At 38.6% G+C, this 72,089-nt stretch overlaps 3 protein-coding genes across 3 annotated transcripts; 1 reads left to right on the forward strand and 2 right to left on the reverse strand.

The window, feature by feature from the left end:
* Nucleotides 1-419: 419 nt before the first annotated feature.
* zgc:112966 (uncharacterized protein LOC541433 homolog) lies at nucleotides 420-5,902 on the reverse strand. Its single transcript, XM_065962049.1, has 8 exons — nucleotides 5,809-5,902; nucleotides 4,756-4,909; nucleotides 4,501-4,596; nucleotides 4,080-4,242; nucleotides 3,694-3,860; nucleotides 3,221-3,365; nucleotides 2,381-2,512; nucleotides 420-1,041 (listed from the first exon to the last, which is right to left on the reverse strand). Exons 1-8 carry the CDS (start codon nucleotides 5,900-5,902, stop codon nucleotides 640-642), a joined length of 1,353 nt encoding a protein of 450 aa, XP_065818121.1. The 3' UTR covers nucleotides 420-639.
* An 8,569-nt stretch (nucleotides 5,903-14,471) lies between these two features.
* LOC136176995 (cilia- and flagella-associated protein 206-like) lies at nucleotides 14,472-18,767 on the reverse strand. The gene is made up of 4 exons (XM_065948724.1): nucleotides 18,680-18,767; nucleotides 17,347-17,534; nucleotides 17,091-17,227; nucleotides 14,472-15,048 (listed from the first exon to the last, which is right to left on the reverse strand). Exons 1-4 carry the CDS (start codon nucleotides 18,734-18,736, stop codon nucleotides 14,795-14,797), a joined length of 636 nt encoding a protein of 211 aa, XP_065804796.1. The 5' UTR covers nucleotides 18,737-18,767; the 3' UTR covers nucleotides 14,472-14,794.
* Nucleotides 18,768-23,989: 5,222 nt separating this feature from the next.
* On the forward strand, nucleotides 23,990-29,904 carry LOC109997683 (uncharacterized). The gene is made up of 2 exons (XM_020652256.3): nucleotides 23,990-24,663; nucleotides 25,597-29,904. The coding sequence occupies exons 1-2, from the start codon at nucleotides 24,492-24,494 to the stop codon at nucleotides 28,299-28,301; spliced, it is 2,877 nt and encodes a 958-aa protein (XP_020507912.3). The 5' UTR covers nucleotides 23,990-24,491; the 3' UTR covers nucleotides 28,302-29,904.
* Nucleotides 29,905-72,089: the final 42,185 nt, after the last annotated feature.

Raw genomic sequence — 72,089 nt, forward strand, 5'->3', positions numbered from 1 at the left:
TCTGATTCTCTACAGTTTAGTACTGTATTATACATTTATTTATTATTTAAGTGCCCCTTTTTACAATTTACACTATTCCTCACTCAACAGATAAAACTGTGATTGTTTTTTATCTTACAACTTTTTCATGACAGAATTGAGCGGCTTTGGAGGGATGTGTGGACTGCAGTAACGATCACATCATAATATGTGCTGCACAGTCTCGAAGAAGAGGGACTGCTAGACATCTCAAACACATTGCACATCTTCCTGGTGCATTTTGTGTTCCTACCTCGTCTACGCGGTGACCTTCACAAACAGAATATCAAAGAACTGCAGTTTGTAGAAATAACTGAGAAATTTTAAAAAGAAATGTCCTTTGTGAAAGAGTGTAAACACAGTTAACTACCAAGCCTGATCTCAGGCGGTGTTTGTTGTTCTGCCCTCTGAGTCTACCTTATCATCGTAAACAATAGGACACGGAGCGAGAAAGCCAGAGACACCCAAGCCCTTCCAGAGAGGGGGGTGTGATCAAACACAGCTCATTACATTTAGAACAAGAAACTTCACACACATGCTTTGAGGAGCTCTGAAACTTATTTAAATTGCTTGAAGAGGAGGAGATTATTTGTGCTGTAAAACAATTCCGCCTCAAAGAAATTAAAAGTCAGTGTAGGCTGACACTGGTCTACACTTAAAAATTAACACTAAAGACGCTAGATGGAATGCCTCAACCAGGACTTCTTTAAAATATTTGAAGGAAGTCATGTGTTTAACATGGAAGGTGATGGTGTTAATGCAAGCAGCGACATTTGGATAACATATTCTGTGTTCCCCAAAATGTGACTCGCAGTGATGCTCAAACTTCACATTCACTTTGAACCTAATTTTCTCCTCCTGAAGGACAGGAACGTGGCCTTGCCCTGTTATCCACTGTAGAAATGCCTCTACAGTGAGTTGTGGTCCTGAAGCCTCCACCTCCGATTCCACTGTTGGGCCACGCAGGCTTAGGACAGTCAAACAATGGACTTGGGCCTGCACCTCTGTGAGAAGCCTCATTTGAGTTATTCACTGAGATCAGATTCAAAGAGGCCTAAAAGGACTCTTAATCCCAGAATCCCCTGCAGTACTTCACACCTACGCGTGAAGTAAGGGGGGACCGGAACCTCTCTCTTCTCATTGGAGGGGACCTGAGGTAGACCCCCCATGGAGCAGGCCAGGCTACAAAGCTTCAAGACTTCCATTGCTCTCTCTCTTTCCACGCACTGACTTCAAGTGGTTAGAGACACAAGCTCACCTCCTGTTTTCTGCAACCATCTTCCTTTGTTCTAAGTTTTGGCGCGCAGGTAATCCGCAGCCGGTAGTGTTCTAAATTCCGAGCTCGGATTGTCCAGTGAACGCATCTCAGTTTCTCGGGGAGCGTCAGACTGTAACAGATTATCAGAAAGATAACGGTCGTATTCCGTCCTGCAACGAAAGGACATCAACGGACATCTTTCCACTCGACGGAGAACCAACGAAGCCGCTCTTGCCGTAACGGACCCTCGTCGCCATCAAACGCCTCTGCACCTGGACGGACAGAAGATATGTTTTATCGCCGGACTCCTTTTTCCTTCAACAATCACGGGCAAAGCAATTCACAAGTGAGGCTTAATTAGGTCTGGGCAGAATTAGCTTTAGAAAGTGTTTTTAACAATTGTTTGATTAATGTAGAAACATCCACACCTCTTCCACAAGCCTTGCTTGATAATGTTTGTTGCTTAGATTAGTTTAAGATAGTTATTTGTTTGATTAAGTTAATTGATTTTGGATTGATGTTGCTTTGTTTAAATAAATTCTGTTATAATTTAAGAGAGCAGTTGTTTGTGATTACTGGTGTATTTGCGTTGTGATATAAGCTGGGTGCGAAGGCTTTGTGTACGGATTTCACACCTTCAATTTATTAAATAAAGTTTTTAATTATTAATAATATAATTAATTAAGTAACTAATTTGAGACTGATTTGAGTGATATTTTGGTTATATTTCCCTGATTACAGGGTGGTGCCCCAAAAGAGATTAAACATAGTTTAATGATATTGTTATTTATATTATTAATAATTAAATATAATTATTAAATAATATAACCAAAGTGGACTTGATACAACCCCAACACCACTTCATCTGAAATTAAAAGTAATGACAATAGAATGAGAATGAGATTAGACAGCAAAAACGTCCTCCCGTAGTTTGGCCAAGTATAAGGAGAGTAGTTGAGCAATAATAATTTAAAGGGCTTGGCGGCATTGTTCCAATACTTGAGCAGAGGACTGCATCAGGTGGTATCTTGTGCGTGTGCTCTTGTACAATATATGTGTAATAAGAAGTGAAACCTATGGAATCGGTTGGTTAAACTTCTGTCACGGTTTACCTTGCTCCAGTTCCTGCAAGAAATCCTGGAGATGATTCATCAGAGTCACCTCCAAATGTTCCCTGTTTGTGCCTCTCTCGCTGAAGTCTGCTTGGCACACAGATATTATAAAGTCTGCATCAGCCTGTAGAAATGAAATATGGCTCATTAGTACCGTCCATCATTTATTTTGTCAAATTAAAGAATTTGAAAGAAAGTTGTTACTGGATGTAATTCCACAACTATGAGGATGTGCATGAACCTGTAACACGCCTCATAATTATATTCAACGTATATTAAGTTGAATTTCACAGTTGCTGTTTGAACCAGGCATTTTAAACACTCAGGTTTGTAATATTATTCAATTTCAAAGGGATGGTTTTAATGGCATTGTTATTATATTGTGGTGATGTATAGTTATGTAAAACAAACAAGCTGATGCACTGAATAGTTTGAATAATTGTAAGTGTTCATGTAATGTTGTGATGCTACAATCAATGTTGTACCATCACACATCCAATCTGCATCATTCCTTGATCTTGTGGTGAAGTTTTATCAAAATGAAATGTAACCCTTTGACAAAACTTACTTACTACTAACACTAATCCTTCCACGTTCCCTTGTATTGCTAATATTTGCCTGGTTTTCCATCCCAATACAAGTGAGAAGATGAGGTCTTGTCCCTCACCTATATTCTGGTATTTATCATTTGAAGTTCCAGTTCAAGAATTCTGATCCTCACTAAACAAGTTGAGTAGTTGAACTCAGTATGTACACAACAGTAAAAATAACAAAGAAGGTCATTATATGAAAGAAAATATTTGTTCTTCAATCCTTTCCATGGTGCACCTACTTTCATTTCCAGCCTGGGAACAAACAAAGGCTGACAGATGCCTGGGTGTTTGGCCATGATTTCCAACAAGCCATACAGCTTTAAGCCATCCCTTATCTGCAGCAGAATCAGGAGCAGTCTCAGATGTGCGTGGAGGACAATAGACCTTTTTGAGATAAATTACATAGAAAAAATGAACATAGCAAAAAAAAACACTGCATTTTGTAATTATGTGTAAAATTGTAGTGATGTTCACAGATGAAGGGTTCACATACTTTCAAGCAACAGTGTATGACACAATGGCAACAGCTGAAAATGAGCATTAACCATTCAGTCCATTATTGCAAAAATTACAATTTAAAGCTTCACCATTTTTTTAAGGTGATGATGCTTGAGTGAGGAATTGCAGCTTTTGAAATGTAGACACTTTCATGTCGACATACACAAGCACAATTAAACCCAAAACACATTAAACACCAAGATCTCAAACATACCAGATTATTTCCTCCCTTTTCTCCACATGGATTAATCCTGTGTACCCACAGATCAATATCTCCTCTGTGAGACTTTGAATGGTTGCCTCAGTGGCTGCCTCCACCTGAAATGAAACAGACCACCTTATCGTTGTGTCAAGAAACAGATCAAGTGATGTGTGAGGGCTCTTTTAAAGATAGAAAAAAAGTCAAAGTACAGCTATGAGGGCTGTTGTACAAATTTCTCCTGATGACAGGACTTTAAGTGACAGAGCTACTTGGTTTCATTATCAGTTCATTTACTTTAAAGTTCTTCCTGCTGATCAGTTAAGTCTCCATGCTTTGTCAGATCGAGGCCGCTGATCAGTTTATGCTTTGTTTTTTTAAGAAAGGCTTTATACTCTTACTCTTGTTAAGAGGTCGGTATATTGGGCATCTCCCACACTGTCTTTGTCCAGGTTGTCAAAGTTCAAGTACCCAGTGCACAGGACCTTGTAGCACCAAAGCACAATGAAATTAGGGGCAGGTTCTCCTTGGGCCAAGCTGGAGGCCATTATTTCCCCAACAGTCCTAACCAAAAAACATTTTCAAATAAATGTTCATGATGCTCCATTTCTTCATAAATGCTGAAAATATAAATATGAAACTTTTGCATGCCATGTTTGTCTTTAAGCTTAAAAGGTGATCTCCCAAAGTTCTGTTTACAGCATGTGTCTACAACCCAAGGAGGCAGATTGTAGGTCTTAGTATATTAATTGTAGTTAGTGGTTGCCTGGTTAACCAAATAATGATATCATACACTGAAACTGAACATTTTTTAGCCCATACCTGAAATGACCTTTATCCAAATCCGAAAGGGAATAGTTCGGTCTTCCGCCATTTGATCCCTTCTCAAAGAATTTCTGTTCAATGCCTGCAATCATTCTTTAAACATGATAAAAAATATTTTGAACGGTAAATTTGCTGATAAAATTCATAATTCCACAACTTGCATATATAAAATATTAACAGTATTTAATGTCACTCTGAAACCTTTTCAAATTATTCTCAGGGCAAAACATTGATATAAGTTGTATCCTATGCTTACCTGTCAGAAATTCCTTGCGAAGAGCCCTTGTGTCAATGCCTGCTTCACCTAAAAAGAGGACTCTCAGCTGGTTGGCTGGTGATGCTTTTTTTTGTCGCTGCCATTGCACAAGACCCCTCTCAAACATGCTCTGGCGAGACACTGCGATGTCTAGAGGACAGGATATTTAGAGACAAAATAATAGTTGAATATTGTCTGCAGGGTATGGTACACAGCATTTGGTTGTTTTAAAAATCAGTATTTAAACGTGAAAATCAAGAAGGAAGCAGGAGGGTGAATGTAATTGTCATAAACAGTATGTACTGCATTATGTTCTGTTGTTTAATTTTCATGAAATGGTGAACCTTATTATTACATGTCAAATTGTAAATTATTTTCATTGATATTTAAAATTAATATTTTAAGTAAAAGTTAAAAGATGAAAATATAAACTTTAAAGTGATTAGGTCACATACGGCCAAAGCTGCTGTCCAGTCCTTACAGTCAAAAAGGTTGGGGACCACTGCATTATAGAAATGGTTACAATGTCTTCAGGGCATCCAATTTTCCAAAATTTGAAATCAAATTCCTTGCCATCTCACGAATGGCGTTTCTCTGTAGGTTAGGTGGAAGGTTATTGTTCATCTTTTACTCAGCCACAATGATTTAACTCTAACAGGAGATTTTCTACACCCATAAAAGGAAAATCTACACAGAAGTTGCCAAGAACACAGAAAATAAATTATTTATTGTCTATTTGAAACATAAAAATAGATAAATTATAATATTACCCAGGCAAAGGTAGAATAAGCAGGAAAATATCCCCCAACACAAAACATACTAGAGTGGCACAAAAAGTAGAAACACTTATAAAAAAAAATTTTTTTTAATTGTGTCAAAAAGATTGATTATTTGTGAAGTTTGCCACATTTGTTTTTGTGAATAAAATGTGAGATAATTTAATTGGCAAATATAAATGTTAAATATTATATCGAAATGTTAAAAATACATGTCTTGATAAGTATTTAGGGACACGCGCCGCTCCTCCTGAGAATCCCAGCAAGCCTTACAGAAGTGACACCACTCCCGACCAGTGACGGCGGCGTCCTCCCTCCATCTGATTGAGTCCTCCAACCAATCCCCGATCTCCACCTGCAGGTGCATCAAAGATCTTCACACGCAAAACACACAGAGGTCTCACTCTCACACACCACAATACAATAAACAATATACAGCCAGGGCCGTAACAACCTGAAACAAGAAACACTCACTCAGATGTGTTGTGACAAACTCGTTTGAGTCTAGAGGTACAATGAGGAGTCCTGCACAAATACAGGGACATCATTTCACTGTCCTGATAAAAAAAAAATCTTCTTTTACTTACCAGTGGAGGAAGGCCTTGCGGCGAAACATAGCAGTAAACTGCTCCGAGATGCGTTTGAACAGCTCCTGAATGGCTGTGCTGTTGCCAATGAAGGTGGCGGCCATCTTGAGACCGCGGGGAGGGATGTCACAGACGGCGGTCTTGACGTTGTTGGGGATCCATTCCACAAAGTAGCTGCTGTTCTTGTTCTGAACATTAAGCATCTGCTCATCTACCTCCTTCATTGACATGCGGCCTCGGAAGATGGCGGCGACTGTGAGGTAGCGCCCGTGGCGTGGGTCACAAGCTGCCATCATGTTCCTGGCGTCAAACATCTGCTGGGTTAGTTCAGGAATGGTCACTGACCTGGAAAAAGACAAGATAATGGAGTTAAGATTCATCTCACATGCATTGGAAACAACAAAGTGTGTAAAAAGCATGCTTGTCCTCTCTACCTGTACTGCTGGCAGGGGGGCGAAGCTCGGCATGAAGAAGTGCAGCCTGGGAAAGGGAACCATGTTCACGGCCAATTTCCTCAAATCGGCGTTGAGCTGCCCGGGGAAGCGCAGGCGGGTGGTCACCCCACTCATGGTGGCTGAGACCAGGTGGTTGAGGTCACTGCATGTGGGTGTGGTGAGCTTCAGTGTGCGGAAGCAGATGTCATACAGAGCCTCATTATCAACGCAGAAGGTCTTATCTGTGTTCTCCACCAGCTGGTGGACAGAGAGGGTTGCATTGTACGGTTCAACGACTGTGTCTGACACCTGAAATGTGAGAGAGGAAAGCAAAAAGAGATGAAGGTAAGAAATAAAGACAAGAGGGGCATGAGATAGAATTTTAATGACATGATTTCTATGTTATGAATCTTGGGTGAGGGTTACCACGCTGAATGTGTTCATGATGCGATCTGGATACTGCTGATGAGCAGCGTGCCCATACCAGAGCCGGTGCCTCCACCCAGCGAGTGGGTGAGCTAGAAGCACTGCAGGCAATCGCAGCTCTCTGCCTCCTTCCTCACCACATCCAGGACCGAGTCCACCAGCTCCGCTCCCTCGGTGTCGTGACCTTTAGCGCAGTTATTACCTGCTCCGCTCTGGCCTGTGTGACATGCAAATACAGAGATTAATCACAGCTGTAGAGTCAACACTTCCTGGATCTGATTCTATTGGAAATATGACTCCATCACACAAATAACTGGTATTCTGTTTTTAATATATTGAAAGTTGAGCTGTGGAAAATGACTTTCAGCTATCACACTATGGGAATGTCATCAACCCAAGTTACAACACATTTCATTCTCACCAAAGACAAAATGAACTTTGCGGTACAATGCTTCTAACTCCTCCTGTGTTTTCACCCTGCTGTCTGTGATCTCTCTGCTCACTGAGCTCAGCTTGGACTCCGTCACCTGGTGGATATCCTCCAGGAACTCTCCTGCACAAACACATTCAGGTCTCTGTTAAGATGTTCAACTTACAACGCTCATATGCAATCCTTAAAAAGGCCACAATTTAAAAGAAGGTTTCCATAAACAACTTTTCAGGTTTTTAGTCAAAAACATGTTGGATTGGCTTCTCAATTATTCTAAAATCTTTCCTGCAGAATAATCTTACTGATTCAGGCGAGTTGACTGGATGATCGTAAAAATAATATAAAGATATGATATGATGCATCCTTAGACACAGGTCAGGCATCATTACAACGATGCAGTGAAAACTTTATTAATGACGACAAAATAATACCAGTTTCTATGATACACTAAAGAGAATTATGTTTACTCCTGGGTTAAGACACACAGGATATTGGTTTTCATTTCAAACAGAGACACTTACGTCTGGAGGTGTAATTCCAATCAAAATACACCTGCATCTTGATTGTGTCGAGGGACGGGCTGCACTTCTCCATCAGTTTATCCAGACACAGCTGTGAAGAGAAAATCAGTGACTCGTCCAAGGTTTTTAAACTAATAAGTTGAACTCATTTACAGTTAAATAGCCGTTTAAATCAATGAATAAATCCTTCAAAATGAACAATAAATATTTTATAACCTTCAAAAGATATATTTTTATAATTGTTGTGGCTTCACCTCATGACATCAGTATTTAGAAATTCCTGTAACAACATAAATCTCAGGAAGTGTATTTGTGTAATCTTTCTTGTTTTTATTCCAATGGTTTATTCTGATGATTTATTATTTCATTTTTAATCTCTGTAGCACTTTGAGATTTTTTCCAAAAATATAAAGTGCATTACAAATAAAATGTATTATTATTATTATTATTATTATTATTATTATTGTAGGCGCCTTATTGCTCATCATGTTAAATTTATGGATGCATGTAATACTTTTTGTTCATTGGATCTGGGAGGGGGAGGGGCTTGTGGACTTAATTGGGCTCAGTTCGGACTAGTAGAGAGTGGAGCCACACAGTCTTTTGACCTCTCTCTCCTCAGCTCTCTTTTTGTATAGTTTTGGACTAACCTGTATCTGTTTTTTGTTTATTTAAGTTTAAGTAAACATTTAAACTTTGATCATTTGGTCCCGTGGATTTTTTGGATGAAAATTACTCAAGAGAGGAGTTCTGGGAGCGTCAAGCTACGGCTTCATTCAGTGGATACCTACAATTATTATTATCATTATTATTATTATTATTATTATCTCTGGTTAAAAAGATCTAATTACATGAATTACAAGGCACATTTAATAACAAGTCCCTCCCACCCACCCAGCCAGAATGTGCTCAGGCATTTCTTCATGATGTGACTGACGTACTGTATAGAGAGGGTTTTTACACAGATTTTGAAAATACTCATGAAAGTATAGGACTTCATTGTTCATGGAAAACGGAAAACAATTACTATAACTGTATGGTTTTTAATTCTGTTGTAATCTTTTGTGTTGTTTTTCAGTGTTACCTTTGTTTGGATAGGCCTATTAGTGCGTGTGCTTGGCTGTGAATCCCTTAACCACCTCCAGGTACGGTAGTCTGGCACCCTTATTTTGGGGGTTGTGAGCTGAAAATGTATTAACTTTAAGAATATATTTTCATATGGTAATTTATAGATACATCTAATTACATCAAAATGAATTTACTAATAGTCATCAACAAAAATGTTTTTTTTTCTTTAATGCAAGAAGAAGTGTTATAAGGAGAAAAAATAATTGAACACTGTAGTAAACTCACCTCTTAGAGTTTCTGCACATCTTGTTTGGTCAGTATCCGGTAAAGCCATTTCTAGGGTCCAGCACCACAGCTTTCACCTGACAAAATGCAAACAGGACAAAACAATGCATGTATTAAATACAGTATATCATTAGTATATATGATAAATATAAATAAACAGTTTATAAATGGAGTTTTAATGTCCTCCACACATGCCAGACTGGTTAGTAGAAGGGGAGATGTAGCCTATATTTAGGTTTAAATAAATATAAAATGACATTTTTAACTGTTATTTGAAGGGTTTTAACCTGTTAACACATGAAACAGATTGATGACTGTCTTAACTTAATTTATATCAAGCATTAAACATGTTGAACTAGTGGTAGTTACCAGCTAACTTTAAGCTACAAGATAGTTAGCAGGTTAGTCCTGGTTACTGACACCAGAGTTTCAGACACCGCATGTCCTCTCACCGCACACTCCCGCACTATGTCACCAATAATGTTTTTAATGAGGCTTTCTGCGTGACCTCCAGACATTTTGCCGTCAATGTCTGTTGTTAATCACACAGACTGGGTTAAATGTGCCAAAACAGCTAGCAAAGCCTAGAGCAACCTGTTGATAATTGGTTACCACAGTAACAGGGCCAGTGTCGGATGCATTACGTCAGTCTCTCCTCTAGAGGGCGGTATAATCCAGCTGTACTCCTCCGTCATTTGTTGGTAATTTATTATTTTTATTTTTTTTATCTTTATTTTGCGAAGTTTTATGAGGATTAGTGTGACAGTGACCTAGCTAAAAAAGACATCCGAAAAATAAAAAAAAGTTATTTAAAAAAAATGAAAGAAGATTGCCCTGACATACGGTAGAAGGGAGGATGGGTGAATGTTCATGAGTGAATATTTACATCTACAGAGGAGATCAAACAACCTGATTCTCCGTTTAATACAAAACCACTTTCACTTGTATAAAACTCACTCAAATCCCTGCGACATGCTGCAAGTTAAGTTTATTTATAGAGCACATTTCAGCAACAAGGCGATTCACACAAGACATCAAAAGCATCAGGACAAAGGGAAAAGGAGAGACTAAAATAGACTGTTTGAAATTCACTGAAACAACCACAACAATCAGAGGAGAAGATTAAATATGAAAATATGATGACAAATAAGATCTTAAAGGAATAAAGAAATAACCCTAAGAAAATAAATAAGCTCAAATTTGAAATGCAGTTTGTCAAACAAGGTGAGAACCGTTACTGCAGTGCACTTTCATAAACATTGGTGACATATAAGAGGCTATTTTAAAAACACCTTTTTCAATCAAAGCAGCACAGGCTGAAAGTTCAGACCTGCTATGTACCACTACATCCAACATAGAATAATCATGTCACTTATTCACTTGATGAGACATTGGGTCCCATTAAAGATCGGGTAGATGGCTGCATGAGAGCTACTCATTTTATATATTTTTAAATGATACAATTTTAAAAAATCAGTTCAGAAATGATGACATGGCTTATTGTTATCTCCGGGCCTTTAGAGCATCTGAAGTAATCTGAGCTGTGAAACCTGAAGACGGCACACTACAGTTTTTGTCTCAGATATCCTTTTCTAAACTCTGAGAAAAGCAACCTACTTACCTACATTACTCGACAAAACAAAAAGCTTATTTTTGGCTTCAAACCAAAGTTGTTCATTGAATGCACACTCCACATCTAACCTCAGACACATATTTCAAAATACTCCAGTGTAGGAATAGGCTTGAGAAGATGTCTGATCAGAGGCTTACTATAAATATATTTACTTGGGATACATTTCATTGTCATCCCTGAGCCTATGAGTTTTTTTTTTTTATTTTAATCGTCTGTCATTCATTTTTCAAAATAGGCTACATTGGCATTTTCAGGAGCTTAGGAGTAAAATGATTCTCATGTACAGAGAAAATGGTCTGTTGTTATAAGGTGTAAAACAAAAACACAAGCTTACTGTCTCATAAAGAAGAGTAGAGGTCTATGAATAACCAAAAGAGGGGCGCCGGTAGCACAGTGGTTCATCAACACACCCCATGTACAGAGTCTACAGTCATAGGCTTGAATCCGACCTGCGGCGTGTTGTTCCCCACTCTCTCGCCCTGATTTCTTACTCTATCTCCCACTGCCCTGTCTCTCAAATAAAGACATAAAGAAATAAAAGAAAGTATAACCCAAAAGGCAAGGATGTTGTGTATAGGTACAGGAACATTAGCTTTAGCTTGAAGGTTTAATGCCGCCCCAGAGAATGTCTGCATGTTTTTTTCATGTAACTTGAATCTGCTTTTTCCCACAATGATCTATGTTTGATAAAAATGTTAATCAGTCATATCTGTTGAGCTGCAGGAGCACACAAACATGTAGAGAACATTCAGATTCTTTCATTAAGTGTTTAGTATATTCAGAAGAGAGTGGTTTAGCCAACACTGCCACCTACCGACCACAACCAGGAACTGTCAGAGACTGAGCGACAGTATGGAAATGTCTGCAGAGGTGGTTTAAGATGCATCATTTTACTAGTAAGAAGCTGGATAATCAGTATGTTACCTTCAAACTATCAGTAGAATTCAAACGCCAAACACTGCATGTGATATCTGATGAACACTTTCCTCTCAGTTTGTAATTTAATCATTTTAATTAATTTTTAGTGTAATTATGTATATACATGTGCTCTTTGTCTAACTTTTGGCAGCACCTTTATCTACAATGAATAAAAATAAGAACAAAACGTTTAATGAACCATTTATATCCAGAATCTCCATGATCTTACTACTTTTCATTTACATCACATAGTAACACGTTTTAAATGTTTGTTTACTTCTGGAATAACACCAGCCATGCAACTACACCTTACCTACAGTGTAGAGCCTCTACTCTAATAAATACTTTGACTTCATAGTTGTATCTCATTAATTTGAAAGTAGCCTGTGAATACTATTAAACACAATAAGACTTCAAAAATGCAGAAGAATCTTTTATTCACATGAACAGCAGACAGAACACTGAAAACTGGACACATTCATTTCACAGCCACATGCAAGCGTGTAAAAAAGAAAATGAAACTCATCGATCAGCTAATCTTAATAAACTATTTTGACTGTATCTAGTTATAAAACATCGAGTCAATTTTAAATATTTAAAACAAAAATACACTGTTGGTCTACTAGATATTACAAAAAATATTTAACAGCTAAAAAGAACAGAAAGAACTAAACCTCATATTTTCAGCTCTACTGCTCGACCCTGGAATTTAAAAAAAATGCATTTAAAATGTAAATGTATCAACTTAGAGAGGGGGGTGGGGGTAAGACCATAGACTGTAAATATTACAGGTAAGACTCCCCCACTCACATTATCAGCCGCAACATGATACAATGTTTGCCCCACACACACACGACTCCCCACAGTTCGCCGAGTCAGGTGACGAGGCTTTTGTAGGTTTGGTGACGTGGGGATGCACTCCTACGTCATACTGTACTCCACACAGCCGTTAGAGTTGTTCAAACTGAAGGGCAGACACTCTGTACATTTCTAACAATATTTCAAATTGCAATACTTTGTACTCAAATGTCGAGATTTGGAGTATGATTGAGCCATAACACTACTTAATACTCAAATACAGAGGTTTATAGTTGAAAAAAAGTGGGTTTAGGTACCGGTACTCTTAAAAAATGTACATCTATAGTGAAAATATCTCAAACTGTATTAATTAAGTTTTCACTTTGACTTGACTGATAACTTTTTTGATTCATGATGATTTTTATAGTTTTTAATGTAGCCTACTTATAATTTGGGTTTTAATTAAGTGCTATAATATATATATATACAGTGTATGTACCATATATATGTAAATCTATGTATTCCAAAATAAAATTAGACACACAGAAAATAATTGTCTGTATTAACCCCACTATTTTTGATGTCTTTCATGAGTGACAACACAAAAGAGTGATGATTAAAATATTTATTATAAAAACAGACATCACATACATAACATGGTTTGGGTGAAAAGTTGCAAGACTCAGTCCAGACTGTTGCAGCACATTTAGGGGACAAACAAGACGGTTCCTTTCAAATGAAGCCAGTAAACGAGGCACACTGAGCTGTTCATCCTGGCCTTTACACAAGGCTCTAACTGAAAACACTACAGTCACATTTAATGGTGATTCCCACTTTAGAGCTAAGCTTTAGGTCACATTACAACCCCCCCCTTTCACTTTTAAAAAGCAAAATACAAAGACAAGCAAGCACACAGAGGAAAACATCCAGAAAAAGAGCAAGTTAATTACATGCAAAAACCCCACATTCCAAAAGTAAACTTAATATTTATATACAGGTTGGCTTAAGGGTTCTTGGAGGTTTCATGGTAAAGAGATAAATACAGCCGATTTGGCAACACCCTTCACAAGTAATGACCACTACTGAGATAGAGAGAAAAAGAAACATGCACACAACTTTTAACAATTCTCAACAAAACTCAGGAAATCATTTATAAGACATGTCACTCAAATAGAAAAAAATGACACATCAAACAAACTGTTCCTGCAGCAGTAGCATCAACTTCATCTGCTTATTCTACAGACATGAGGTATTCGCACTCAAATACCGCACTTCACATCTTACACCATGAACACAACAAAAGACATGCTGACCAAAGGGCTCTTCAGCTGGAAAATAACCATTAAAATTTACCATGACTCAGCTGCATGTTTACTAGTAAACAAACTTCATATCCCACAAATCAACACATCTCTGCCCACATTACAAGCAAACATTTTCTTGATATTTAAGGGGGGAAAAAAAAAAAAAAAAAGGGAACATAAAATCCAGAAAAAGTTTGAGAAAAGTGGTCTTAATAATCCAGTTTAAGATCATTTAATTGTGTTTCTAGCCAATATTTTAGATTGTGAACACTGCACAGATCCAAATCATTCAAAAGCCAACTTGCACACATTAAGATCAAACTGTTACACCAACTGTGTTTACATCTTTGTATAAATATATATTTGATTATATAGTCAGCATGTTGAGTGATTTATCCTTGTCCCTCAACTGCTTAGTTTGGAAAAAAATAATTGGCAGACACCAATTAAAGGCCAGCTTCAATTCTTGTCTCTTAAACACAAACATTTCTATACTTTAAACTCTCGCTTAATAATTGATGGGACACAAAAATAGAACCCAACTTGGGAACACAGTTTAAGGCGCTTAATGAACAGTAACATTGACGGACAACATTTTAAGGGCATAAATATAAATTTCATCCATGCCATGTTTGTGGCTCTTACCAACAGGACTTTGAGCCAAGCGGGTCAGTAGCAGCTCAGGTGATAGGTAAGAGTACACTAGTCAGGATCCACACCGACTGCAGGTTTAAAGCCGTAAATACATACAAGACAGATGAATATTAAAGTAGGACCGGTCCATGGCACTGTTTTCGAGTTGTTTGTATATTGCACTGTGTGTAGTAAAAAGTTAATCAGTACATTACTCAGAGTTCATCTCAGAAGCATTTCCTGAAGATGATCTGTGATCCGTACTCCTTGTATTCTTCCTGACTGATCCATGACAAAGTCTCCGCAGACACAGTCCACACATGTATGGAGGCCCAGGAGTGATGCCTGAGCAACATCACTTTGGTATAAGTCTATTGTATTTGACATCCGAGCTGAGGATTGACTTGAAGACGCTCTCGTGTATCCCGAAATGGTCCCGTCCAATGAGCTCGGGTTTAAAGAGAATCTCAGGGGCCCTGCATGAAAAGAGAGGGGCAGATAGAGGAGGATATTTTGAGAGTTTAAGAACATATCAAGGCAGTTATAATTTTTTAGGAATGTGCTCTAAAAAGAGGCAGGTAGCCAGTCTGAAAGGTTTGCCTTATTCTGCAGGTGCTGCACATGTATCTCTCTTTTACATTTGGTTTTATCCAACAAGACTGAAGTCAGGATGAGCCCCAGACTTGTGTTCCTCTACTCATGTTAAAATCTGTTTCAGTCTGTCGCTTCAGTTCCAATCATCTACATTCTCTGGCAGAGATTGGTGGGGTTGGATTCCTGAACATTTTGGTTGCAGTTTAAGCAGTTCTCCCAAAGATAAAGCTGCTGAGGTCTGTGTAGACGCAGAAACTGACCACAATTAAAACCAGATTAATCCAAAAGCAGCTCTGTTTCTCAAGAGGTAATCTGGTATTTATTTTGGGGGACAAAGTTTTAGAATTGCCTCAGTAGATTGTTCTTTCCTGCAGATGCAACATAGTCTATTGTTGCAATCCTTATCTGCATAAGAGCCCGATCAAAGTTAGCCCTGTAAGTTTTTGTCTCTGACAGGCTCAGATTGTTACTTTTAAGTGTCTGGAAACATCACAGAAAGGTTCCCCACAGAGAAAGACCTCTTCAAGACTAAAATGTTTCACTTTTGGTTAACAATTCAGACAAGAGACAGCTTTTACATCACCCTCTTCAAAAACCACCAGACTCCATAGACAAAGAAGAGTGATTATTTGACAGAAAATTCACTGACAGAAATTAGTGAAGTGGCGCATCACAGGAAAGAGGAAACAGTCAGAAAATAATTAGCGGATAATAATAAATAAAGCATGGAGAAGGGTACGGAACTTTTACATGGCCATTTTCATTTTAAAGTTCTTCCAGACGGTGCAGTCGACAGAGCCAAAGTTATTTGTAACCACTGAGAAGTTGAATTTTCTTATAACCGGAGTACTCTACAAGTACTCCAAAATATGTTGCAGCCAGAAACTCAGGCAGACGCTGAAAGGTCATTTCACTTGTCTTCACTTTATTTAAGCGTTTAACAAAAGACCCAGTACCTTCATTCACTCTGCCTACAAGTCTCTTCAGCTGCTGAATAATAACTACAGCTTTCTTGCTAACTTCAGAGCATTGCAACAACTCTTCTCTGAACTCCTGCATGTCACTCACAGACTTCACCTTGTGGTGTAGATAATGCAGCGCATTCAATTAATAACATGTCAACATCAACTGCTTGAATAATGTTGCAGTTCAGAAAAATACATTAACAACTTGGAAGATGAATTCAAAAAGATTACAAACTAAAGAATTTCAAAATGACAAGTACAACAAAAATGTGTTTGTGGGGTCCCCGATAACCAAACAATAAACAATGTTCTCAATTGACCTGTCACACTCTACCCCACTTTAAAAATGGCATCCCAACATTTTCATCATACCTCTTAACCTAAAACCTTTCTGGGCAGTTCTTTTTTCATATAACAAACAGGCTGACATTATGCCCTTGCAGTGGCAATAAGCTATAGTTTTGTATTTATTTGCTTTGATTACATTGTTTAAGTTGAGAAGAACATTTACAATAAAAGTGCGCTATACACTACTTTTTAAATTCATTATTGGATTTTGCGTATAACAATGTGATTACTCGTTATTAATCACAGGAACTCATGCGATTAAAACTTTGAATCGTTGCCCAGCCCTAGTTTTTAGGTATGACAGAAAGATATAAAAGCATCATTTTTCTAAAGGCCTTAGCATGCGCCAGATAAAATGGTTGTAAGATCACCCCACAACCAGTGGCCTAGGGGTTTGTTCGCGTGCCCCATGTACAGAGGCTACAGTCCTCAAAGCAGGAAGCCCGGTTTCAAATCTGGCCTGTGGTTCATTTGCTGCATGTCCCTACTCTCTCTGTCCCCAATTTCTGACCCAATCCCCTGTCTCTGAAATAAAGGCATTAAAGGTCCAATAATAAATCTTGAAAAAAGGTAAGTGTAGATGACTTCCTGGTGTTTCATGACAACAGTACCTGGTAATAGGAGTCCGTCTCTGGTCACAGTGTATCCACAGACTCCGTTATACTGCAGTGGCAGCTCATTAAAGCTGGCTGTAGTTTCAGGGAGGAGCCAATCGTGTGACTTCATCTCACCTGGATCGATTCGATCCCTACACCGCATTAGAGAAACAGCAGCATAAGAGTCTGTTGGGTTCAGATACAGTTCAGTTCTTGAAGTCTTGAGGAATATGGACTTTACTCTGTATTTGATTTCAAAAGGAGTCGTTACCCGAGGACTCGATCATCTGCCTTCACCTCTGAGGACTCCAACAGGCCGTCTAAATGAGCTTCTGAGAAGATCTTGGCCTGCGAGGTGATGAAGGGCTGCAGGTTGATGCTGATGTTATTGAGGATGTTCAGCAGCTCAGCCTTGTCCTGGAGTCCCGACCACAGCTTAGACAGAGCCTTAAACAGCGGCTGAAAGGCAAAAATTAGAGAAGATGTAGTAAAAGGTGCAGTGAAAAAACAAAAGATAAACCAAAGCAACATTTTGTAATGTAAACCTGTTTTCATAAAGGCACACTTTTTGATTTCTTCAACTGATAAGACACGATTGAGATTATGCCATTCCAGCTTCTCTCCAGAACATTTTTACAATACTTTTTCTTGACAATCCAGCACAGCAGGTTCCCACAAACTGTGATTTATACTGCAAGATCAGCATTATGTGATATTTTATTGAGTGTTTGATGCACAGAAGGTCATTCCTGCCTGTGGCCTTCAGACTTACTATCTCCTCCGTTTGACAGTCAGTTAGTCTGAAATTTACTGGACTATAAACCTGAATCTAGTTAACCTGGCAACCGTGCAAATCTGTCCGCAAACTGGTCAACAATTTGTTTATATTGAGCATAATGGAAACATCATGCAATATCTACTCTATTAACACAGTACACACATTTATATTGTAAACATTGTTTATGTCTTATGCAAGTATTATAATACTTAAGTATTGTAACTACATTAGTACCTTGAATTTATTCGCAAGTACTCAGAAGCTTCTCACCTCTGCTGTTGTGTCTCATCAGAATCAAAAACAAGTTTCTTCATGACCTCATTTAATTCCTCTGTTTCCCTCTCTCTCTCTCTCTCTGTACAGGTCTCTTGGCTATGATTCGAGGAGCTGATGACAGCAACCTTTTCGTGTTCAGAGATTACAGCGAGGATGAGCTGGAGAACATTTTGGAAAAGTGCTTTAACAATCTGAAGTGATCATGAAGAACAATCAGAGCTCATACTATACATGCGTTCAATGTTTTATTTTAGACTGACTGAATAAGGTTCAGATGCTAAACAGTCTTTTAAGTGCAGGGCACCCGTTTTTAAATCTGACAAATTAAAGAAATACTGTTCAATTAAACGTTGTTCAAAACTTGATTCATTCCAAAAGTTTACAAAAATCAAATAAGTCAGAGATGTTGAACATTCTTTAAGCAGATGATACTTTAAACCATTTAAAATTGTTTAAAATGTAATGGGTTAGGGTGTCACGAACAGTTGGAAAACAAGGGAGGTGGACCCAAGTGCAGAATAACCAAAAATATAAGGCAACAAAAACTTACTTTCAAAAGTTCAACAAAAAATGCAGGGATCAAAAACCGGGCGCCACAGAGGAGCATGAGCAAAAACTGACATACCAACGAACGACATACAAACAACAACGAACTGACACAGGAGGGAAGAAACACATAGACTAAATAGACATGGGGTAATCAAACACAGGTGAGACTAATAACACAGGTGAAGACAATGAGGGCAATCACAATGGAGGGAAACACACAGAGGAAGGAATGGACACAAGAAACACTGAGGACAACTACAAAATGAATACATGAAACACTAAAGACACACAGAACTCAAGAATGAACAAAACACACTAGAACATAAAGCACTAAACACTGAAAATACAAAACTAGATAATACCAAATCATGCTCTGTATCTGTCAGCTTTTTGTGGGTGCTTATAGCTATTGATTGTAAGGACTATAACAGTTTGCTATTGCATTAGTATGCTGCTAAAACTATAGGCTATGTGAATGCTGTTTAAGATAAAATAAAATAAGATATATTTATTCTCACCAACGAAGTATAACGAAAAATACAAGGAAGTACAAGTACAACGAAAGTACAAGTAGGCCTAAAACGAAATAATAATGCTGTTACAGGGTCCGAAATTAACACCAGCCAATCACCAAATGTTATGTCAAACCTCCGAAAATATTTGGCTCTCCAAGTACCACCATTATGGTAGATGTTAAAATACACTGTAGGCCTATTTCTACACACATTTTACGCAGGATGCAAATATATTCATAAAAAGAATTTTATTTATTATTGACTGTTGGCAGCCAGTGCTGTAGGACTACTAAGGGCTTGCGCTAGAACTGGCACTTTAACTAACACAACACTGACATTTACCCAAATCACTAATAGACACCTGGGCCCAAGTATATTACCTGTTCTCATTTAATTTTTCATTTATTCATACAATTGCTGCATGCGCGAGAGAGAGAGAGAGAGAGAGAGAGAGAGAGAGAGAGAGAGAGAGAGAAGAGAGAGAGAGAAAGAGAGAGAGAGAGAGAAAGAGAAAGTGAGAGAGAGAGATGGGGAGAGAGCGGGGGGAGAGAGAGAGACTTGTGCAATGGCAGCGACAAAAAAAGCATCACCAGCCAACCAGCTGAGAGTCCTCTTTTTAGGTGAAGCAGGCATTGACACAGGGGCTCTTCGCAAGGAATTTCTGACAGGTAAGCATAGGATACAACTTATATCAATGTTTTGCCCTGAGAATAATTTGAAAAGGTTTCAGAGTGACATTAAATACTGTTAATATTTTATATATGCAAGTTGTGTAATTGGGAATTTTATCAGCAAATTTACCGTTCAAAATATTTTTTATCATGTTTAAAGAATGATTGCAGGCATTGAACAGAAATTCTTTGAGAAGGGATCAAATGGCGGGAGACCGAACTATTCCCTTTAAGATTTGGATAAAGGTCATTTCAGGTATGGGCTAAAAAATGTTCAGTTTCAGTGGATGGTATCATTATTTGGTTAACCAGGCAACCACTAACTACAATTAATATACTAAGACCTACAACTTGCCTCCTCGGGTTGTAGACACATGCTGTAAACAGAACTTTGGGAGATCACCTTTTAAGCTTAAAGACAAACATGGCATGCAAAAGTTTCAAATTTATATTTTCAGTATTTATGAAGAAATGAGCATCATGAACATTTATTTGAAAATGTTTTTTGGTTAGGACTGTTGGGGAAATAATGGCCTCCAGCTTGGCCCAAGGAGGACCTGCCCCTAATTTCATTGTGCTTTGGTGCTACAAGGTCCTGTGCACTGGGTACTTGAACTTTGACAACTTGGACAAAGACAATGTGGGAGATGCCCAATATACCGACCTCTTAACAAGAGTAAGAGTATAAAGCCTTTCTTAAAAAAACAAAGCATGAACTGATCAGCGGCCTCGATCTGACAAAGCATGGAGACTTAACTGATCAGCAGGAAGAACTTTAAAGTAAATGAACTGATAATGAAACCAAGTAGCTCTGTCACTTACAGTCCTGTCATCAGGAGCAATTTGTACAACAGCCTTCATAGCTGTACTTTGACTTTTTTTCTATCTTTAAAAGAGCCCTCACACATCACTTGATCTGTTTCTTGACACAACGATAAGGTGGTCTGTTTCATTTCAGGTGGAGGCAGCCACTGAGGCAACCATTCAAAGTCTCACAGGAGATATTGATCTGTGGGTACACAGGATTAATCCATGTGGAGAAAAGGGAGGAAATAATCTGGTATGTTTGAGATCTTTGTGTTTAATGTGTTTAGGGTTTAATTGTGCTTGTGTATGTCGACATGAAAGTGTCTACATTTCAAAAGCTGCAATTCCTCACTCAAGCATCATCACCTTAAAAAAATGGTGAAGCTTTGAATTTTAATTTTTGCCATAATGGACTGAATGTTTAATGCTCATTTTCAGCTGTTGCCATTGTGTCATACACTGTTGCTTGAAAGTATGTGAACCCTTCATCTGTGAACATCACTACAATTTTACACATAATTACAAAATGCAGTGTTTTTTTTTGCTATGTTCATTTTTTCTATGTAATTTATCTCAAAAAGGTCTATTGTCCTCCACGCACATCTGAGACTGCTCCTGATTCTGCTGCAGATAAGGGATGGCTTAAAGCTGTATGGCTTGTTGGAAATCATGGCCAAATACCCAGGCATCTGTCAGCCTTTGTTTGTTCCCGGGCTGGAAATGAAAGTAGGTGCACCATGGAAAGGATTGAAGAACAAATATTTTCTTTCATATAATGACCTTTTTTGTTATTTTTACTGTTGTGTACATACTGAGTTCAACTACTCAACTTGTTTAGTGTGGATCAGAATTCTTGAACTGGAACTTCAAATGATAAATACCAGAATATAGGTGAGGGACAAGACCTCATCTTCTCACTTGTATTGGGATGGAAAACCAGGCAAATATTAGCAATACAAGGGAACGTGGAAGGATTAGTGTTAGTAGTAAGTAAGTTTTGTCAAAGGGTTACATTTCATTTTGATAAAACTTCACCACAAGATCAAGGAATGATGCAGATTGGATGTGTGATGGTACAACATTGATTGTAGCATCACAACATTACATGAACACTTACAATTATTCAAACTATTCAGTGCATCAGCTTGTTTGTTTTAAATAACTATACATCACCACAATATAATAACAATGCCATTAAAACCATCCCTATGAAATTGAATAATATTACAAACCTGAGTGTTTAAAATGCCTGGTTCAAACAGCAACTGTGAAATTCAACTTAATATACGTTGAATATAATTATGAGGCGTGTTACAGGTTCATGCACATCCTCATAGTTGTGGAATTACATCCAGTAGCAACTTTTTTACTTTTTTTAACAAACTGACACAGACCTAAATGTGGACCAGCATTTTCCAACAGGAGTGGAGCAGTACATGTGCTGCATTTGTGGAAAATGTTTCAAAATGAATTCAAAATTGAAACTGCACATGAAAATTCACACAGGGGAAAAGCTTTTCTGCTGCATGTACTGCAACAAGGGGTTTGTTTTCAATTCATCACTAACAAGGCATCTCCGTGTGCACACAGGGGAGAAGCCCTATGAGTGTGGTTTGTGTGGGAAAAGATTTAATGTCAGTACAACCTTGAAAGTCCACTACAGAACCCACACAGGTGAAAACTGTAGCAATGCAAGATGTGCGAAAAGGCTTTTACCACCTGTTCAAACTTAAAGAAGCACATGTCTTTACATCAATGAGGTGGGAAGTAGGAGATTGTGCAGGAAATGATAGTGACAAATACAATGCTGCAGGATGTAACAACATCTGCACATTTTTTATTTATTTATTGATGTACTAGTAGTTCAGCCACAGGCACACCAGGACTGTTGTATGGTATAACGTTTATGTTTTTATATCAAACAGAATTCTTGGAATTAAACAATATCTTTTATGTGTTATAGCACAACATGCAACATTTATTTTGAATCATTTGTGCTATGGACTGATGATTTATTTTATTATGATTTTTACTTGATTAAGATATCAAAGGTACCGGTTGCCCTTTGCTAAGGGTTTAAAGTGAAACAATACTTTGCAGCATTCAGCATGAATAACACGTTTATTGCACACAAGGACTCGTGTTCGGTGGTGTAACATTAATGTTTTATACCAAACATCATGGTTAACAGCACGGTTTAGTAAAACAACAATTTATAATTGAAGTAAATGACATGCACACATATCAATCATAGGTCAAATGTTGCTTACATTGGCTGATTTAATAAAAGTCTAAATACAGAGCTGAAAATTACATGTTAATTGAATATTTTTATTATTAAATATGTTTCTTATCAAAGTTTTGCTCACTTGTGATTTGTACAATATCAACTTGTAACTGATGGTTCATTTCCACAGAGTGACCTCAATTAGTTTTTAAAGTGATTTTATTAAAATGTACCCTGACAATAAGTATAAGTCCAGTAAATGAGGGAATGTGTAGCACAAAGTACAAATTACAATTTCAAACACTATAAATCAGGGGTGCCCAACCTTTTTTAACCAAGATCTACTTTTAAAGTTGCCAGTCTGCAGAGATCTACCAGTCCACATAGTGAGCCGTAGCCTTTACCGACAGCCTCCAAATGCATTTAATACTCACACAACAAACAGAAAATAATTTCAGATATAATAAATGAGAGTTCTGTAAAAAATAATGCAAATTTTTTAAACTCTTATTTTAGGGTAGGCTACATTTTAATATTACGTTTGTATTTATATCACATATGTTTTTCCCTTAATTTAGTTTACAACAAACAACTTTAATCTGTGTGGAGATGTTCACAGACTACAGCAGGCTGCTGTGAGATGATGTTGCTTTTGTTAAATTAGCTGCAGACACGGTGAGAGTGAAAGGAGTAAAGTCCAACCGACTGTTTGACCGCACTAAAAGTGCACTAAAAGTAAAAAGTAAAAAGGTTCGCGTGGTGGCTGGCGCTCCAGTGCAAGTGTGTGCGTGTGTGTGTGTGTGTGTGTGTGCGTGTGTGTGTGCGTTTGCGTTGTATGTTGGTGTGTCTCGTGCCCCGCGATGCTCACAGTCATGACAGCAGAGAGGAGCAGAGAAAAGTAGCTGCAGCTTCATCAAATGCGCTTAATACTCGTTGCATAGTTTCTTTATATGACTTTTTGGTAAAACATTTACCCCCCCGGTTTTACCTGCACGTCATTGCGCATGCCTGCACTCTCTCTTGCGCGCGCTCTCTCTCTCTCTCTCTCTCGCTCTCTCGCTCGCTCTCTCATGCACGCAGCAATTTCATGAATAAATGAAAAATAAAATACACACAGGTCGGAAGTATACTTGGGCTCCCAACACAGGTATCGTGTGTGGGAAACAGTGCAATGAGATGAAATTGAAATCACTTTTCTATTTTACAATTGTATTTTATATTGACTAAACATCTCGATCGACTGAGAATCAGTCATCGATCTACCTGTCGATCGCGATCGACTGTTTGGGCACCCCTGTTATAAATAGACCTACTGGAAGAAATACTACTGTCTCTACGGTAAAATGTGGAAACACAAAGCAAGATCAGGGTTTACCATACCAGACCATACCAAACGGTACTGAACCAAAACGGACTATTTGGTGGAAACGCCCCAAGAGTTGGGATCATCCGAGGAGCACGTGAATGCAGCATGTGAATGCAGCATAGGCGGAAGTAAACAGTAAACAGAGTCAAGCGAGTCAAGCTATCACAAATAGCTACTCGGCTATACGAAGTTTTAGCAAGAGAGAGGGAATCATCCTTAATGCGACAATGTCCTCGGTCCAAAGTATGAGACAGTTTGTCTGTGATCGACTAACTGCGGCTGCTCAAGAGATACTGGGAGCCTTTGAAAAGAATACAGAAACGTACGAGGCGGAAATCGCTCGTCAACGCAGACTTTTGGAGTCAATCTTAACCCCTGAGATAAAGTTACATCGGGCAGGTTGGTACATTCAAAAGTTTTGTGTGCTATTTGGCGTTGCATTATTACTACTACTACATGATTAGCTGAGTAACTTTACAGTCAGACCAGTGAGGCAGGTTTGAGGGATTCTTGGTATCGATCATAGACTGTATCGATAGATGATCGTATCATGTCACTATAAGCGAGCGTGATGTTTAAATCTCATTATCTACAGTTAAATGTTAAAAGTTGTTGCTAGATGCTAACAAAGATTAACGTTTACAGTCGACACCACATCGCATGCGGAAGTAGGCCATCTGCTGTACTTTGGCCCTGACTCTATTGGGCATGAACACACGCATGACTTCTCCCTGTCAAAGATAAAGATAAACTTTATTGAGCCCCCGTGGCGGACATTTGTGCATTACAGCAGCTCCAGAAAACAGGGGACGGGAATATAATTATTAAAAATTAAAAATCAAATCAAACATATTTACATCAGTTAAATAAAAAAAAAATACAATAATGGAAAATTACACAGTAACTACACTGGAAAGAGTTATTGTTATTAAAAAAACACACAGTGTGTAGTATTATTGATATGAGTCATGATGTGGTGATGTTGTTAAAAAGTGATTAAACAGTCTGATGGCAGATGGGATGAACGACCTGCGGTAGCGCTCTGCCTTGCAACTGGTTGAATAGAAAGGTGTGAGGATGTATGACTGTGCGTTGACTCAAGCATGGTGTTTTGCTTACACGTTTGAGGTAGCTTTACATTGATTTAGCATTTCCAATGTATGCATCTTTATACTAAGTTATACTCCACTATATCCAAGCCAAATACTATCCTCTCTTTGTCAATTTGAAATACATTTAAGTATGTTTTGTTATTGTATTGTACGTATATCAAAACTGGTTATGGTTAATTAAGGCTTACACCATGTTGTTGTGTTCTTCTCCTCCCTTTAGAGCTTACACAGATATGTGTCAATAAGGAGGAGGAGGTTCACCTAAGCAAACAGGAAGTCTGGAATAATGAGACAAACTCCAGTTCAAAGCCACCCGATCCGCCACAGGTGAAAGAGGAACACGAGGAAATGTGCGTCACTCCGCAAACAGAGCAGCTTGCACAGCATAGGGAGGATGATGCCCCTAACTCCACCCCAGCCTGTGAGGAAAGCATCCACAGGAAACACTCTCAGCCGTCGGACCCCAACCAAAGTGCAGCAAATAAAGATCCACAATGCAGTGTCTCAAACAAAGATGTAACTTCTGAATCTGTCGGGGAAAGTTCTACTGTTTCTGCTCCGACCAGTGACCAGCAGGTCCTGTCTCACAACTCTAGAGAAGCTGGGGTCCAAGATCATGTAACTTGTATCCCTGAATGTGTAACAACAGTTAGACACATTGAGTCAACATCAAACAAAAGCAGAAATGAGGGACACACAACATCCGCTGCAAGTGTGGAACCAATACCCAACTGTAGAGATCATCATACGTCCACAACATCAGCTCAAGGCACAGAGCTAGGAGATGAAAACCCAACTTTAAAAAGAGATGATGAGAAAACGCCAAAGAAAGAGGAAGAAGTACTGAGAACTGAGCTGACACCGAATATAAAACTCAGTAGTGAGAATCAAACATCAGCTGCAAGTACTGAAACAACACAACATAAGAAATGTAACAATGGGAATACAACATCACATGGAGAGTCTGAGCCAGCACAAACTAAGGCCACATCATCAGCCGATGGAAGTACAACATTGACAGTAAGTTCTGAGCTTATATTGAATGAGAGCCATAATGTTGAGGACCCAACTTCAAGTAAAAGTACTGAAACAATATCAAAGAAGAAATGTGCAGAAGAGACCACGACATCAAATGACAGTTCTGAGGTAATGCCAGCCAGTAAAAGCTACAAAAGGAGCACAGCAACAGCTAAAAGTAGTGAACAAACAACAATTAAAAAAGGCACTGAAAAGACATCAACAACAAGTGAAGGAACTGAAAGTAAACTGAACGGGGAAAGGAATGTTGAGAAAGGAATATTAAAAAGAAAGAGTAAGCCAACACTGAAGGAGAAAAGCTCCGATGGGAGAAAAATGTCAAGTGAAACATTAAAGAAGAAGAGTAACGATGAGAAGACAAGTACAACACCAGCACCTACGAAGAGACGCAATAGTGTGAAAACTTCTTCTGTTGAAATTGTTGAGCCAACATCAGCCAAAAGAACAAAACAAAGCCCAAATAAGAAAAGCAGTGATGGAAAAAGAACTTCAACAAGGACTAAGACTGCACAAAGCAAGAAACCAAATGATGGGAGCACGACGTCAAGCACGAGTAAAGAGTCAACAGGAAATAAGGAAGCTAACAATGTAGCAACAACGGCTACAAAATCAACCCCAACAGAGACAACGGCTCCGAAATCAAAGGCATCAACCCCACCAGAGACAAGGTCTACGAAATCAAAGGCATCAACCCCACCAGAGACAAAGTCTACGAAATCAAAGGCATCAACCCAACCAGAGACAACGTCTACGAAATCAAAGGCATCAACCCAACCAGAGACAACGTCTACGAAATCAAAGGCATCAACCCCACCAGAGACAACGTCTACGAAATCAAAGGCATCAACCCAACCAGAGACAACGTCTACGAAATCAAAGGCATCAACCCAACCAGAGACAACGTCTACGAAATCAAAGGCATCAACCCCACCAGAGACAACGTCTACGAAATCAAAGGCATCAACCCAACCAGAGACAACGTCTACGAAATCAAAGGCATCAACCCAACCAGAGACAACGTCGACGAAATCAAAGGCATCAACCCCACCAGAGACAACGTCGACGAAATCAAAGGCATCAACCCCAGACGAGACACAGGACGATGGGATCGCAACATCGAGTAAAAGCGCTGACCCACCACCGAAGAAGAAAGATACAAACTCATCTGATGGTAGTGTCGACAACGATGATAATCCTTTCAAGTGTGACAGGTGTGGTAAAGTGATGAGTAATTTCAAAAACTACAAATTCCACATGAAATCACACACAGTGGAGAAGACGTACAAATGCGACATTTGTGGGAAAATGTTCAGGGAGAGTTGGGATTTAAATAAACACACAGTGATCCACACTGTTGATAAGCCTTTCAATTGCGACGTCTGTGGAAAAGGATTCAACCGGCAATACAACCTCGACCTGCATGTTCGGGTACACACCGGGGAAAAGCCGTACAACTGCAATGTCTGCGATAGAAACTTCACCTCGGGCGTGAATTTGAAGAAACACATCAGGATTCACACCGGTGAGAAGCCGTACTGCTGCAACGACTGCGGAAAGAGGTTCGCAAGCGTTTCGTCCTTCAAGAACCACCTGCGCGTGCACACGGGAGAGAAGCCCTTCAAGTGCTCCGTTTGCAAGAACGAGTTCGCTACAAGGACCACTTTGACAAGGCACATCAGGATTCACACAGGGGAAAAGCCGTACAAGTGCAGTGTGTGTGACAAGGCATTTGGTCTTAAAACGGACGCGAAAGTACACATGAAAACGCACACTGGGGAGAAGCGTTACAAATGCAAGACTTGTGGAGAACAATTCACCACATGGATAAAACACAGCAGACACAGAGACTTCCACAGAAGTGAGGAACAAAGCTCCTCATGCACTTAAGTATAAAGTCGATAATATCGGCCAATATTAGCCTATCAAAGGACTATCTGTATCGGCTAATTTTATCGCAGATATGCGCTGATATTTGTAAATGTATTAATCCAGTCAAATAGCATTTTAGTTGAATGTCGTTGTATTAAACTAGAATTTCTCTTTCTGGCTGTCACCAGAAAAGTGTACTCTATGGATACAACATTATCACTCTCCAGAGTGTCAAGTGGTGATGCAAGTACATGCACAGTTACTTTCAAGTTGTGTTTGATAACTGCATTTGAGGGATCAACATGTTAATGTGTATGTCTATCTCTATGGATTGAAGATAGATCTAAGAAAGATATCGGCCAATGTATTGGTATTGGATGATTTTCTCCCTAATTTTGGCCCCAAAAACTCCATATTGGTCGGGCCCTATTAAAAATCAAGCAATAACGTTAACCTGTTCTGATACCACGGCAATAAAAATACAATTCTCGTAAGTCCTCCTCGCTACTCCTAAAGGTTTAGGGCTGAGAAGCTCTGTGAATAACTTTCATTTTTTTTACTAGGATCAAGTATTATCTTAAAGGGGACATTTTAAGAAAATGTCTGTTGATTGTATTGGACACAGCACATAATGAAATGTATTTAAGTGTCTTCTGATTAGTATTATTGATAAACTTTTAGGTTCATGGGTGGGTGTACATTGTTTGTTTTACAAAATCAAGTAATGACCTTGATCGTGGGCTTTCATGTTTTTCACTTCCCTGGATTAAGGCAAATTGCCTATAGGCAGATATAATTGAGTTTCCTGTTTTTTTAAAGTCTTAACACGACCTTATCTGAGGCTCTTGAATGCAGTACCGTATATTACAATAGTACCTTCATGATTAAGGGTTTTAGACAAAAAGTTGACGTTGATGAATGTATTTCTCTTTTAGTGTCTTAAACGGTTCGATGAAAAGCATGTTAAAAATTGCAAAACAGTTAGCTCTGTCTTCTTGTTGTCTCTTTGGGCAATCTTTTTAATGGCATTGTCTTGGATTTTAATTTGTGCTGCAAGTTATAAGTCAGTGAAAAGGTTTTTTAAAGAGATTCGTCAAAAGCTTTATTTCTGGACAAGTATGGTTCTGATTTATTTTTTAGAAAAATCTACATGGTAAGAAAAACTCTGATACAGGGTATCTACTTGAACCCTATCCGTTATCTCCACATTTTACTGATTATTTTAGATACACAGACGTGCTGACATAACTAAAATTATTTTTGTATTTTATTGAGCTTAATTAGTCTAAAGAGGAAAGGAGTGCCTTTTGTGTCTAAATACCTGAAGGTGTGATTTATGGGAGTGAATTTTGCTTTTTAAAGTGCTACTGTCTGAAGTAGTTTTTCTTTAACGCACTCTCATTGAATGTATTGAAGTTGTATTTTAACAATCTTAAATCAATCTTTATTGATTTTTTTTCTTTAAATGGAGTGGTTTTAACATTGATGCTTGTCAATATCTTCCTTATTCATTAAAAACAGCTTTAGTTTACATTTTGAAACTGTTAATCATATCAGTGGACTTCTGTTCAGTTTACGCAATTTCACTCTGGGATTAATAAAGTATTTCTGATTCTGATAAGGAGTTTGTATGCAGATTATTTGAACATGAGGAGAAAAAGTGTAATTATACATGTCATACCTAAGGACTGTCAAAAGTACTTAGAATGTGAGGAAATATAAAGCACAAACATTCTTGTGCAGGTGGACTTAAGTCCTTAGACATGGCACAGGTGACAAGCTCAACGTTTGCAACATCTGTTGTAGAACTTTCAGCTGTGGTGCTTGTATGATGAAGATCATGAAGAGAGACCTGCAGGAAGGAGTTAAAGATTAAGAGACAGTCATTCTCAAAAAGCAGAGTTGAAAACACAGAAGAATCACACACGATTTTATAATATCTCCCCATAAGCTGTTCACAAAAGAGGGAACTGCCCTTGACATTAATAAGATCATTGAACAGTTCTTACATTATTAGATTGAAGGTTTGCTCACAAGGAAGCACTTTCTGTTTCAAACACAAGATCTTTGAAAACGTAATGAATATGACTCTGTTCTTTGTGGATCGTGCAGTTCATTCTTCTCTGTACCTTCTTTTTTGTAATGGTTTGGTTGCAAGCAAAAGGAAATGTTGGCTGTATCCTCCTCACATTGAAACTGACAAATAATTGTTTTGTGATTCTGAAATTTAAAAAAAGAAGGTCTGAAGCAAGAAGCACTGATTTAGGTTTTATGGGCTCTAAAACAATGGCTTGACAGTTATCAAATGGTCACAGACTCATAGACAGACTATAATGCTAAATGTATATCATCAGAGGCAAATATGTTGTTGTGCCCAAAGTCAGCTGCTGTCTGAGTTGTAACAGGATTGTCAAACACACTGCAAGTTAAACATGCCATAAAATGAAACATCATTGAATCAATTATGGATCTCTTCTGCCCTCATGTGGTACTTTATGTAGTTGCACGTTTAGATTTTGTTCACCTTTGAGGAGGTGATATTGTATTGTATATGGTTGTGTTTTAAACATGCAGTTCATATTTAGAACGCCAAATTATGCTTTTTTGTGCTGCAAGCCAACACTGTGTGGTGTTTTCAAAAGTGTTTAATTGTTCATGTCATGTCGCACAGGACTATCTTTTGGCAGACGCTGTCTTGTGGCTTTTGTGTATTATGTAGCTTTATGCAGCTGATGATTTGTTTTAAAATCTACCTTCTTACCGTTTAAGGTGTTTTACAATACAATACTTTATTGTCCCCCAGGAGAAAATTTGTTCTCACAGCTTTGTACACATGAAGAAAATGTTTAACAGCAGGTAGAAAACACACAGCAAATAAGGGACCAGTCAGCATGGAAGCTTGTTTAGGGCTTCAATCGCTGAGGGTGACAAAGCTCTTTTTGAAGCGTGCCCTCTTCCAGGTCAGGGTTCTGTATCTCCGACCTGATGGCAGACAAGAAAAGAGTGGATTGAGTGGGAGAGAGGGGTCCAGGGCTGTGGTGGGTGCTCTGTGAGTCAGTGCTCTGGAGTTGAGTTTTAAGAGGTTTTGGGTAGGTATAGGCCTATGATTTTCGAAGCAATATTTGTGATACGGGTGAGTATATTTTTGTTGTTTTACTCTTTAACGTAGTTTCTTTGATAAAGTTTTGCAAAAATGAATACATCTTTCTTTTTAAAAATAACTCATGCTGATAATCAGCCTCGTGCTGTTACAGAGAAACATCCTAGCAGCCTTTCATCAGTTGTTACCTCATTCTGTCTTTGAAAGATTATAGTTTTACAGGTTATTCCTGCGCTTCTTTTATGCTTTAATTTACTCTTTTGATTTCTACATCTTCTCATGGCTTTCCAAGAAAAAAAATCATTGTTTTCAAACATAGACATAATTTTAAATCAGATTAGGTAAATAAGGCTGGGACAAATAGTGTTCCTTTCCAGATATTACATTTCATTTCATTACAGGTCACCAGGTTATGAGTCTAACAGATGTTTTAGTTGCCAAGGATGATTTCTACCCATCAAAGCCATTAAAGCTGCCACTCCACACACACAACATGTTGTGTGACAGTAAAAAATAAAAATAAATTAATGATTAATAAAGTGTGTTTTTATTGGGCACTTTTTCTACCGAGAGTTTGCCAAAATCTCATTACTAAGATGTATGTGTAGAAACAGCAGCAAACTAAAGGTCAGCATCAGCTGTGTATCTGCACCCCCCCCCTTCTCTTTAATGTTCATCTTAAAGAAGAGATGCTTCATCCACCTGTTTATTATAATTATCATTATAATATTTCCTTCAGACCACCTACTTACATCTGTATACTGTACATTTATCAGTACTGCAGTGATAATCAGTGTGGTTCCAGAGCTGCAGAGGGAGGGTCCAGTGCTTTTTGGGGCCATTAGCTGATCACAGGTTAGTAAATAAATCATCTACAGTCTAGATTCTACACTATGTTTGCCCAGCTGGTTGCAGCCACAAGCGCCTCCATACCTGTAATCATTTTTACTTTGCAAAGTGTAAATATGTGATTTATGGATTAAGTAACATAACAGTTAAACTACATTAAATTGCAGTATTTACACTGTACAATTGGGCATAATTTATCTACCAAAAATCCTTAATGATCATTTTATTCTCCAAACCCAAAGGTTTGAACATCTTCCCAGATTGAACTCCACTGAGAGATACCAGGAAGTGTAACACGTGATCCTTGGAGCTCGAATTTCCCGGGTTTGGTTAGTTGGGAAGTGTTGTCTTTAGGAACTTAAGGCTGTAATTTAGAAACAACACAGCTTCTTTACCGATAATAGGGAGTGTTTTATTGGTCAGAACTAACCAAATTTATAATAATATGTGTAAAGGCACAAATATATTACAACCTATAAAAGCCAAAAACTATTTATAACAAGTTTCTTGCCTTCAAACATTTACCTTCGTCCGCCATTTTTATCGTTAGGCTATATATAACGAATTTGCAGTCTATTTTATTCAATCATAAAACAACACGAATGTAGTCTGACACCCACACAGTCTTTGATAACAGCACAAGGAGGAGCAACAGCTTGTTAGCCCATCAAATCATTAGCATGTCAACAGTTATTTACGGAATAATTTGTCAATAAATAATGTATTTACTTCATGTTTTCTTCTGCTAGGTTTCGTGGCTATTGCATCACAAATGGCTCGACAAGAAGATAAGCATCCTCACCTGAATCACTTCTCCAAGGTAACAGCTCTTCGGTGTTAACCATGGGTGCAACATGTCATTTGTAAGCAAATATCTTGGCTCTGTTCAGTAAGTTTTTGTTGGCTTTTGAACCATGAGGCTGTTGGCTGTGCATTTGTTAATGTTAATTTTTCCTCCTGCTAGCTGCTTTTTTAATGGTGAATTTCATTTTAAACATGCAGAGATTGTTTTGGATGTTACTCTTTCGACTGTAGCCAACTATGCCTTCAGGCTATGTTATTATTAAATGGCCCAAATGCTGGTGAATCCATGATGAAGTTTGCAGGAGGCCGAATAAGAAAATCTGTAATAGTTTTATGGATGTTCAGGCTTGGTGCGTGACATGTTTGCTGAGACAGTGGTTGGAGGCTAACCACTGTCTCACAGCAAACCTGGTTGTCAACAGTCTTTTTGGATCTCTTAATTAGATTTTGAATGACAGGGCTATTATTTTCTTATTATTATTTTAGATACAGGCTTCTACAGCTGTGTTAATTACACACTGGTTGGGCTGACAGTTAACAGTGTTTTAAGTCTTTAGTATTGTCATCTAAGCATTCGAAAATAGTTCATCTTGAAGCAATGAGATTATGTGCCTGCTATGGCTGTGTGGTCCCGTATTTTTCATTTTCTAAAAATGCTATAGAAGACTTTGTATAACAGTGCATTGATTGCTTCATATAATGGTTTCATGAGAGTTTAAGTGCACATGTTGGTAGATACTGGCTGCCTCAAGGATTTATTTTGGCCTGTGGATTCAGCATACAGTTAAAGTTGTAGTCTACTGTGCTGTGGTATCATTGCTCATCGGCACACTGTGATACAACACTGCTGCAACCTTTTGATGCTAATATAGAATTTCATCAACAACACCTGCCATCTCTGTGTATACCTTTAGGGTGTTTATTATCTTTTAAATATTGCAATGCTGAGATTTTTTGCCTGTGGGAAGTAGGGGGTAAGGGAAATAAGATCTCTCTGCACATACTCTGTATGTGTGTACATGAGTTGGCATTCTGAACTATAATGATAAGTGTAAATATAGTATAGCTAAATGAAGTTAACCTCATACTTTAAGACATATAGTTTGGAAATCTGAGAGCAGCAAGCCATCATTACTGGTTTGACATTTTTGCTTTTTTTAAGCAAATCATCTAAACAAAGGGGTGTTTTTCATAACGCACCTATGTTGTTCATATGAAGAAGAAGATATACTTTATTAATCCCCAAGGGGAATTTTGTCTTTTTTTACTCTTGTTTTTCTAAACACATGGGCCAAAATACACACTGGTGCACAAACAGAAGTCTATGGGCATGTCATTCACTATTAAAGAGATGTACGAACGAGGGGCTGCGTATGAAAAATAGATATTAAAAGAGCGCTTGATCAGTTGAGGGTCTTAATGTCTTATTCAAGGGCACCTCAGCGTTGTGTAGGACGTGAACTGCCACCTCTCTAGCTACAAGCCCATTGACTATCTGGTTCCAGTCCCAAGTCCCTAAAGACTGAGCTACTGTCGCCAGATTACAGGTCATAATTTGTAACAAAGAATAGATGTTTTGGTTTAGATACAATTCAGTGGTATTTTCTGTAACTGAAATGTTTTTAAAACAAGCAGCTACTTTACATTTTCTTGCTGAACATTTGTTTTTTTTAAGCAAATAACATTATAAATGATCACTGGAAACTGGGTTTTGAAGCACTGAAGTTTGTTCTGGTTTTACTCAACAAAGTCACACATTGCTTGGCTTTCTTCTGTCAACTCTGTTAGCCATTCTCTCTCTTTCTCACAAACACACACACACACGCGCACACACACACACGCACACGCGCACACACACACACACACACACACACACACACACACACACACACACACACACACACACACACAATAGCAGATTTAGCCTCGTAAAAGTAGCCCATTTCGATGTGAATTTCCTTTCTATATCATACTTTCCAACAAGGTTTAAAATGGACACATAAAAAGATTAAAAGGATTCTGTGTATTTAACCAAATTACATAAAGGCTTAAATGGATTTGCAATGAAACCCTGAGCTCAAAACCCCTGTCTGTGAAATCCATCATGATTTTCACAAGCTTTCTCAGGCGATTAGCAGGGGCTGGAGCGTCGGCGTGCCCTGCAAATCGAAACCATATTCATACTGGCCGGTACGCTGATGTGCTTTCAGAAAGTGTCTCAGACGCTAACCCTGTGATTTATAAACGTTTACCTCACCACAGTTGCCAAATCAAAGGCCTGGGAAAAAGAAACAAATTAACAGAAAGGTATTTAGTTTTTCTAAGAGACCTTATTTTGAAAACCGCGGTATTCATAAAGCCACAGTGCATAATTATGTTTTTATAGCTGTATAAACTATAATGTAACCTTGTAATTTCATGGTTACAAACTTAGCAATTGGGAGACCCTAGTTTTTCTTTGGCTTTGTTTGTTTGTATTTTTGTGTGAGAAGATATGTATGTTTTTTTAAGCTGAGCCCTCATTTTCCCAGGATGTGGGATTTTTGTCGTTAACATTTGTGTCTAAAAGCGCATGAATGCGAAAGACAGGTGTGCAGCGGATGTTGGTAGGAGGTCCGTCAGCCCATAATCCTCAAATTATTCTTCACACACTGTATAATATTCTGAACTGCTGCTATAAAAGTGTGCCAAAGCAAAATGCTTCACTCTTAACAAGTCTTATAATTACGAGCCTTGTATAGGGACAAAATGTGCTCAACTCTAACATGAGTTACAGGCAACATTTCTATAACAATACGATTATTTTCACATGAGTCATTATTCTATGTCTGCATGCTCGGGATGGGAAACTGAAATCTTGTTATTTGTATTTAAGGTGTAGGGAATCTGATCAATTCTTATATTGGTCACAGACTCAGAAAGTGAAATGAACAGTGAAACCAAGAGGAGAAACTGGCCATATGATAAGACTGGAAAGATGTAAACAGATTTAACCCCCCGCCCACACACACATTTTATTACCCATTACCTACCGCTCCTACACATCGCAACTTTAGCAGTCATCTACCTAATTTAACTGTCGGCTTGGAAGGGGGTTGGTACCTGGGGAAAGTTTTATAAGATTTGATAGGAAAGGTGCAAATGTCTTAATGTGTTACCATATCATATGTTAAAAAACGTTCCATGCTGCTGCAACCAGCGATGTTTGACAAGAGGATCAACAAGTAAGTCCCCCACCACCCATTAACTGGTCAAAATAAAATGGCCAAAAGTATCAGAAGTAAAAACAAAGTGCATTTAAGTGTGGAACAACATCCAAAACAATGAAAACCAAAAATCAATACATTTAAAGATAACAGGGAAATATGAAGATTATTTTTGACATAGATTGTAGGTAGATATGTTCTTCCTGCCCGACCTGACGGTATCTCAATTTTAATTGTTACACACTCTATACCTGCCATTAATCAATACCTGTGCATGTCCAGCAGAGGGCGCCAGTTCACTAACTTATTGGGTTGACCCTGCCTCACATGAAACGTTTTCCTCCTCCACTAGATAAGAGGTGGACATGGAATAAGTTTGTTGACAGGATCAAGTTATGAATCCCTATGAGTATGAGAAAGAAAACACAAGCTGATTAATTGTTTTACAAAATACAGGTAGCCAAAAAAAGGTTAAACCAGTAGATTTAATTATTTTATAATTCAACAGACTGAGCTAGAAAGTGCACCATTGGATTAAAAAGTAGTGACTTTGGTGTTCATATCGGCCTGTATCAGTTTCCTGGCTGGGTCGTCACCAGCAGATAGTGTTAAAACAGCTGTGAAGAAGCAGAGGTGAGCCAGAGAGCTCGTAAATCTTCTTCATCTCACAATAGTGTTGGCTCACTGACCCAGTGACAGCACTTCAAAGAGAACCCCTGTCTTTAAATGAACTTGTTGCCTTTACTGATACAGGTTTAGCTTGGCCAGCTGTTTCAACTGTGAGCGTGTGTGTGTGTTTGTGTGTCGGGGGTTTAGTCTTGAGTTTGACATCAGTGGCCCACCAGCCGAGAGGAATGACTTTCTTCTGGATAAAGTTAATGTTTACATTTAAGGGCCATACTTTGCAATTAATTTGCTGTAATTCTCATCCTTATAGAGGCCTACTTACGTAGTAGGATTTTAAATAATATATTCCAAAAGACACCACTTTGAACATTGGGAAATTGGAAATGTTGATTTATATTAACATATTTAATTCACTGGTGATGAAGATCTATTCAAAGTATTCTATCGTAATTGGCAGAGTGACTGTTCATGAAACGATTTTAGTCAGAATCATGTCAGCATTTATTGTAGTGTGAATTACTTTATCTCAGCAGGTTGAGCTGCAATTTTGAAGAACATTTAATTGAAACTTAGCATAGAAAGCAAAAAGTAACATTTTGAGGAAACAAGGAGTATAATATGTTTTATTGTAAAGGCTCTGAAGAGCATATCAGGAAATGTGAGGATAGGAGAACATTTTTACGCCTACTGAGTCACTCATGGAAAAGCACAGAATACTATTGTCTGTCTGAAACTGGGTGCTGCATGAGGTCTGGCATCTTACAAAAGATAATGCTTTACAACTGAAAATATTTTCTTTTCTTTTAAAACATGCAGGAGTTTGTTTTAACCTGAAAATCTAAGTTGAGTCATTCTTTAAATAAATGTTTCTCTGAGTTTGTGGGGGAAGAAGGAATTCACTCAAAAGATCAGAGGACATTATCAAGAAGATAATGGATAAATAAAATGGGACGCCTTTTGGTTTGAAGCCTGTCTGAAAATGGACATCTTGCTTGAAAAAGTGTACGGTCTGACTTCCTCTTGTTGTGAAAGCAATCCAGACTGGTCATATGTTTGGGGGCCTGCAGGGTTTGGAGCATTCCTGAAACAGCAGAGTCCATCCAATACCTTCTAGGTATTTCTCTTTCTTTATGAGATCTGTCTGTGTGATAACTTTGATCTCTGCTTTTCCATCCGTCTTTCTCGCACCCAATCTTATCTCACCCCTCTCCTCCCTTTTGTCCACTTTCCTTCCCTCTCCCTCTCCCTCTCCCTCTCTCTCTTTCCCATCTCTCGTGTTGGTTGTCTTTCCGTGTCAGAGACTAAGCAAACAGAGTCGTGTGTGAGCGGCCTCATAACTCCTTCTTTCCTGAGAGTGGGAGCTCTCAGACCAGCGCAGCTGTGTCTTCATTTGTCGACCATGTTCGGCATTCTCCAGATATCTCCAGGGGCTCCTGGGCTTTTTCTGTGTTCTAGTCTGACCTCATGTCCCAGAGAGGCTATGTAGAAGGGAAGCAAAGTGGGACACTTCTGTAGGTGTAGTTACACACTATAGAGACATGAATAAAAAAAACTGTAAGGCAGGTACCCAGTAAGTATGGTTAAAATCAATCATATTTTTACAATATCACAGTATGCAAGTACACCACAGCAGAATCATTTAAATCACATGTAATCTGATTAGGACTGTAACTATAACAATACATTTCTTTATCCAATAATACATAATTCTGATCATATTTCTTAAATGTCTAAAATTAGGGATTTTTTTATTTTTTTTGGCATTTGTCCTGTCAGTTGACTTATCAATAAACTAACTTATCGTTTAAGCTAGAAAACAAGAACTTCCATAACTAATTTGATGGTTTTATTAGTGCAATTATGCTCCATATACATTAGTTTAATGACACCATCATGCTTTAAGCCACTGAAAGCTGTCAAATGGAAAATAATAAGGTTGTAGCCCAAACATATGAAAAAAAGGAAGAAAACATGAGAGGAGGAAGTGCAAGCAGAGTGTAGCAAATGGTGTGCGAGTGTGAGAAAGTGCATGAAGAAACAGGAGTAAAGAAGAAACAGGGAGAAAGTGAGGCGACCTGACCAGCCCTGTGTCATGGAGGCTAACACAGATATCAGCGGGAGGTGAGCATGTGTTTTCTTCAGCTCTGTCGAAGGAGGTTTGCACTCCCCCTTTCTTTTTCTCCCTCCTCCTCTATTCTCCTCCCCTTCTTGCAGTTCCCTTGACCCCTCTACTCCCTCACCTTGCAGGCATGAATCATCAGACCCGCACACATCTCTGTCCACACTGCCCCTCCCCCTTCACTCCTCTCCTCCCTTCTATCTCTCCATATCTTCTTCTTTTAATCAGGGGCCTTCTTTCTGTCCTCTTCACTCTCTCTCATCTGTTTCTCCGTGCATCTGGAGAACATGAGCTGTGGAAAGACAACAGACAAGTAATGGAAGAAGTGTGTGCGTGAGTGTGTGTGTGTTATGTGGGGGCGGTTGAACACTTCTGCATGTGTGTGCAGAAGCACAGATGACAGAGGCAACTGTGCATCTCCCCCAACCAAATCCAGACCAAAAGTGTTTTCATATGAGCTTTTGGGTCTGTACAGACACTAAACCAACACCCACAAAACCACTGACACTTGAGTCACTAGGCCGTCCAACGAGGACTGCTGAAATCCATCAATAATATGCATTATATATCAGAATAATATGAAACATAATCTGCATTTGAAAATATCAAGGACTGAAACTAATTTTATTCACAGTAACTGTATTCTTCATGTAAAAGGTGCTACTACCTGTAAATAACTCCTACCATACATTGCCCATCTTACCTGAATGAGAGTTCCTTTTTTTTTTATTTCTTCTTTTGTTGTTTTTAGCTGTGGATGCTTGTATGTGTGTGCACTTTAAGGTGAAGCCAAATCAATCTGTTGTACAATTGTATAATGACAATAAAGACATTCTATTCTATTCTGTTCTACATGCATTTAAAGTCAGGTTAAGACAGCGGTTCTCAAACTTTGTCTGCCAGCCCGCCCCCCTATTGGCCGCTGAAAATCTGTTTCCAGCCTCAAATATTTTTCCTTCATGTTACTAATTCAGATATCTAGACTTGAGTATCGATCAATACTACTACTTGAAACAGATATAAATGATTTATGGAAAACCAATGCCTGCTACGTAGCTTTGACTAACATTGAACCGTCTTCTTGCATGACTGGTGTTGTTTTTTATTGTAAAATATTGATTTACCTGACAACAGGTGAATTTTTGGAGGCCAACTGGTTTTGGTACCAGAGCAGTGCATTGGCATACTAGCTGTTACTTGATATCGATATCAGGTAACTTGATTCTTTATTCCCATAAGTCAGCCAATCTGAAAAGGCATTTTATTGTTGATGGTTTGATGTATAAAATGTAAGTAAATAATAGAAACAGAATCCCAGAAGCAAAGTGACAACTTCAAATGTCTTGTTTATTTGACAAACAATTGATGATGATATATTTAAATGAGTACCCCATACCTTCAGATCTTCACTTTTAAAAATATGAAGATCTTAATATTAAGTTAATTTCGATTCAGTATGTGTGTTACACAGATGCCATCCAACCATAAGAACCAACATTTAAAAAAATGCATCCAGAGCATGCACAGATGATGTTTTGGTAACCTTAATTACAGGTTATTGCCTAGCGAGGTAATAGAAAATTTGTACATATGACCCATCATCTTTGTGGACAGAGTTTTGAGTCATGAGACCTCAACAGATCCTCCCCTACAGGATCATCCATTGAGTATTGGTTAAAGAATTTAAACTGAAGTTAGTATTGACCAATGACATTTAGAAAACAATGTGTTTCGAAGTGCTTTCATGTATTGATTTTAAGAATAACTCTAAAAAATGTGTGAAAATGAGTGTGAAAGCTGAGGTTTATGAATTTCCATCTCGCATAAGACAATATGAATCTTCTGTACATTTGAACCTTGCACAGCCATGTGCTGCTAATGAATGGTGGGTTTGTGGTTTGGACCAGGCAGATGCCAAGTTTTTGGATGTGCAGATCCTGCCAGTGACCATCAGATACACAGTTTAGCTGCACTGCGAGTAATATGATGACCTGATGGTGTAATTTGCTAAGAAGTAACATCTGTCAAGCGAAAACATAGTCTGAAGTGTAAACAGATGAAGGTTGTATTGGTTTCTGTTTGGAGGCAATTTGGTGGTTTGTACTTTCAGCACACCTACAAAACTGCACAAGCCACCGACCACATCTCTTCCATCTCTGGCCTCAGTTTGCCTGAGGTTTCCCCTTCAAGTACCTTTGCTAGCACCTTGCAAGCCACAAAACACTAACTGACTTGGGGAAGTGACAAATTGAGGGGTTTTGGCAGTCTGCTGGCGGTAAAACAGGCCTGTTTGCATGGGAGGATCCCTCAGAACCACAGACTGTCTCATTGGCTGTCTCTAACAGCCAATCATACAGAAGAAAGGAGTAAATGGAGAGAGAAAGCATAGAACGGGAGGACATTGCAGTGGACGCTGTTTCTGCCAAGATCTTATCATGCAGGAATTGAAGACAGGTCAACAGAAGGACATACTGGAAAGTGCATTGTGAATTTCAAAAACATATATTGTGTCCTTGCAGCTCTTAAACTATAAAAATTGATTCACATGCTCATTTTGAGACATATAGCTTCTAAATTCTGTTTTCGAGCTTGAATGAAAACGTATTCCAAATATCTATTTATTTTAGATTCCCCTCCTACAGTCATGTGATGGCATTTTGAAACCTGATTGAGTAGACGTTTATATAACACCAGTCTACTTTTTCTTGTCTTTCTTTTCTAATCACCTCCAACGGATAACTGTCTCTGTGTATTCTTTGAATTAGTTTGCCCCCTTCAGCTGAGACTAAAAAAAACTCTCACCAGTTCATTTCTTTATTAGCATCTGTCCTTGTTCTTGCCAGTAGTATGTGTTCGCTTTAGCTCCAACGTTCCTGATTTCATTTGGAGATGAGGGCAGTCGACATAGCTCTTAACATTCAGGCATTTCATCTCAAACAGACCAAACCGACATGGCCCTGGAGGGTCAGAGATCACCCCATCTTAAGACGCCACCAGCCAAGGAGCGTCAAGATGGATTACAAATCCACAGTGGTAGTGGTTGACCCTCTTCATCTGGCATTACTCCCTGATGGCATCTGCCTCCATTTCAAGCCCCCTCCTCATAGCAGCTGTCTGACGAATCCCATGCAGTATCCGGTCAGCCAGACCTTCTTCAGAGCTCACTCTAACTTGACAGATCTCCCTGAAATGTGAGCAAGTCAGTCTAGGCCTCCTTAGCTGATGCCATTCAGTACTTGATCTTTGTGCTCTAAAGGCACACACAAAGTTGTGCGCCATATCCCAGATGACTCCAAGACTAAAGTGTAGCTGTTGTGGTTCACTATATAAAAACACAACTTGGTGGATGCAGTCATTAATTCTCAAGAGGCAGAGTCATCGGTGTTTAATCATTCCCTTCAGGATGCAATCTTGGTTTTTACACATTTTCTATAATAATATCATAAAAGCACAGACTAGTCTATTCTCCTTTTCCTTCTTCTACTTCATCTGTGAAGTGGGGGCTTAATGAAGACAACTGCCACGATTGCAGGCTAATGGAGGCTAATGTCATTGTGTGCTTTGCTGGCTTTTTGAATGTTGTTTCACTTATCAGGCAGCTCAATTATTTAACAATTTGATGTGCTGCAATTAACAGCAATACACGATAAAGTACAGCAATGGTAATCATATGAACCAATATCTGTCACACTAAATAGCAGCGATCAAGCTTAATATTGGATGAGTGGTTGAAATGAAGCTGGCACCCAAAGTATGCCAAATTCAGAATTTAAAGCAACAGTTATTCTTCTTTCAAACATTAACTTTGTATGGCTCTAGCACCAAACCTCTTCAAACCAATAAATAACTGAAGGCATTGTCTTCAGTCAGAGCAGAGCTAGGCTCAGATTTCCTGGCCAAGACAAAATGTTAAGACGCTCTGACAGAAATGTCTGAAAGAGGAGAAACTCTATCCAGCACATGTCATTGTAATTCAGGAATATTATATGATTTAGAGGGTGGGGAGCAGAGGGGCTATGGAAACACGGGCAGTGCACACAAAGGATGTCTGTTCTTTTACAATGGAAACCTTGTTGGTATTTTTTTAATGCCTTGGAGAAAACTAAAGAATACACAACAGTTTGCTGTCCCCTGTCCCTGAAGTGATTGTATCTCTGACAGCCCTTTTCCAAATGGAAATAGGGCGGATTTAAAACCAATTTAGGCGAAACTCTGTTGATGCCGTGTCATAGTTATTCCGTCAACAACCCCATGGCTTCATAGTGAAATTGAGGTTTCCAATTCATAAAGTCACATTAAGTGTGTCCTAAATCTGGAGTGCGTCCCTTAAAGACAGAAGCGCTTTGAAGCTCAATTGATTTGAGTGACATCTAAATGTAACTTGTAGGGTCACTGCTCTGTCTACATCCCCATCCCTCATCTTCCAGTAACAGAAATCCCTTTGCCCTACAGTTAGTGGTTAAAGCCAGCTATAAGAAAAATAGACCCATTGTGTCTTCATAAAGTTACAGCTAACATTAAAGTTAAAGAACTGCTCTGTCCATTCTTGCCTGCAAAAGATTTAGTGAATGGTTGTTCGCTTCAATGCAACCGATGTAATGCAGCCTGCTTTAGGAAAAGCATGTTCTGATCATTAGTGTTAGATTAACAAATCATCTTCTATTGTCATAAATTTACAAATTATGTTCACCTATGGCTGCAGTTCCCCTGAAATCTACAGAGCAAGTCAGGTGACCAGAAACCCAGCATAAACTTTATAACTGATAACTTTCCTTTATTGTGTGTACAGCCTGTTATGCTGCCCCCAAGTGGCCAACAAATCTAATGAAGCAGTTTTAATTACAAAAACAGAGTTTTTAGATATAATTAAGTATCTTATGGGCCATTTCAAAAGCATTATAAACACTATTCGCTCAAAACCATTTCTGATTTCCTGTTTTCATCCATTTTATTCAAATAATGTGATTAAACAAACACAATGGCTGTCGCTGAATTTGTTTATCTAAGAGATTATGTACAAAGCTGTTACTGGCAAAGTAAAAGTGACTGCTGACAGATTTTGTATTTGAAAGTTATGCTCATTGGCTATTTGGGTTGCAGTCATAAACATTCATTAGTCCACATTCATCCATCAGCCAGAGGCAAATGTGCAGTTTATTTGAGCAAAGCTCCATAGGAAATTAATAAAATGAGATGGGAAAAGTAGAAAAACTGCACATGACATTCTGCAGGCTGATTTTCAGGGGATCAGGTCTGTTCTGGGAATTGAGACCGATACTCCTGAGTTAACTATTATGCTATCTTAGTTCTCTTACTTTGAAGAGTTAAAAAAATGTAACACTTGAACATTTTAAACAGCTGGACAAGCCAAGCTTGTGTTAGTGAAGGCAACAAGTTCATTTGGAGACAGGGGTCTGTCTTTGAAGGAGTGTCAGTGAGCAAACAACAAGCGAACTTTGGAGGATTTATGACCTCTGATGCTCACCTTTGCTTCCCTACAGCTGCCTTTACGCACTCTGCTGGTGACAGCACAGCAGGAAGGTGAGGAAGAACTGAAACATATAAACCAAACTGCTTCAAAAGTTTAACTGGGACCTACATGGCATCCAGGAAGCATGAAGTAAATAACTTAATTACTGAATAACATTAACATAGTTGGACAGTTGCCTTGTTTTCTTTTGCAGTTTTCATTGGAAGATTTATATGAAAAAGTTATAAAATGTTTGAAATAATTCATATAACAAAACACAAGAGGATATCTATGGAAGAACCTGGTGATCAGAGTTCAAATGGAAAATCTAATTTGAATATTAAAAGGCATTAACAGAAATCCTTTTACATTTTAGAAGATGTTGCATTGTTTAAATCAAATAAAATTAATATTCAATCATCCAATTTGCATTTTGATGTTCATCTTCAAGAATTCACATTAGTTGTCATAATTCAAATGATAAGCAAAAATTACATTTGCTTTTTAATTTTGTTTTCTGCTAAATAGTTTTCATAATTCAAATCAACTTGAAAATGAAATGGAAAAGTGGACGATGCAAAAAAGTGACGTCAGACAGCTCACACTGTGACACATAGGTGGTGATACGACGGACCTTTCTTGAGCACAGTGAACTTTCAGTGACCATTTTGTATTCTGCACACCACTTGCTTCCATAAATATATTGTAACTATTTTCATTCCAACAAAATGTTCTCAGAGAGGAACTGAGCAGAGTTTGCACAAACTAGGGAAGATGAGAATATGAAACTCAAATAATTTGTCCACATGTTGACACATATGTTACCTGCAGTAAATTACCTCACTTCTGTGCAATGTAGAAGTTGGCAACAGAACTTTTTATGAAGACGTCCAATTAACTTTACTCACTTTTTGAAATGTTCCATTAGGTATTCTGTTCTCATAACAGTTGATCAGCTTGAAGGTTTGTTTATGACATAGCATATGGCATCCAAAATGAATAACATATCTATTCAAACAACTGCACAAGAAGGTTCATCTTTAACATACAACTCTGGAGCACAATTGAGGGACATATAAACAGATAACTTCCCCCCTCTGTGTGGAGAGCAAGTGGAGACTGTACATTAGTGTATTGATGGCCACTTGCGATCTTGATCTTATATAGAGATAAAAAAAAGTAAAAATAAATGTTGTCCATGTGTGGAAAACAAATGATTATTTTGCCATTATTCATTTTCAAGTCTTTTTTTATTTGGCATATATCCCTGTCGGACATTTTAGCTGTTGATATATTTATCTGCCGGACTACTGGACGTAGTTAAGGTAGATACTGGCTAATACAAACCTGTGACCAGGTGTTTATTTTTCTGAGAAGTTAAGTTTAAGTTAGTTTTAAATTAAGATTTAAAAGGGTTTAAATGCACTATTCTCCCAAAAACACATGTCTCATAAAAAATGTTTTTTCTCCTGATTGCTGATTTCTTTCTATGATAGAGTTGTTTAACTAGGAGGAAACAGGCCCTCATTCAAAGAACTGGTCAGGGTTTAATCAATTAGTTGCCATCTTGATTATCCAACAATCCACCAATCTGCCTGGCAATCAGCAGCAATTAGCCTGGCCTGGAATAAAATCCCCTCTTCAACCCTCTTTGAGCATTTTGTCCAACTTATCTTAGTCTGGTCCGTGCACCAATGGCAGTGGCTCATTTGAGTTCCTGTGATTACTTTTGGCGTCATCTGAGCCGCTATCTCCTGTCCTGTGTAGGGAGGCCAAAAAATGTGGAGGCATTGAGGGGGGACAAATGGGCCAAATCGGGAAAGGTCCAGATGGCTGCAGAAGAAATTGGTCAAAGCTGACAGTTTATCCTGGCATCCGACAATAACAGCCTCCTGAAATAAAAGGCAACATTTGGATAGCTCGTTTAGATCTTAACAATAGAAAGGAGCATCAAAAGACATTCTCAGTCTGGCTGCCAAATGGAACCATGTGGAAGCCATCTTACCTTGGCCTGGATCAAAACATGCTATTATGAACACTTTAGTGGTAAGTGTTAACCATTTAAAAACCCATACATACATTTATACACCAGATATACTGTAGCAATGCTTATTGACTAATCGGACGAATCATGCATGTAGCAAAAAACAAAAACAAACCAAAAAAATTAGTATCAATGCATCATATGAAATAGACAACTTGGAAATAAATTTACAGCAACATTCATTTTATCCCTCTTTCCCCAATAAAAGAGAACAAACTCACAGTTCATATTACAAAGTAATCTACCATAAGTACAGGCCTGCATATTTAATAGACTAACACCATGGGTTTCTGGATGTTGTTGCATTGTGTTAAGGCACAAGTTCAGCACAGTTCCATTTGTTTTCTGGACAACTCTGCTGTCCAAACTGTCCATGATGAACTGTGTGTTGGATTTCCCATGATTTATTTATATTGCAACCTGGGATAAGTCTTAGGTCGCAAAGTAAGACTGCCCCCTTGAGTTAGATGATTCAAATACATTGTCAACAATACCTGAATTACCTAACTCTGTCTGTAAAATGATCAGTCCAACCATGCTTGATGCTTAGGGTGGAATGTTTTTTAAATCTAGGCTCATCGGAAAAAACAAACGACTGCTGAATGTTATTTAATCCTATATCAACTTTCAATAAGTTTACTATATTTTCTTAGATTAAATGCCATTATACCTTTCAGGCAGCTGAACGTTTTAGTTCATGTTAGCACAGAATCTGAATCCACTTGCAGAGACTTGACTCTTTCTTTAGATGTATAAAACATCCCAGCAGACGCCATGTTTTTGTATGCAGTCAGAGTGGTTGCTGCTTGAATTTGCAAGAAGAAACAGTATAGAGAAATGTTCCTGTTATATTTAAGTGCTTGAAAAAGGTTGGGAAAAGAAAGCATTGATCGATAAAGCCTGCGTTGGAAAAACTATACACCAGTTTGGTGTAAACTAAACTAAAGCTTATTGTGGGAGAATAATTCAGATCTTGTTGCTTTCAACATATATTCTCTTACAGTTCTTCATATTGATGACTTCAGATACTTATGACTAGAAAAGTGTGTGGTTGAAGGCTTTAGTGCACCCTAAAACATAAAGCTCTGGAGAAAGCTTTCATATCTCTAATTAAATTGGTCCACTGGCAAGTGATAAAAGACACTGAACATTCATTTTGAGTGTGTTCAATTCATAGAAAACAAAACAAATGAAAGGGAGAATGAAAAGCAGATGGTTTGGTGTATAGTACAGACTCAACCCCCAAACATCTGCTGCAAATAAGACAGGGAGGCATGGAGAGAATTCATCATTATATGCGTTAAACTGAAATATAGACGTGACTACAGCTTGATCAAAGCTTTGCTTTTCTTCTGCAACATATTGATACAATAATGTGTCCAATGGTATTACGAAATGGACATCAAAAACACATAACTTCTTAATAATGTAGGAGGGACTGCTATTTTTTAACACAAAAACAAGGGAGGGGTTTTGCATGTACATAGCATTGACTGTTGTCTTGAATGACATGTTCTGATAAAGTAACAATTCCTGCAGGTAAAGCAGCAGGTGAACACTTATTTCAAAATCAAGAACACTTTCACAATAATTCTATGATATAACACCCAAGGTGGGACTTGCTAAAAGTTTTCAGCTGTGTGAGTCTCGGCAGAAACAATCATGTGGCTTTTTTTCAACCTAGTGGAAAGCAAAACCTTTCTTGGGAGCCAAAATAATCCTTGGAACCAAACATAAGTATCTGCGTAATGAAATTCATGGACAGTTTGACTCACAAGTAAATGCTGATCCATAGTGAAAATAATTATTTTCATGGATGAACAACAAGACAACTGCTGGGGATAATCCCCTGCTTAAGTGATCCCTCTATCTGCACTGTGAGCTCTTCAAAACCCTGGTAAACGGGACCCGGAGTGAGATGAAACCCAAAGATAGAACGACAGATTTATTGCACCCCAGATGTGCCTGATTTATGAGCATTGTTTAATCTCCAGATTCAAACCACATGAAGGCTTTTTATTCAGAGCCTTAATTTATAGATCTCAGAGAATGCAGGCTTAGTGTTTTCTCTCTTTGTGGAAGATGAGCCAGCAGTGTGACTCAGGCACACAAACAGATGCTTTGATTCACATCGATCTCATGCACAGATGTGGAAAAAGGTTATCTTTAAGCAGGCTACATTAAAGAAACCAAGGATCTGCACTGAATCCAGTATGAAAATAGTTTCAACTCATTAGTTATTGCAAATAAAACAGTAAAAACAGGGCTGCAGTGCACAGTGTAATTGAAGACTCAGTCACTGTATCTTCAAACGATCTGCATTGTGCTTACAATCCTTCTAGAGAGAAATTCTATTTTAGAGTTCACTCCAAAGCTTGATTTTAGAGCTGGTAAAAGGCAGGATTGTCACACAACTAATTATACATCATAATACTGTATGTCTCCTACTTTCTTTTTCCCACCCCTTGGCGTCACAGGCAAGTTCTCATTACCAGATCGGCTGAGCACAGAGCCCCGGGCGGCTGGTTTTTCCCAGTGAGCTTGGGTTCCTGTGTTGTGGTGGGAGGGTCGGCAAAGGCGACACGAGCAAATGCTGCTGTTTATTTCCATTCTGTCATGTGTGTGAATCTGATTACAGGTCACTAAGTCAATATTTAGCTTCTGCGGACGGCATCATCCTCAACCGGTTTATTTTTTTTGGGCCCCGCCACATCTGCTGCCAATGTCAAGAGCGGTAGCCGACGTGTGCCGCTACCAGCAAGGAAAGCAAACAATGAGTGTGCAGATTTGGTCCGTGAGTCAGGCAAAAGAGTGGTGAGCACGAAACCATGATTTGCAGCTAGCAGTCAGAATGGTTTGAGGAAAGCAGTGCAAAGAGCAGTTAAGAAACGCCTTAATGGATGTGATTAGAGGTCAGGGAAGTTCATGGTAAAACACTAATTTCTCAAGTCAGCCTCAGTCATATTGGAAAGAAAAACAAACCACATGCTTACAGAAAATATTTTAAAGTCATGAATGTGAAGTTAGCGAGAGATTAAGCCTTCCTTTTATTTACTGCATACAGTATAGCCTTTGCAGGAACAGCAGGGACAGTAATTGCATTTCATGCATTTTTTCGTTTGATACCCTTGTCTGAGAATCCTGCATGGAAGCTGCAGCTTTATTACAAGCTGAGAGGTACTCTAGGAGGAGGCTTCTTTTCATCTCACCCTCAGGCAAGAAGGATTTGATATTTATTAAAAATAGAGAGGAGTATATTTCTTCCAGTCGTGACTTCATTACCTCAGGTTATTCCACAGAGGCAGACCACACACAGTCAGTAGATCTGAAACACCTCCTCGGCTTGTTTGCATGACCTACTATTTGAATTTGAGGGTCCACAGAATTGTGGACTTGCTGAGCCGAAGATGTGCGAGTGAAGACTTTATAAGTCTTAGAATGGTTACTTTGCACGCTGTTACTTGAAATAATTTGCAATTGTATAGTTGTTTGGGCCTGTTCTTTGTTACAACTGTTTCACTGGTATCAACTGTATATGCTCTACATCTATTATAAATGTAAACGATTGAGTTGTTTTTAAGCCTGGATTGTGAGTTTTACTGCTTGTTTAAGACATTAAGGACAAAATGTCTTTGCACAACCTTGGAGTGCTGCCATGTGTAAGGGGCCTTCACTGCTTTTTAGGTAGGCGACATACATACATTATACATACTGTGGAAAAAAAAATGAACAACTCCCCCCAACCTCCAGCACCCCTCCACCCCTTTAAATTCACTTTCGTCTGCAAAACATCTGGTTTTCATTGAGAGGAAGAGGTTGGGGGGAAATGAACTCCAACAAGAGTCTGTAGATTTGGGTACGGCCCCCTGCTTTAGGTTCCCTCAGATGGTGAAGATAGCCCTGCAGACAAAAATGTACTGGTGTGTCTCACAGACTTTTACCTGTCCCACCCTTAAACCAATATAATACTTATTTGTGATAACAGTGGAACCATTGTTAGTAAAAAAAATGCTTTTATAGCATTGAAATACAAACATATGTTGGAACTTTAAATCACTGAACAGAGCTTTTCATTTTGTTCTGTAAAAACATTAAAAAACATGTCTAGAATTAGATTGACATAAGTTAACATTCAAAGTGAACATCAGTGAAATCTGTAACCATGCTGTTTCCTTGATATGTCTCATATAAAATCCTCTTTATACATGTAATGACTCATGGATTTACATCTATTTTCCATCATAAATAATTGTAGACCTCAAAGCGACTAGTTGTGTTTGCATTGGAATAAAAAAAGTGAGTTATTTAGTTAGTCAGATGACCAAATGCAAGAAGTTAAAGTGATGTGCGCTCTAACAATAATTTTACAGTTTGGGCAAACTTTAGCCTAGTTATGCTCAGAAAGACAAGTATGATCTAAATAAAGTGTGCATTTGTCTCCTTAGTGTAACCTTTTCATTACCACCTACTTTATAGTGCCTTTACTCTAATAGACAGTTGGATAACATTAAGACCCAACAAATCAAACTTTACTATTAACTTCAACTAATCCTCTGAGCAAGTCAAGCACACTAACTATATGTCAATAAGGCTGGGACAAAATATGGACAATCATCCTGACTCATATTATACAATTACTGAAGGTTTCCTGGCTTCTTTGACTCACCGCGCCACTACTTCATGACTCCTTACAAATACTGTTGGACAGCAGTGAAATGAAGTTCAAGAATGAAGCATGTTAATAGAACTAAGACTGACACCCAGTTTCAATCACGCACTTTACCTTCACAGGGTTATTTCATATCATTTAGTTCATCAGATAGCTTCATATATTATTGGTTTTATAATGCATAATATCAATTAACAAAGTATTGCTGAATTTTCATATTATTGTGGACCACGCATCATAAAGTATTGTATTGCACCATATCATATCGTATTGTGTACTGTAGTATCTGAGGTAACCCTGTGATGCACAACCACAGCTCCAACACGTAGTTGTCGGTTGTTTTGGCCTTACATACTGTATCAAAGGGTTTATGCTCAAAATGACCTTAACCTCTCTTTCTCTCACTTGCAGCACACGCGTCAGTATTCTCTAGAAGTAAAAGGTCCAACTTTCCTAACAAACCCCAACGGTCCCGGCTTTTTAATCAGTCTCTTTTCTTTATTGCTGCTCTAGTTTTTTCCTCTTTTGTGTTTCACTACCTACATATGAGAGAGTTGTGAGCCTGGAAATCCTTATTAAAAGAAAATAAGCATGCAGCAGTGCCCGGAGCAAATAGTTTCACAGTAATACATTGGTAGAGGCTGCATGTTGGCCTCTTTATGAAGAGCATTACATCTGTTTTTTGTTGGTCTGGGACATTAATTATAGCCCCCTGCAGCAGTGTATGCAGTGTGTTGGTGCAACTGATAGTGAGGTAAAACACTGCATACAATGCCCACTTTTTCTTTGATGTTCTCACTTCTTAGTATTGTTCCTCAAGATTTCAGCTGCATTGCTTTGTGTCTTTTTATCTTCTTCTTTTTGTGTGATAAAATGTTAAAACCACTCTTGAAGTTCTTGAAAAGTTGAAGTGCTGGCATACTTTTATTCATTTCTCAGACATCTCCCAAGATTATGGCATCTTGAGGCAGTTGATTTAAACCTGAAATACTGAATTTTTAGCGGCTTAGGGGACATTGTTGTGACTACTTAAATTGAACTTGTCCGTGAACAGTTGTCTTTAACATCACCCAAAACACAACAACAAAGAGACATTTGCATTTATGTTGAGTCATGCTTGTGTCCAGATGTTTTAGTTAATTCCAATATTAACTCCACTTTTATCTCTGTGTTTGGTCTCCACCAACTCATAATGAAAACAGCCTACAGTATCTGGCTCTTTAGCTTCTCATCTTGGCTAGTTGCTAACTTTACCAAGTAGTGAGCGTAGAGGTAGTTATGTGATCTGTTGTAAATATAAAGATATTGATTATAGCTTCTTTGAAATTATGCCATTCTGATAGAGTCCATAGAAGAAGAAGACAAGAGAAAAAGAAAATGACAAACATCTTTCCTTGGGAGATTGTTTTTTCTTCCTGTTAAGTTTATTGAAGAAACCACTGGATTAGAAACTCTAAAAGATATGCCTCCAAGAAATTCAAAACCGCCTTAAAAGTGGAAAAATGTTTGTGAAACTTTATAAAAATAACTTTTCTTTGGAAGACAAACTGTACATTTTAGAAAAAAACAAAACAAAACAAATTTTAAGCGATAGAAAAGACCTGCACTTTGTTTTGGGGAAAAAGGTAATATGCTAGCTGATTGATTTTAAGTGTTCCCAGCTGGTTTTTTTCTTTTTACTTTAGGCCTCTCTCAGCCAGTCTGTTGCAGTAACAAGGGTGCCGTGCTGGTCCTAAAACTTTACCATACACAGCAACAGAAGGATCAGTGTGCCAGCGTAGGCCACTAAGCTTTTCCTTTAATATACTCAAATATGCAGCAATTCATATGGATGTGGTTCACTCCTATTTCTGATGGAAAAATACACCCTGACGCAGGAACCAAAAACACTGATTCCATCAGCACCGGGCGGGGCATGCAACCCAAAACACTGTATCGATGTGAGGTTTGTTCCCGGTCACCAGTGAGCCACTCGGGTCCTGAAAGGGCCTTTCAGAGGGGTAAGAGAAGTCGTTTTCACTTTTGATCAAAGTGCGCAATGCTGTCGCTTTGAGTTAATTTATCACCTAAAGGTACTGAAGGTGAGTGGAAGGAATGCTTAGTCAGCAGTGTTTTACAGTGTTTGGAGAGCACAGGTGAGACCCTTGAGGCCATACTTCACTCTGACATTCAGCCATGATGCTAAACACAAATGCCTTGCCAAAAATTCTTCCTCATGTAATCATCTGCCTTTAACCTCTTGTATTCAGAATTGGAACTTGGACAGTGAGATCCACATAGAAACAAAAAAAACAAACTCCCAGGAACATTTTTCATCCTCATGCTTTCCAACCAGAGTGTAACTATCGTACATGTTTCTGTGTTTGCTTCTGTTTGTAAAAGAAGCTGCTGTAAAGAAGTTGAGAAGCGCTCGAGCAGTTGAACAGGACTCATCGGTGTTCAGTAGCTTCTGAGGGCAGAACTCTCCGGATTATCATCTAAGCCCTCAAACAAAGCTGATAGCTGTGTAAATAAACTTGCCTTTTTTCACACTTGTTCCGTCTATTTGCTCTACTTTCTGGCCATGATACTTCAAATAAACAGCTCTTCATACTGCAGTCGCTCTGCTGAGGATTTGTGATTTATCAGTCCGTAGACTTTTGGCCCTACTCAAAAAATAGTAAACAAGGAGCAATTTGAGTCTGGTCGTCGGCCAAGGCAAATGGTTGTATTATGATAACAGGCCTATTTCCTGTAGTTAAGATTTTTGTTTAACATTAGGCCCTATTCTCAGCCTGCAACTGGCAAGCAGCGACGGCCCAGTTTCGACAGTCTTAACCTCTGCCTCAGCCGAGCGACCAGATGTGGTTCCCTTAAGCAAATTATTAGCGGTTCCTAGCACACACAGGTTCCCTACTAAGTGTTTCCAGCTCAGATTTGGCAGGAACAGAAGAGACATTCCAACGGAGCAACATCATATTTTCCCCTTCAGCAAAGCCATAGCAACTAATTATTTATTGCAAAAAAAAAAAAGAAGAAAAAAACAGTTTCAGAACCCAGCTAATGTGTTATTGTTACTCATTATCTTCTGGATTGGAGTATCACAAAAGTTTTTCTTTCACACTAAAAGCAGTTTGTGAAGATAAAAGCGAGAAGTCTTTTAAATGTGCAGAAAAAGAAAAGCAGAAAAGTGAGATTGCTCTGTGATTAGTCATGCTCGTGTTTGTTTCTGTGAGAGAAAGAAAATGCCACACAAGAGACATTTGATTTACAGAGACACTCACCCATTCCTTTCTGGTACACTTAATTTAATTCTCACTGTAAACTGTCTCCAGATTTTACATGACTGGGAACTGCAAGTTTGAACTGCTGTGATGACTTTTAGGAGAAGGCCTTTAAACAATAATCGAGTAATGAACGTCTTGGAGGTATTTGTTCTGTTTCTTTTTCTCAAGTATGTCCTCACCTCCTCAGTCCACCATCATGTAATGTGTTATCATATTACTCCTAAATAGAATCGGATGGTGTTTAAATATCTTTTGAACTAATGCTTGAAAATATATTCAATCCTGGAAAAAGCTAGCTTTAAATGAATATTACCAAGTCCACATTAAAAGAGGCAAACCTGCAAAAAATGTTCAGTTAGTAATTACAGTGAAACATTTTAAAAGTCAAGTGTCATTTATTTATAAAGCACATTTAAAAACAGCAGCAGCCGACCAAAGTGGTGTACAAAACACAAAAGAAACAATACATAAGAATCACAGACGATGATACGAATACAGAGACAACAGCAAAGAAGACAAAAAGAAATGCCTGAGAGAAACAGAATTCAGGAGCAGAGGACTCAAATGCCGACACATAAAAGAACGTTTTGAGGCTGGAGACCTGATGGAGGGGGGGGAAGCCGTTCCTTAGTTCCGGGGCCTTGACCGCAACAGCACAATCACCTTTAAGTTTGAGTCGTTAGCATGACAAAAACAGTGAAGTTAAGCCTTTAAGGTAGCAACTCATATCAAGATTATTGGTTAATCTACCGGTCAATGACTCAGGTTATTGTTTGCTTTAGTGAACCCATTAACAACAAGCATACATTCACAAACTCAGCCTCACAAACCAGGAATGGGTCGGGGCTTCATCCTTGGGAGTGGAACTTAACTATAACCCGCTTCACCTCTTTGCCAAATGTCCGCCTGCTGTAGTTAAAACTGTGGGACAGTTGTTTTAAACTGACCCATGGAACAACAGAGAGACCTGTAGTGCTGTTACATCTAAAAAAAGATCTCATCATTTCCCAGAGGCCATGGTGATAGCGTAAAAATGTTTTGTTTTTATCTAAGATCCAACTAAACAAGGTTTTCTGTCACAGAGGAAGACCTACAGATATTCAGTTTGAGAAGCTTAGAACTCAAAATACGAGTGCACTCGACAAGATCAGCAAATAACTCGGAAACTGCTTTTGGGGGTTGCCACAGTCGACACAAAATAAGTTCTCCAAGCTTCTTTGTGAGTTTATATATATTTGAGCTATCTCAGCAAATCATGCCAAAGCCGCCTTGGGTCCAACTGAATTTTATTTAGGTATTGCCTGTTAGTAAGGGAAACAAATGTATAACATTAAAGTAACCATTTCTTTATCAGCCTCAGTTCACTGAAGATTTTTCAGAGAGAAACGTTTCTAAGCGTCATGTGTTCTTCAACAGACCCTGATGTTGTGTAGCATGTAAACCTGCTCCGTCTAACTCTGTCTCAGCCCGTATCTTTTTTCAAATGTGAGCTCTGGCAGGGAGGGCAGCCGACAGCTAAGGAAATATTTACAGTAAGAGAACACTCACACATGGTGGTTGTGTCTCTCTCGCCTAAATTGATGTTGGTCGGAGGTGGTTGGGCTCCAGAATGAACATAAACAATCGGCTGGAGCAGGAGCCCGCCTGCTGCGAACGTCAAACTCCTCGACACGCAAACACACATCCTCCAGCTTCACGAGTAAGCGGTCACGAAAGAGTCATCACAGTAGGAGATGTGAACATGTCGAGAAAAGCAAGTTGCGTTTCAGATGTTTGACCTGTTTCAGTTTGCTGATTAGGAGCTTTGAAAGTGTAACCCTGACACACTTGAAAAGAAGGAATTTGAGCTCATCACTGTCAGATGTTTTTGGACCCCTTCATCTCCATCAGTTATTACATTACAACCAACTAACACAACATCAACCCGTCAGCTAACCTAAGAAAGTAATGTCATTAAATACATAGATATAAAACACCTTTTTTGCTTTAGATTCTCAGAGGTGTGTTTTTATTTTCATCACCTGTACTAAAAATAGTTTGTTCCCATCTTTGGCCAAACTGAATCAAGCTTAAATACTTTTGTGATATGAACCAAATTATGTCCTTAAAAAAGGTTTAAAGTACTAAAAGATTGCATCAAACACTCAATCAGACAAGGATTTTGTCTGCTGGGAAGGCAATTGAGTGAAATATTTTTCCTTTGTTTGTATGTCATCTTATTTATTTCTTAATTAATGTTAAGTGTTAAGACCACAAGTCAAAACCTCATCTGTGCAAAAACGTCTGCACCACTGCACTTCCTTCACAAGCTCGACTGGTTTGAGTTGTGCAGCAAATGAATGTCACTTTTTTTAACATTTGATGGTGGAATCCGTCCGTATCTTTGCTATAATCATATTATCACCTTTCAACACCTTTGAGGACAAAAGCGGTTAGAATACTTTTTTAAGGTAGCCAGAAAAATCGTTCGCATTAAGTTACCCAATTTGTCTCAAATCTTTGATAAGACAGTAACATCTAAAGCGCAGGACTGCGTACAGTGTACTCAGCATTCCTCTCTAACATGAATTTAAACTCCTACCCTATGGCAGGAGATACAGATAACTCACAGTAAGGCCAAATCAAACGGGACAAAAAAACCTTTTATCACAGTGTTTTTTTTCAGGACAACTTTAATTTCAGTTGTCACTTAATACATTCTTTATGTAATTGAATCTTTCTTGTAACTCACTCTATGTGCATATGTTGTCTGTGTTTTATGGTTTTAACTGGCTGCAAGGCAAAATGTTCCCTTGGGGACTGAAGTTACAAATCTTTCTAAAGAAACATTTTCTTATCAATGACAAAACTCAGATGTTATGTTGGTTTCATGATTCAGTTGATATTTTCATGTTTACAGACCATAAAGCTAGCTCATATAAGTGAATTACTCCTTACTCCATATAGAGATGCTAATGCTACCTGTCAGACAGGAAGACTCTCAGGGCAGAAACCAGTGCCTCCTCTCTCCAGTTACACTCTAAGCCATGACTTCCTCTGGGGACTCCATGAGGGATGTTACATCTTAACTCTTCAGATGACCCCGAACCAGAAACCTCAGCGCTCCATCTTCTGGCTCATGAAATATGTTCTGGTCTCCAACCACTCCCTAGTGAGTCATTAATGCAATGCTAAGTCTGTGCTGCTTTAAACTCTTGTCTCTTTACAGAAAATGCAGGATGGGCTCGATAGAACATCATCTCTGGAGAATTTCTTCCTCTCAGATTCCATATTGACCAAATATTTGCCCTCTTACATATATTTTGAACTGCTTTTATTTGCACAAATGTGCGTCAAACTTAAGAAATTATATTGCACAATTTACTAGTTCCTATCCCAGGTCTTCAGGATTGCAAAACTTTCTTCTTCCCAGAACTTTTTCAGTGGGCGCAGGAGGACTCCCTTGCCGTAAGTCACCTGGCTCCTGCTCCCTGCCCTCGTTTGCTCTGACAACACCGTGAAGCCCCAAAGCTCAAAGAAAGATTTTCAATAGTCTGGTTGTATTTACATTTGAAATCGTTCAGAGTGTAGCTCGACTCTGAGGCTGCCAGGAGTGTACACTGTTTAATCAAGAGACACAACATAAATCACAGGTGGTCTGGAAAGCCACGCTGGGCCGGTCTTGCAAAATCAAAATTGAATATATCAAAGGAACAGCTCAGGACTCTGTAAGACATGATAGATTATCACATTATTTCTTTGGAAGGCCAGAAAAAACTGAAGGAACTGAACTGGATTTGAGGGAACCGAAGGATCAAATGTAATATGTAAGGAGCAATTACATGTAACAGCTTTGGTTTAAAGCAGCAGATAATCCATGTATGTGAAAAATATAGAAATGCTTTTAAACCAGTGATTCTCACCTGGTTTAGCTGAAGGCCCCACCACCAACTCTTTGATGAAAATCTGCGACCAAAATTTGGGATGTTTTTCTACCAATCAGATTAATTAATCGAAAGATTGTGCAGTTTTGACCTGAGAGAGTAGAGAACACATGACAGAACAAAGAAAAAAATAGTTTTTCCTGGCACACTGAAAACTTGTGCTGACATGTCATTGTCATGAAACGTAATAGAACACTGCCTACTCTTAAATGTTTGATATTTGTGAAAGATACCACTGTGACCAAACTATAAAAAAATAAAAGAACTGTATCCATCTATTGACTTCATCCAAAGAGAGAGCACCAGTTTAGTCCTTTTAAAACATGTCCTGAAATCAAATAAAACCGGCAGGCTATAACATGGAAAACAGTGATAATGTATCAGTAACAGTTTTGACTATCAGACCAGACCACCTCTTACTGTTACTTGGACTACAAATACACTTTTGCTGGTGGTTCGCTGGTGGTTCTCAGCAACACTCCAGCTCCCATCCATCGGGGCTTTATTTAGACAGTTTCAGGTGGATTTGATGATAAGGTTTCTAAATGTGGTGCGTCATTTGAGTTTCAACAGAGATAAGCTGTCTTCTGTGAACCTGAGGGGTCTGTTTCTCCAAGAGCTTCACAGTCTGTTGCCTTAATATTTATCTACAGTGTAGCATGCTGTTCTTTTCTATATGAAGGCTGCATGGAAGTGTACAGTCCTAGATTCATTTATGGGGCTAACTTAACTTTATTTGTGGCATTAAAAACACAAATAAAACAAAAAAGGAACAAAGCCAAATTGAAGGTAACTGATCTTCAGTTTTTAAACATCCTCCAGTTTGTGTGAGAGTACCAAAGCTCATCTTCCAGAGCACTACTGACTGAATTCAACTTTTATTTTAAATTCAAAGTAAGTTGTTCAGTGAGACTGTTCAGGTGGGACGTTAACATTCAATTAGTAAAAATGTGGATCGTGTCTTCACCCAAAGAAGTTCTCATATGTACCCCTCGAGCAGCACTGACTCAAATCCAGGCAGCACAGAGGATAAAATATTAAAATCATAGGCGAAAAGGACTAAAATTGAGACAAACAATCTTCAATTGTCAATTGTCTTCCCAACCTTGTATCTGAAAAACTGAAAATATCAGCAGAGTAGGGTTTTCTGGTACAACTTCACCAACTAGGTGCGTTGAAAGTGAAAGGCTTGAAGAGGTTGAAAAAGCTCCAGCAACACTGTAAGTATGAAGATCAACTTTATTAGAATGACCTGTTTCCGCTTGTGGCCTTCAACAGGGTCAACCTTGTCGGTCTAATAAAGTGAATAAAGTTCATCTTCATACTACAAGTGTTGATGGAGCATTTTGATCTCTTCTTGTCTCTTTACATTGAAATGAATGAAAGGGCTTTATAGGCATTACTTTTTTGTACACCATGATGATACATTTGGCATCAAGTCTCATCTGAGTTTTCTTTAATGCCCTCTGGACGGCGCTATCTTGCCCCTCCAAGGAGGACAAATAGATACTCAAACTCTTTTATCCCTTCAGCTGTCAGGCTGTTGAATGCTGAACAAGCCTGTCATCGTATTAGGAAATTGTAGATTGATAGCGCTGGCTTTCTCGCTTGACGACCTATTCGTCTGTTGAATTGTTGTTACTGACATGTGAATGTAACTGTTTGAATGCTGTGGTGATGTGTTTGTTTCCTTTATGTTGTCTTTGTGTTTTTCAATGGCTCGGTAGGTTGTGAAACTGAATTGCCCTTCTGGGATAAATCAAGTTTTCTGAATCTGAATCTGAATCTGAATCTGAATCAATCTTTGGTACACTTACGTGGTGATCCATACAGAATTTGGATCAACTGTGATCTGATGAAACACTTAAAGGGACTAAAAACTCCAGAAAGAGTCACATTGACCAAGTTAGACTGTTATTGTATAACATCTATTTTCTAAGATTTTGAAGTGACAAGCTTTCTGTCAATCAAGTAAAAACTCAAAAGATTATTCAGAGAAACTCTTAATTGTTTTTTTATGTTTTAAAGAAAAGCTTATTTGCTTATCTATAATTACAGCAAAGCATATCATAGTTACTTTAATCAAAGTCAGAAATAGACGTTGTTCATAAAGCTTTGCTTCCCTTAAGTGATTTGTTTGGCTTCAGGATTAAAACACTGCAGACTTAAACTGTTCTCAGGAGACATTCAAACCAAGATAGATGAGGTGAAATAATCTGCAATAACAGCAATGCTCTGAAATTAATGTGTGAAGCAATTTGCTTGACTTCAATGTCCTGATATTCCATCATCTCTATCATCATCATCATCAAAGAGAACTGTTTAATAATATCCAACATTTTCCATGACCGCATCCCATATCTCCAGGAATCATTCATTTTTCACTTGTTCCCATGACCTTCAAGCAAAGCAATCACATTCGATTTTACTCTAGGATTTAAAGCGCTTCTTTTTCTTTTGATTTAAAAAAAATATCATTGATCTTTTGCATGTGCTGAGTTGTTAATATCGTCAATTCTTTAGAATTTGTTTTATTTATTCAATGTCTCATGCCTGCCTTAATTCTCTTGCCAACTTTGTGGAGATACAGAAAACCCTCGGACCACCCGAGTCTTGACTCCCACTCACAGGTGGGAAGCTAGTGTTTCAGCTTAAGTTTAAAAGTGATTATTGTGTCTCCAAACTACCCTGTCTACACACTAGCATGTCAAATAAAGCTCTGAAGAGGGTGAAAATAGCCAGCGAGGTAGCCGTGCAGCGGATCCTGAGGCCTCTGCCGCTCGGCTACCCGCCTGCCGCTTGATGTTTAACAAGCCGGTCATTTAAACAGGGCTAATAAAACAACTCCTGCTGGGGGGGAGAGGCTCTTCATAAACCCTCGCTTCACAATGTAGAGTGTATGTTTCCCTCTGCACCCCCCCCCCTCACTCCCTGACCAGTGAAAACTCAAACAGGCACTTATGCAGGCGTCATGTTTTTAACTATAATTGGAGTGATAAAATTGAAGCAGCCGCCACATTATAGCTGTTGTAACTCATGTCCAGACTTGGGTAACATATTGGAGGATTAACTTGCTGTAGTGCAGGAGAGTTATGTTGTAGCATGGTGAAGTAAAGAATGCATTTATTGGCTCACTCTCGTCATGATTAATAGTCAGGTTTTTTTTTACTATTCCAAGAGAGAGGTTAGCGAGGAAACATTTTGGGAATACCTTGATGTGCTACTCATAGCTTTCTTGTTGAGCGCAAGATCTCAAGATTTAATATATTCACATTATGCATATCAGTTAAATATAGAAGTGCAGGATGTTATCTTAGCATAAAGACTGTAAAGAGAGGGGAGCAGCTGGGAACAGTGTCCCAGCAAAATTTGCCGTCACATTATATCTCATACATACAAACATGACTCAAGAGCAATGTTCATATTCCCATCTTACTTTGGGGAAATCCAAATTGAGTTTGACAGTTTGGGGGAAAAATTGTTGAATAGCCGTCGAAAAAAAGCCAGCATAACCTGAACTGGGCTTTGAAGAAAACAGATGACGAATATGAATGTTGTATTTTTTTTTGATTGCATTTGAATCCAATCTAATAGTTGGAGAGTTTGTGGATACTCAAGTCAATAGAATGGCCTCTGACTTATTCGACCCCTGCCAACAGCTACAACAAATTATTTATGATTGATGCGTTTAACAATACAACACTGTCCTGCCATACTTTTTTGTCATATTTATATCTTACCATTTGTCATTTGCTTATTTCTTGTTAAGAATGAAATGATCCCACCGGGCTTAACCAAGTATTTCTTATTCTGACTGGGAAAAGTGGAATCACTGTTGCTATATCGGTTTCATAGATGTAGCTGTGGTGTCTTTAAGAAACCAGGCAATAGCTGGCTAAAACATAGTATAACTGTTATTAGATCTGAAAAGAAAATGCTGATGAACGATGCTTTTGGGGCCGAGGATTTTTAAGGCTGCAGATGATGTGTTATGGCCCCTGAGAGCCTGCATTATTTTGTTCTGGATTAAAGTGCAGTCAGTGTACTTTTCATTTTTCCCAGAGCTGTCACACAAGACAAACATGAGAAAACCAAAAGTAATCAGACACATTTGGCAGAACTCTGTTGACATTCCTGTGAGTTTCTGAGGTCTCGGCCTCATGGGGTCGACCTCCTCCAGGGACAGCAGGTCCTGGTCACATCCAGGGCAGCCATTGACCATTTCCCCAGTCACTTTCAGCCTGTAGAATCTCTTTAACCCCACTGACACCCAGAAACCTATATAGTCAAAGGTATAGGTCCAACCCTATAGTTCATAATATAGTGTAATTACACCAATGTTTAAGATTTGATTGATCAGCATTATGCCATCATGGTGTCTCTGTGGAAATTATTCAAATAGGTTAGGGGCTGTTAGTTTATAGAAAACTGTAACTCCCCATTAAGTTTACATTTGTGTACGAAGATAACCCAATGTATAAGAATATATATTAAATGCATATATTATTTTTTGAGGAGGTGTCATACTGCACCCTCATCAGTACATTCATGATTAAGTTTATTTATACTCTCTCGTAAATTGTATTCCAACAACTCTTGGAGAAAAGTTCAAATTGTTCCTTCTGGGCTCACCGCCTTTATAACGATTTGAAACAAAACTAAAAATCTTCTTAAGTACAATTTTTCCATGATTTTCAAACCCCACATGCTCAATTATTCAATTAGTTATTGATAGGATTGAAAATTCCTGTTTTGTTTATTTAACTAATTTAACTAACAGAGCTGCCTGGAAGTCTGAAACAAACAATATATAGTTCATTGTCAGGACATTTTTCGGCAAAAACAAATTTGGATCCTACTCCACAACAAAGTAGGACCCAAATGACTAATTCAAGTTTTCTGAAATGCATTACTTTTCAATGACAGTCATTATATGACTGGCTGGAGTAGTCTGCATGTTATGTTCCTGTTCAACCCCAAAATTGCTGATATCATTAAAGTGAGGCGCCAGGAGGCTATAGGCTAAAAGCCCTCAGGGCAGCTAGGGAGAGAGAGAGAGAGAGAGGTGGGGGGTTGTTTTATGGGGGGCATTCCTAATATTAAGTTTCAGATGCCAAAGTTCTTGGGTCATTTCAAATGTGAAGTCTTTGGACAAAAGCTGGATTCCAATCCTGGACTTCATAATCAGCTGATGCTTCAGGGAGTCTTTGTCTTTACCGAAAGAAAGAAACTATGGGTGGATTTTAATACCACTCCTCTTTTTGTTTGCCATAACTCAATAAGTCCTAGAGTTTAAAGTATTTATGATTTGCAGGAAGGAAAAGGAAATATCATCCAGATGTACTAGCTTAAAAACGTGAGGAAAAAAGTTACCTAAATATGGGTCGAAAAAGGGGAATTTTCTTTGGTTGTTATGTTAACGAAACGTAGTAACAAATGTGATTTATTTATTTATTTAAAGGAAAAACACATGTGGGTATTTCATAATGCCTATCGCATTGCAGTTCAGAAGCCCCCATCTGCTTCTGGACCCCTACCATCATATGGCTGCAGCTGCATCCTCTCTCTCTCTCTTTCTCTCTCTCTCCCTCTCTCCCTCTGACCAGCTGTCACCAACAGAAGTGAAGGTATCCCATTTCCTTTTAAGAATTTGCCTTTAACTTAAAATCAGCATTGTGAAATGATAATAGATGTGGCAAGTTCGTCAATTTTCTGACTTCCATAAAAGTAAACACACAAAGGATCAATAGGCACTTAAATCAGACCAATATCCACTGTTTTTGTAAATGATTGTACAGTTTGCTCCATAAGCAATAGGAAATCAATAAAGAGAATCAGAGATCAGGAAAATCATAGTTCTCAATAAACAGTTTAGATGGACTTTTTAAGTTAAAGTGGTTCTCAATTTTTGGGTAGAGACCCCAAAAGTGAGTCCCAGGGCCGTTTTCAGTGGGTCGCGAATGTGTGCCTGAAAAAAAAAAAAGTTAAACAGTCTTTGAAGCACTTTTTAAAAACATGTTTGTTTTGTTCTGTCTCTTTTCCCTGTCACGCATTGTACCCTCTGAGGTCTAAACTGCACAATTTTTTCATTAAACAAATCTCATCGGTTGAAAAATATCAGAAATTTTTGTCGTGATTTCTCATTAAGGAGTTGGTGGTGGGTCATGAGGCTAGACTAGTTGAGAACCACTGTCCTAGCACAAGACGAGCAAAGACTTCAATTTAGCCAATGCAGTAGTTGCAACCACCATCTTTAAAAACCTTTTTACAGCTCGTACAGGCAATACAAAATGTGAAAACACTAACCAAACAAACTGAGAGTGATAACTACCTATAACTACTTTCCAGCTCCAGTATTATCACAAACTCACAACTCAACAACCAACGCACAGATCCAACCATGAGGTCCTCCATGTTGTTGTTGTTGAAGGTTGTTGTATGAGCTGTTGCTATACTGACCGCCCGATTAGGTCTTTACAGCGTTCCTCTTAGTTTGGCTGTTAAGGCTGTTAAAGGTACATTGTGTTTTGTTTTTTTGGGTGACTTCCAATCCTGTAGTTTCCTTTTAGGGAGTCCCAACGTCTGTTTGGACTGAAAGAAAGTACAAAATAACAAATAAGTCCATCATTTATTTTTTTACAACTGCTGTGAGTTTTTAAAAGTGAGTGTCTCAGTCCATGGTAGTGATCCTTTATATGTCTTTTGATCAATATGTGAACTTGAAACCTACACTGCCAAGCCTGCCACACTGGACCTCATCCTCAATCTCTGTCTGTCTAATGGATGCAGGCGCTGGATTTCTCATGGAGGCAGCTCCATGCGGGCGTGCAGCTGCTGGTAGACTGAAGTTACAGGTTGAAAGAGTCAGAAGCTCTCTACAATTCAAAGAAGGGGCCATGTTTATGATCCTTAAAGGTTGCTTAAAAAAATAATGGATGGGGCTCCATGCAGACACTTTGATTTTAATCTGTCACATTCAACTGAATAACGTGTGTTACCTCCACTTGAAAGCATTTTCATATTTGATCTGCTTTAAAAGCAAAAGCCAACATGTCCATTCATTCAACATTGAAAACATAAACAAAAATACAACATTCAAAATGCAATAACACTACAATTAATCCAGCAAAAGTAAAAAAGAATCAAATGAAAAAATAGGAATTATATCTTAATTGTCTCTTCTTGTATGTGATTACGATGGTGTTTTAGTGCTTGAAAGAAACAGTATCTTGTGGACTAAACCTTTCAAGGCTAAATGTTACGATGAAAGTAGCTTGGCCAAAGGCCATTAACACCCCTGCTGTATTTAGAAAGTCTAACCAGTCATGCATATTGTATTGCTAACTAGAACACAAATCCTAGATGTGCACAACTGATTCAGGATCAGTACCTATATGGTCAGAAGTTGGATCTTAAGCAACAAAGACTTTGGTCCAAGTTGGGAGTTGGAGCATGTGGGAATGGCATGATTGTGTCATTTAGCATTATGGAAACTGTCACCTTAAACCCCATTCCACCAACCAACCGCAAACGTTAAATTCCATCCATTAGTTGTGAGAAAAAACACAAGATTAAACTTCTAACTTAAATGGAAGAGCTTTCCTGAGTGCCAAGAAACCACTTACCAGAGCTCTGATCTGCTGAGAATCCGGGACGAGTCCAAGGTTCATTTAAGAGATTCCTTGAGTTTTAATAGTTTAAAAGGAACAAAAGGTCAGCAAGAGGAAATCTGATAACTGTGCATTACTTAATATAGCTTTTCTCTCAAGTGTGTTGAAGCCAGGACAGTGTGGGTAATGTCACAGGTGATGGGGGTTATATCACATCAAAGCCTGAGCTACATAATGAAGCAACATTTTGTGCCTTGGTGCCACAGTGTCTGCATGTTACTGTGTGTGTGTGTTTGCTTTGTTATTCTTGTAATTTACCACACATTTCAAGCAAATAGCTTTCTCATAGCTGCTTAGATTGTAATCATATGATGATTACTGTAAAACAAACATATGTTTCAATGGCAACACAGCAGATTAGAAGAACCCTAATATGTTGTGCTTTTGTCCAAAAACAAAAAGCATCATATCAATGATTAGTGCTGCCCGTATCAACAGAAAATTCATGTACGGGTTGTGGAGCCTCTAAATTTGACCACTCCAGGGACCTATACTTGCCACTCTGCTTTTGTTTTTACCATGAGAAAATTGCAGAAAAATCTAAAGTAAAAAAAACTATAGTCAGTTTTATGTTATTTCTTAACTTTTTATCAATGGAGAGATGGGATATACAATCTCTCTATTCTTATTGCATCTAATTTTTAACGTTATGTAGAGTCATCGGAAAAATAAAAAATTCTAAAGGCCATAAAGACAATTCTCTCGTAAAAGCTCAAGTTTGAACCTTTGCTTCAGACCCAAAAACTGTAATCAGAGCTCTCACAGCTTCTTCTCTTACAGGTCACAGGTTAGTTCAGTCAGACATTACGAGGTTTCTTTCTCTGGGAAGCTTCTCACTCTCTCTCTCTCTCTTTCTCTCTCTCTCTCTCTCTCTCTCTCTCTCTCTGCCTTATTTTTTTAAAGAACTGATGAAACTTCATGACAAACTGATGCAACAACAGAGTTTTGGAGTTGAACCTTGTGTTGGTCCCTGCAGAAGTTCTCCCTAAACAGGCCCCACAACTAATTTGTTCCAAGCAGGAGAGAAAAGCAGACACAAATCTGCCTGTTGAAGTCAAACTGAGAAACTTTCACTGTAGCTATAGACAATAGTTTCTACTGTTTGTTTAAATTGAATCTAATGATTAGAGTATTTTGCATAGAAAAAAACTTGACATGCCTTTGTGGAACACTCTTACTCCCTTTGTTTCTGTTCAGAGGTGTAAAAAACATCATAATTTTAACGTGTGCATGGTTTGGTCTAGGTCTGGAATTTTCCTCACTATCACAGTGACAGCTACACATTTATCTTGGAATTGTTTCATGTTGACCAAAATGTGTACGGTGCCTATCTGAACATCAAAACCAGGCCTCGGAATCGATGCCAGAAGTTCCCTCGCAAACGAGTCCCATATGGTTTCAACCAAAACAACTCCTTGGCCTTGTCTGAATTTATACAAAACTGCTGTATGTTTGTGGACTACACAGTAGTTTGACTACATACTTGTTTAAAAGTGTTTGTTTTACAGTTAACACTTCTTAGCAAAGTCATTTTTCAGTGTATATCATTATACATGACACGTTTTCCTAAATAGTTCTTTAAGTCTTATTCTACATATGGAGTCTGGCAGGCTGATTGTGTTCTTTCTGTTTACCTTTGTTCATGATCAGATTGACAGATAGTTCAGGGATTTCACAATAAGTCGAAGGAAGATACCACATTCGTTTAAGCCCTGCTCAGATAATGGCTGCTTCCTTTGGTTTATGGAGTTATTATGTGGTTTACCAAACACTAATTTAGACGCTCAGTTGCAGCATCCCATGTTCCTCAAAAAATGATAATTGACTCAGTTGTGCTAACTTTCTCAGGCTCATGTTTTATGCATCAGTGCTTGCTGCCTGTCTGCTTTTGTCATTGATACGGAGCCTGGCCTGCTGCGCTCTGCCCGGAATGGCATAGAGCCTTGAGTTTTCTTCCAGCTCGTCCCCAGTCCATTACCCAGAGGGCTGTACAGCTCATTTCATGGGCTTCACAAGACCTTGAGGTGCCTGCATTGGTTTGTTTATGGGTGTGCATTTGATGTTCTGTAGGATTAATATCAGTTTAGGGGTCAGAATATGTGACAAGAATGGTGCAACACCAATTTCATACTGAAATCGTTATCTCTACCAAAATGTCCTGGTGCCATAAATTAAAAGGCAACAGCAAGTTTGCTTGTAATACCTGTATTCTCGTTTGTGTTCATGCTGGTGGAACACAAGGTATTATGATCCTTCTCAAGTACATCCTGCATGCAAACAAGTAAAGTAAAAGTCCTGTTTTCAAAAACTTACTCAAGAGTCATTAGTAAAGTAGTAAAATACCAAAGTGACTGTTAAAAGTGCCTGTTATGGAGAGTAACTGGCTCCTGTCAGAGATACATTTTCAAATGTTTAAATAGCTGGATTATGATTACTGACATGTAAACATTTAAAAAGTATTGGGTGGTATATTTGCACAAAGTGAATATAATTTAGTTTACTTCATACTTCATATTGAAATGATTATTTAATTTGAAGGTTATAAAACTTTTATAATTTTAGTCAGTGGTTCCCAACTTTTTCTATGCAGACCTTGCTACCCTATAGGAAACCAATGATGTAATTGATGACTTTGGCTTCCTTATAATTAAGAAATATTTTCCCCTGAATTGTATTTCACTTGTTGTAGCAGAAAATAAAAATACTCAAGTAATGAACAAGTGTCTTATAATGCACTTGTACAGTACTTCAAAATATATATATATATACACACACACACACACACACACACACACACCTATATATATATATATATATAGACAAATGTTTTTCTGACATATCCGGCGCCAGCACCGAGGGGCCACGCGGCCTCGGGTGCGGGGATCTCAAACCGGTAATGATCCTTCCGCAGGTTCACCTATTTTTTTTTTTCATTACTTGAGTATTTTTATTTTCTTGAGTATTTTTATTTTCTTGAGTATTTTTATATATATATATATATATATATATACCTGACATATCCGCCGCCAGCACCGAGGGGCCACGCGGCCTCGGGTGCGGGGATCCCGGTAATGACCGGTAAATGATCCTCTATATATATATATATATATATATATATATATATATATATATATATATATATATATATATATATATATATATATATATATAGAGAGAGAGAGAGAGAGAGAGAGAGAGAGAGAGAGAGAGAGAGAGAGAGAGAGAGAGAGAGAGAGAGAGAGAGAGAGAGAGAGAGAGAGAGAGAGAGATTTGGTGTCCTTTTGCTACATTTACATGTTCCTGAAGAGTGCAACTATAATATTGAGTATATGTACCTTGGAGTGGTCACACTTACGGTGCCTGGACGTGCTAGCCTTGGTAAAATTAGAACGTCATATTGAGTGCTGACAGAAATGCTGAGAGCAGGGCAGCACTGCAGGAATTTTGGAGACGACTTGGCCTATCTGTCATGAGGTGCAGCTGCTCCTGTCTGGTAGGGAGAGGGGGTGGGTGGGGAAAATCGAGGATGTGTAAATCAGGTCTTGCTTGTCCCCCAAACTCCGACCAAAGACTTGAGTAAAGCCTAATGGAAAAATCAGGACAAGCAGAAGAAATCCTTTGGACTCTCAAGGCCTCAGTCTGGAGAGTTTGTCCTCTGGGTGCCTGTAACATGTACAACTAGAAAAACTCACAAGTAACAAGAGAAAGATCTAGATGATGGCACTAAGATTTGACATTTCTCTATGATTTTGTAGTGTGCTAATGTCTGATTTGCAAATTCTAAAAGTCAAATGTTCCTCATGCTGTAATGTGCCTTTGATGTGAAAATGCAAATGCAGCTCACACTCAACACTCTCTTAACACACACCATGTGGAAACCGTGTTATCTCAAGTTCAAAGCATAGCCTGGGCGTCTTTCTTCCTCTGTGGAGAGACTTACTCAACCCTAGAAAATGCTTTAATGATTAGACCTGAGTGTGCTGGACAGTTTGATATCAAAAAGTCGAACCAGAACCTTCCTGTGCAGGGAGAAGTTGTCAGTGCTGCTGAGCCAAAGTAACGCAGGAGTCCTTTCAAAACTATATACTACTCACCTGTGAAGCTTTTAGGAAGAGGAATATTTAATATGGATAATCCTTGAGTTCTGTGTTGCGCTACAGTTTCCAAGCTGTTCTTTTTTTTGGCCTTCAGCATTTTTTGATAGGAAAGCTGAAACAAGACAGGAAATGTTGGGAGGAGAGACTGGGGCAGAGGCTGGGGTTCGAATCGGTGTCCAATTCGTCCAGAACTGTAGCCTCTGTATATGAGGTCTGCTCTATAATGACTTCGCTAAACCAGCTCCTGAGTTTTCAAGTTTGTTGGCTTTATCTCTTAACAGAGCCGATCACTTTCACAATTTCTCTATGTGGCTTAAGATATTTTTAAAGAGCATTTTAGTGTCTTTTAGTTTATTGTGTTGGTTTTAAGGTGCACATCTTTGCTTGACTGATTCCATCTCACTAATCTCATCAACCTCATCCCAGTAGCAGTTGCAATCGTTTTCAGTTAGCTCTGATTACCCCACACTATTTACGTAGCACCTATCTGCACCGAGACAAAGTTAGCAACTAGCTGATGAACAAAATAGGGCATGATGCAGCTAAACAGCCAGATGTTAATTTTAGTGATAAACTAAAACAGAGCTAATATGGGAATATTTGGCTTTGTTTTGTGGCTAGAAACACAGCTCCTTTAGAAACAAAAGTTCCCCCGAAGCCTGACCATGGGGTTGAAAAAATATGCAAAACTCCTTAATCCTCATAATGTGCTGTGTCTTTGTCCAATTGTACTGTCTTCCTCTTGCACATGTTTTCTGATGTGGTTTTTATGTTACAAATGGCAATTAACTGAACTGAACTGAACTGAATCAGCTTCTATAATCATCAACCAACTTCAAATTGAAGGGATTGCTACTTAATGCTATGCCTGTCGTCAACACCTTTGTCAGCTTTTTTTTTTTTTTAAACACACTGACAAATGACAGCTTCATTTGAGACCTTTATTATAACTGTATTTCGAGAGAGAGCAGCTGTGTTTCTTTGCCTGTCTAATTTTATCAGCTTGGCTTTAGAGCATCCGATACTTCTGACCCGAGAGGTCATCTTAAGCATCTTCATACGGAAACTACCTGCCTATTTTTACAGTTAGTATCACAACTTCTACTGTCGTCAAAATGTGCGGGGTTAGCCATACTGCTGTGATAACGAGAAACAGAGGGACCTCTTTTCCTTGGGCTCTAACTTTGAATCTCCAGGCTTATCATCAGTGCTCTTGAGCATTCTCAGGAATACGTCTGGAGAAGGTAAATAAAAGAAAGCAGCAGCGGGAGAGAAAGGTCTTCAAGTTGACATTATCCAGCAATCTGAGCAAGGGACTTTTCAGATAGTTCAATGTTGACTGATAAATCAGCCTCTGGTGCTATCCTTTATCTTCATTCGGGGCGGACGGATCGAGACAGAAAGTATGTCTGCACGGGGAAGGCCAGGGGAAGGCCAGAAGAAGGAACAGATTGTTCGTCTGCTGTCGCACACGGATCAGAGGTCTGCTGTGAGCTGGATGGATGAGTGTGTTTCGCTGTGTGTTTGCACTGTCTATATGGGTCCAGACTGCCAGGCTCCATACATAGAGACAGACAGGGTGCACGGCCGGGTCCAGGAAATGACCGCGATTATGCCAAAGGTCCCCTTTGCCTTAGCGTCCCTCATGGTGATGGATATGGAATGTAATAGAGGAGAGATGCGACTCCAGAGCCTGCTCAAAACAATCACATTTTGTAGTCCAATCTTTCCCTGCAATACGACATTCCTTCTATACTTCCAGTATTTACCAACCTGACTATATATGACCATAGAAGGTTAGTTAGTATATTTGAATGAACAGCCTCCTACAAAGCATCTCCAGTTAGGTTTGGAGAGATGACTGAGCAAGAAGGCACTCAAAGGTCATAAAAGGCGTCTCGAGCAAGCCGCTGCACATCCACACTCCACACATTCCTCGTCGCTCACAGGGCCACCACAGGC

The sequence above is a fragment of the Labrus bergylta genome, chromosome 2, assembly GCF_963930695.1.
Source record: "Labrus bergylta chromosome 2, fLabBer1.1, whole genome shotgun sequence".
Taxonomy (NCBI): domain Eukaryota; kingdom Metazoa; phylum Chordata; class Actinopteri; order Labriformes; family Labridae; genus Labrus; species Labrus bergylta.

What these genes read in the sequence shown, in the direction of transcription:
- zgc:112966 (XM_065962049.1), bottom strand. Translation starts at nt 5,902, where the DNA reads ATGCACCTGCAGGTGGAGATCGGGGATTGGTTGGAGGACTCAATCAGA. An exon ending in AAGGAATTTCTGACAGGTAA is followed by an intron (nt 4,597 to 4,755) that starts GCATAGGATACA and finishes TCATGTTTAAAG; the next exon opens with AATGATTGCAGGCATTGAAC. An exon ending in ATACCGACCTCTTAACAAGA is followed by an intron (nt 3,861 to 4,079) that starts GTAAGAGTATAA and finishes TATCTTTAAAAG; the next exon opens with AGCCCTCACACATCACTTGA.
- LOC109997683 (XM_020652256.3), top strand. Translation starts at nt 24,492, where the DNA reads ATGTCCTCGGTCCAAAGTATGAGACAGTTTGTCTGTGATCGACTAACT. An exon ending in GATAAAGTTACATCGGGCAG is followed by an intron (nt 24,664 to 25,596) that starts GTTGGTACATTC and finishes TCCTCCCTTTAG; the next exon opens with AGCTTACACAGATATGTGTC.
- LOC136176995 (XM_065948724.1), bottom strand. Translation starts at nt 18,736, where the DNA reads ATGCTCCTCTGTGGCGCCCGGTTTTTGATCCCTGCATTTTTTGTTGAA. An exon ending in GCAGATGATCGAGTCCTCGG is followed by an intron (nt 17,228 to 17,346) that starts GTAACGACTCCT and finishes AATGCGGTGTAG; the next exon opens with GGATCGAATCGATCCAGGTG. An exon ending in AGACGGACTCCTATTACCAG is followed by an intron (nt 15,049 to 17,090) that starts GTACTGTTGTCA and finishes CTTTTCATGCAG; the next exon opens with GGCCCCTGAGATTCTCTTTA.